At 51.0% G+C, this 68565-nt stretch overlaps 4 protein-coding genes across 4 annotated transcripts; 1 reads left to right on the top strand and 3 right to left on the bottom strand.

The window, feature by feature from the left end:
• Window positions 1–25475: 25475 nt before the first annotated feature.
• TAP2 (transporter 2, ATP binding cassette subfamily B member) lies at window positions 25476–36733 on the bottom strand. The gene is made up of 12 exons (XM_059702043.1): window positions 36603–36733; window positions 35810–36309; window positions 35614–35728; window positions 31570–31700; window positions 30979–31184; window positions 28981–29178; window positions 28764–28892; window positions 27458–27646; window positions 27141–27314; window positions 26858–27017; window positions 26454–26590; window positions 25476–26170 (listed from the first exon to the last, which is right to left on the bottom strand). Exons 2-12 carry the CDS (start codon window positions 36300–36302, stop codon window positions 25976–25978), a joined length of 2127 nt encoding a protein of 708 aa, XP_059558026.1. The 5' UTR covers window positions 36303–36309; window positions 36603–36733; the 3' UTR covers window positions 25476–25975.
• A 1356-nt stretch (window positions 36734–38089) lies between these two features.
• On the bottom strand, window positions 38090–41308 carry PSMB8 (proteasome 20S subunit beta 8). Its single transcript, XM_059702041.1, has 6 exons — window positions 40843–41308; window positions 40000–40147; window positions 39733–39844; window positions 39213–39342; window positions 38635–38839; window positions 38090–38399 (listed from the first exon to the last, which is right to left on the bottom strand). The coding sequence occupies exons 1-6, from the start codon at window positions 41071–41073 to the stop codon at window positions 38311–38313; spliced, it is 915 nt and encodes a 304-aa protein (XP_059558024.1). The 5' UTR covers window positions 41074–41308; the 3' UTR covers window positions 38090–38310.
• An 873-nt stretch (window positions 41309–42181) lies between these two features.
• TAP1 (transporter 1, ATP binding cassette subfamily B member) lies at window positions 42182–49572 on the bottom strand. The gene is made up of 11 exons (XM_059702039.1): window positions 48812–49572; window positions 48317–48431; window positions 48053–48183; window positions 46935–47140; window positions 46310–46507; window positions 45382–45510; window positions 45045–45233; window positions 44316–44489; window positions 43915–44077; window positions 43471–43607; window positions 42182–42779 (listed from the first exon to the last, which is right to left on the bottom strand). The coding sequence occupies exons 1-11, from the start codon at window positions 49431–49433 to the stop codon at window positions 42567–42569; spliced, it is 2277 nt and encodes a 758-aa protein (XP_059558022.1). The 5' UTR covers window positions 49434–49572; the 3' UTR covers window positions 42182–42566.
• A 339-nt stretch (window positions 49573–49911) lies between these two features.
• Window positions 49912–54716, top strand: PSMB9 (proteasome 20S subunit beta 9). The gene is made up of 6 exons (XM_059702040.1): window positions 49912–50067; window positions 51791–51858; window positions 52860–52991; window positions 53475–53604; window positions 53857–53998; window positions 54539–54716. Exons 1-6 carry the CDS (start codon window positions 50008–50010, stop codon window positions 54664–54666), a joined length of 660 nt encoding a protein of 219 aa, XP_059558023.1. The 5' UTR covers window positions 49912–50007; the 3' UTR covers window positions 54667–54716.
• The last annotated feature ends 13849 nt before the right edge of the window (window positions 54717–68565 follow it).

Raw genomic sequence — 68565 nt, 5'->3', positions numbered from 1 at the left:
AAAAGCAACAACAAACAAAATTACTTTTAAGATCAGAAAGACCTCTACACGTTTCTGAGGCAAGTGGAAGGCATCTGTAGACAGGAGAGGTTGAAGATAAAAAGGAGAAGAAGGGAGAAATTTCCCAAAAATGCTGATTGGGAGAGATTGTCAGTCTTAGAAACAAAAAAAAAGGGGTATGTCTTCAATACAAGATGGAAGACAGGAAGATTTGGGATGAGAAGAAGGGATGTGGTGAGGTTCCACTCGTATGACTTCAATGAACTCAATTTACAATAAGGCAGATCTGCTAAAAGGAGCTGCAAGAAAAAATTGATTTGATAACTAAAGAAAGCAAAACTCCTTTCTCACAAAGTGGTGTCAGTGCATTATCACATATTTAGTAGAGCTACCTGTGCTCAGTATTATGGGCTGTCCAGTGATGGAACAGACATTTCCTTGTCCTCCAGAAACGGAGAACCGAGGGGCAGTGACAGGGAAACAACCCACTGTGATGTCAGGAAGAAAGAAACTGTGTAGTGTTCGAGCACGCAGACAGCAATTCAAACTTAGTCTAGAAAAAGTTCATGATGTTGATATTTGATACAATTGGCATAACAAACAGAATTTTATAGTTCAAAATACCCTGTACATGTGGACAACAGAGATGAAATAAACAGTGTAACAAAAATGTTTACCTGGAATCCCTTAAAAATTACTTTTTTTAACTTTTTTATTGAGTTTATTGAGGTGACATTGGCTAATAAAATTATGTAGATTTCAGATGTACAATTCTAGAATACATCATCTGTATACTGTATTGTGTGTTCACCATCCCAAGTGAAAATTACTTATTATCCACAATAAATAAATACATGCACACAACTTCCTTGAATGGGAGAAAATACAATAGAATTTATCTTCACTTCCCTAAAGCACTTGGGCTTTGATGGTTATGTAAGGTGGGGTTATGATGGTAGCCAGGAGACCCAGGAATAACTGAGTCATGCCTTACTACATATGCTGGGATGCCATTGGGAAAGGCCTACTCCTACCTAGTAATAGCAAGTTGTAAATCAAAGGTACACCCCATTATTAGCTGGTCAAGTCCCCGACACCCAATAAACAGTTTATGGTAAGCTTTTCTGAAGCATGAGACCCCCCAAGCAAGGTCTCATATGCCCTCTTAAATCCCACTATACCACTAGCCAACTGTAAATCCTGAAGGATTAAGAACATCCAAACAGCCCTTACCAGTATTGCTCAGTCGTTAGACCATCATACTACTAACCAAAGGGTCACAGGTTTGCTTCCTGGTCAAGGGCATGTACCTGGGTTGCAGGTTCCCTCCCGCCCTCAATCTCAGTGCATGTGGGAGGCAACCAGTCAATGTGTCTCTCTCTCTCTCATCCATGTTTCTCTCTCTTTCTCTCTCTTTCTATCTCTCTCTCCTTCCCTTCCACTTTCTCTGCAAAATATATTCTCAGGTGAGGGTTAACAAAAAACAAAAAGAAAGAACATCCAAGCAGATGACTGTGTCACAAAAGGACTCTGTCCAAGACGGCAGAAATAGGATTCAGAAAAGAGAGGCAAAATGCAGCTATATAACCTTTAATGTACTGTGACCCCCACTCCTACTAAGCATGCCCTGCCCTGGAATCTCACCAATCAGAATAATTTCTTCTCTTGGAGATCATGACAGGTAAGAAAAAGATGGGGAGGTGTGGAAAACATCACCAGTATTCACCAGCTTCCCCTACTTCCTAGGCACACGGGAAACTATACCTCCTAGCCTCCTGGGACTGTGTGACTAGTTCTAGCCAATGGTTAGTGAACAAAAGGTTCTTGGTCAAAACATTTAACTACCTACCATTGCATGATTCTTCTCTTCCCATCCCAAGTCAACCAAGACAGCCTTGTGTTGAAATGTGGAATCAGAATATAAAAGGGGTCTAATGGGCTGAATCACCCAAAGCTACAACAGATGCTGTATGAATGGGAGATAACTTTTGCTTAATTAAGGCACTGGGGGCTGTTTGTGACCACAGCCTGGCCTAACTTGACCTAATAAAGGACAGGAGCAAGACTGTTGACCGCCCCTACCACATCCCTCAGGTAGATTTGATTATTCATGAATAAAGTCTGACCACAGGCCAGAAAACGGTGGACACTGCAGGGCACAGGATGGTGACTGTGGGTGCTTCTAGGGCTGGCTGTGTGCTGCTCCCATTTGGGAGGCCTTGTGTGAAGCCAGGGAAAGGCCACAGACAAAGGAGCTGAAGCCACTGAGTTTTAACTTCCTCCTTTCGTCCTCCCAACACCTACTTTAGTCTTTCCTGTTATCTTAGCTCATTTGGCTGTGAAGAGAAACATTTGATTTGGGGCTGCATGAATGAGGTTATCAGAAGCAGCAAAAGCCTGAGAGGGCAGACAAGGCATAAAGTCTGCATCTTTTCTCCCCCTGCAGGGCTTTGGCAGCTGCTCTCAGAGATAAAAGAGAGACAGGAGGAGAGGAGAAAGGATGGGACCAGAGAACTGAGATTAAATGGAGCTTGTATTTGGATTTAGAGGGAGGAGAAGGCGTTGTCAGATGTCAGGTGCAGGGCCGGGGGCGGGGGGAATTGGAGGACACAGATGCTGACCCAGAAAGTTAGAAGGCCTGGTCTTTCTTCCTTCCAAGGTGAATGGTTCCACTAAGCTCAGACCTGCCTACATCATAATAACTAATATTTGCTGTTTGCTCATTATTTGTCAGTTTTCTAACACGATATGAAAGACCGACAGGAAGATAGGGAATCATATCAACAACCATTCACAGTGGACTCTACTATGATCCCCATTTTACAGATGAAGTAATGATAGGATGAAACAAAGGTCACATACCCAGCAAGTCCAGGGGCCGTGCTCATTCCATTGTATGTATTTCTTACTTGGGAAGCTCTTTTTGTAAACCTGAGCGTCTCTACAATGATAAGATGCACAAGAGTGGAAGTAACAGGGAATGTTATTATAACCCTTTGGTGTTAGGACAGAGCTCCATCACAGCCTGTCTCACAAAAGGAAGCCGGTGGGGAGCAGGAAGGGGCAGAGCTGTCTGCAGGAACTAAGAAGAGAAAGCAATGCCAGCCTGGGAGGCCCCTTGCCAATGGCCTCTGATACATGTTGAGTAAATTAATGTGTCTGATTGGTCCAGTTCGAAGCTTTTTTGAGTCATTTTCCACGCTTGGTGTCAGTGTCTACAGTGGGAGGATCTGGGCTCCCAGGCTTATCAGAGACTGTAGACTCTGGGAGGCAGCCAGCAAAGGGAGAGGTTGCAGCCTGGTTCCTTCCTCCCACATTTTTGTGTTCCTGTTCTCCTTGTATGAGCTTGGAAACAAGGTGGGGCATTTCAATCATCTCATCCTGTCTGACTTCAGCCAAGAGCCCTCCCTAACACAGACATGCTTTCCTGTGCTGTTTCGCTCCAGCTCATAATTTGCATCTCTCTCCCTCTTTTTCGCCCCATTCTCTAGGAGGTGAGAGAAGTTGGTGATAACAAATAATTCTCCATATTACCTAACCCAATCACCCCTTCAATTGCTATTTAGGTGACTTTACATTTGAAATAAACTATTCATTTAAATTCATGTTCCTCTTTCTACACCCTCCTAGCACCAGAAACATAAGCTGACTTGGAAAGTTAGAAAAGTATTCTGAGATACTAGACAGCAAGTTAAAACGTATTTTTAGGGAACACTATGTGAAGGGGTGGTACAAGGCTAAGAACGTTCCCAGATCAAAAAACACGTAACTCTCCCTCGGTGGTGATTGAAGTCCCAAGCTAGAGGGAGCTATAAGAAGGGGAAGGTAATAAGGAAAGAATATAAGAAGCAACAGAAATTGGTGGAATTTGGGGTGTCGAAGCAAACTCATGATTTCACCCAGAGAATCCAGTTGGTAGCCAAGGAACTAAAGGTTCTGGGCTCCAATCAGCAATCACTCCTTTGATGTGCTGCCTGGATGGGTGGATCCACCCACGTCTGATTGAGTGACACCATTCTCCTAGGATGGCTTTGTTTATCACCTCATCCTCGGAAAGTGAATGTTTGTGATCTTTTGTTGTACTAATTTGTTCATTTGAACTCATTGTTCCTAGAAAAGAGCCACTGGAATTATATTTTGAACTTCAGAAAGGTTTTCTAGAACAAACACAACTTGGTCCTGATGGTTTTTAAAAAATCTGTGTTAGATTCTGTTTGCAATATTTTTAGCACTTTTCCATCAATATTAATAAGTAAATTCATCTGTAACCTTTTTGTGCATTATTGAGGCAGGGGGTCCCGCGGGGGTGAGGCCAACGGAGTCCTAACGAAGCATGCCCGACTCCGGAGACTAGTTCAAGACGCAGATCTGACTTTATTGTGTAAGTGCAGCAACATATATAACTTTTTGGACCAATCAGAAGTTTACACCATCCTTAGGGCAACCAATGGTAGGAAAGATCAGGGTACTATGTAGGGGCTCTAGGGGGCTTACTCAGGCGGGCTCTGCCACTTCCCAGTGTGCCGAGGAAGCTTGTATAGGCGGAGTGCGCTCACGCCATTGCATCTACCACTGCACTGAGATAAATCTCCTGAGCTCTTCCCACATCTCCCCCTTCTTTTCTTATTAGCGCCTGCTGGACGTGTATGATCATGGCTTACTGGGCACTTAGCTTATTGAACATGTTGTATAAACAGCGAAATAATACCATTCCTACGACGAATTCTACTATCATGACTCCCCAAATGAGGAGGTTGGCTGGGTTTAACCAGGAGGTTAGACGGCTGAGGGCATCACTTAAGAAACTCTAAACTCAACGGGTTTCACTCGGGTATTATTGCATGAGGCGCTAGGTATATCCACCCTTGTCCCGGGGCAGTCCCATTATCGGCGCTGACAGGCATGAGCAACCCTGGATGAGGTATGGCCGCCCATACATGTTGTGCTCGCGCCTGAGAGTTCGCTGATATCATGGCACACATTAATAGGAATAATGTCCCTTCTGACGGATTGCCTTCTGGTGTCATGCGTGCAACTTGGTCCTGTAGATTCTTGATGTCTTCCCAGGTAATGTTATGGGCCCGTCGATGTCTTGGTCGTCTCCACCGCTGGGGCTGGTTGTCCTCTATGGTCAGGTCCTCCATTTCCTCTACTGGAGGTGATGGTGGTGGTGGTCTACGGCTCATCGCTGGTGGTGCAGGGTTTGATGTTACGGGCAGGAATCCACGCGGGATTTTTCTCACCTTCTGGAAACACACAAGCAAACCCTCTCCTTGGGTTAAGAGTGGTGCGGGGCCCTTCCAAGCCCCGGTTAGTGGATCTCTCCACCGGACCAAGGGGAGAGGTATTGGTACGCCTCTGAGACCTCCCCAATGTTTGAAAATGGGAGGAACACCGTCGGGGGCAAAATGAAAATAATTGAGAGTTAATAAGGCCTGTTGTAATAGTTGTTGGGGCGTGCCTGTATTTCCCCCTTCTTTTTCTTTTTGAATATGGGTTTTTAGTTCTTTGTTCTGTCGTTCTACTATGGCTTGTCCCTGTGGGTTGTATGGTATGCCAGTAACATGCTTGATGTTATGTTTTGTGAGGAATTGCTGAAAAGCCTCGCTAGTGTAGTAGGGGCCATTATCTGTTTTAATTTTCCAAGGGAAGCCTAATGTTAAAAATGCTCCCTTGAGGGGTGCTATTGCGTGGCGAGTCTTTTCACCTGTGTGAGCCTGAGCATACGTGGCCCCAGAGCAAGTGTCAGTGATTACATGTATATATTTGAGCCTATTGCAGCTCGGAATATGGGTCACATCTGCTTGCCATAAGGCATTGGGTTGGAGCCCCCAGGGGTTGACCCCTTGTGGCTGGAGGGGGCCTAAAGGCAATAGGGGGCCGCAGGTTTTGCATGCCCGTATGAGATGCTTGCAGCTAGAGAGGGTTAAATGAGGAAATAGCTTGAGCAAGCTAGCTGCCTGTATCTCTGGATTGTTTTTCCTCTTGTCTTCATGGCTGGAGCATTCCTGATAATTCCTCTCTGTTGCAGGAATCCACATGGTCCTGGAGTTGTTTTCTGAAAATATACAAATGTATTCTGGACCAAAAGTTAATAAAGGAAACTTTACTTGGAGTTCTATTTATTTTTGCTTTTCCTTTGGCTTATTTTGACACCATATATGTTTTTCATGGGTGTCTTGCTATTAGCATTATAAATGAAAAATTTTTCTAGGTGTAAATTAGTTACAGGATATTTTTCCTTACATGGTATTTTTCAACTATCTCCCCCTTTTTTATTTAATTATTAGAAGGTTTTTGGAAATTTTTTAGTGTAGTCTTGATAACTTTTAATTTTAATTTTTTTGCATAAAAATATGACTGCTTTAGGTTCATTGCATGTTAAGCAATTTTTCCATGAAATGAAAATTTTGGTTAATACTTCTTGAGCCACTTTTAATTAATCTGAAAACTTGACTACTGTCAAATTTAATACTCTAACAACAATCTTAGTTTACACTGTTAATATTAATGGAAAGGATTATTTTGCATCCTTTGAGAAGGCCTTGAGCATTCCTGGTGTTAGGCTGTATTTAGATATAGGGTAGCCACTGTTAGCCAAGTCTCTGTTATCTGGGAGATTTATGGTACTAGCTAGCCACTATGAGGCTTCAACTTCAGCATGAACAGAGAGCTCAGGCAACAGTTGTGGGCAATTGGAAGAGGGACCCCCTTGGCAAAAAGGGCAAGAGAGGTCAATATAGAATGCTTAAGTGCCTTCCCAGGGGGCCTTCCACATAGTGGAAGGGATTAAATCTTTTCATATTTTTATTAAATTGCTGCCAAACAATTAGTTTATAAGCTTGTTTGGAATAAATGTATAATATGCTGTTATAAAATATTAAAAATTATTAATGAGCTTCTGTTATTTTAAATTATATCTTAAAATTCTACTGCTGTATTTTAAGAAATATTATATAAAATAACTTGTTTTGCCCTTTCTTAGAGGCAAAAACTCAAGATATATATTTATTAATTTTTATTTGATAAAGCTTTCCATGTGATTTCAAGCACATTAAATTGGCTTTATTAAAAAAAAATCCTTTAAGAAGGCCCTGGCCAGCAGTTGGCAGCCAGGGGAAGGAAGGCCCCGATCGGCCCTGATTGCTGGCTAGGCCTAGGGACCCTACCAGTGCACAAATTTCGTGCACCAGGCCTCTAACAAGAATATAAACTCATAAAAAGAACACAAAGGCAAAAGGATGTAAAAAAAAAAAAATCCTTTAAGAAGAGAGAATAAACTTTTGAAAACATTTCAAGGCCCATGAAATGTCCCAAAGTCATTCCTTGGTTATAGTACTTTTTATAATTATTAAGAGATATTAATTAAATTAAAACTGACAAGATTTTCTTTTTATACTTTAGGCATTTAGCTACCACAATTATAATTTTTCCCAATTTAACTAGAACTTTAAACTCTTAGCTGGCAAGTTTAACATTCAGCATTTCTTTAGATTAATAAGAGTAGGTGCTTCCTTTCTTGTGTAATCTTAAGTATATTGTATTAGTCTAATTTAGTATTGGAAGGGTTAAAGAGAAGAAAACTGGACAGAGATAAGTTTGTTTTACTTGCTAGCAATTTGTCCTTGAGACCCGCATAGCTTAGATAAGCAAAAACCAATAAAGAACTCTCTCTCCCTGTTCTCCATGGCAACGGCCTCTCTTTCTTTCTTTCTTTCTTTCTTTCTTTCTTTCTTTCTTTCTTTCTTTCTTTCTTTCTTTCTTTCTTTCTTTCTTTCTCTGCTGTAGCTGTGGGGTTAACATTCACAGGAAAGAGTCCAGGGGTCTCTAGCCCTGAGGACTTCTTTGTTCTATCTCTCTGGCTACACAAGGATTGATATATCCCCGTCCATGGATTATCATCCTTGTCCCCCATGAAAGGGTTACTTGGGGGCCGCTGGGCAGTTAAACTTTTTGTTCGCTCTGCAAGGGGAGCGAGGGAGTGACTCCAGCAGGAAGCCTCCTGGCGAGGTTTCCCTGCTTTCACCTCGCTTGAGGTTTTTTCTGTCTCAGTTTCAGCCTTCCTTGAGCTTTGAGAAACTACTTTTGGCTTGTCAAAAACAGCCCAGGAATCTGTGGGGGCAGAGGGCTCTGGAGGGGAATAGGGAGGTAAAGGGTCTTTTGTTCCCCTGTCCGCACCGCTGGTGGCGGAGAGCCTGGGGTTAAATGCTATTAGAACATCCCAGAGCTTTTGTAGCTCCTTTTCTGTTACCTTTACTCGCCTGCTCTGTAACAATGGATGGAGTGCCTGAGCCTGAGGGGCTCGGGCTGAGGGGGGAAGGTTTCCCATCGTTACAGAGGGGCACTCACCCGACCTGAAGCTTGCCTGCCAGGGTCCCTGTTCGTGGCGCCAGAATGAGGCAGGGGGTCCTGCAGGGGTGAGGCCGACGGAGTCCTAACGAAGCATGCCCGACTCCGGAGACCGGTTCAAGATGCAGATCTGACTTTATTGTGTAAGTGCAGCAACATATATAACTTTTTGGACCAATCAGAAGTTTACATCATCCTTAGGGCAACCAATGGTAGGAAAGATCAGGGTACTATGTAGGGGTTCTAGGGGGCTTACTCAAGCGGGCTCTGCCACTTCCCGGTGTGCCGAGGAAGCTTGTATAGGCGGAGTGCGCTCACACCATTGCATCTGCCACTGCACTGAGATAAATCTCCTGAGCTCTTCCCACACATTATCACAGTTTAACATCAATATTATACTTACTTCATGAAAAGAATGTTTTTTATGCTTTTGAGCCATTTAGTTATAATTAGAATTATCTTTTTTTTCCTCTTTAAAGACTTTATTACATTCCCCTAAATATCTGGGCTTTGAGCTTTCCTGGGGATAACTCTTTTACAATTTTCTCTATTTCTTCTATGGAAATTATTTTATATAGATTGCTTTGGGTATGTTATATGTTTCAAGATAATTATTCATTTAATCCATAAAATTGAACAAAGTGGTCTTTTTTATTTTTTCCCTCTGTTCCTGTATTAATTTTGTCATTGCCATTTCTCATTTTCTCTACTTGCAACATCTTTACTGTTTTTCATGATTAGGTTTATCTTAAGGAAAAAATTTTAAAGTTTGAATTAAGGTATTCCACTGTTCTTTAGCTTTCCAATGCTCTAATTTCTGCTGTTATCTTTATTATCTGCTTTCATTTGATTGACTTTGTTGTTCTTTCCACTTAATCCACCTGGTTTCAATTCTTTCCTTTTGTTGATATAAATAAGGCCATGAATTCTCCTCTGAGTACTGCTTTAACTATATCCCAAAAGTTTTGACATAAGATTCTTTTTTTTAATTAAATCTTTATTGTTCATATTATTACAGCTGTTCCTCTTTTTTCCACCCATAGCTCCCCTCCATCCAGTTCCTACCCCACCCTCAGCCCTCCCCGCCCTCACTGTCCTCATCCATAGGTGTACGATTTTTGTCCAGTCTCTTCCCGCACCCCCCACACCCCTTTCACCCCGAGAATAGTCAGTCCACTCCCTTTCTATGCCCCTGATTCTATTATATTCACCAGTTCATTCTGTTCATCAGATGATTTATTCACTTGATTCTTAGATTCACTTGTTGATAGATGCATATTTGTTGTTCATAATTTGTATCTTTACCTTTTTCTTCTTCTTCCTTCTTAAAGAACACCTTTCAGCATTTCATATAATACTGGTTTGGTAGTGATGAACTCCTTTAGCTTTTTCTTATCTGTGAAGCTCTTTATCTGACCTTCAATTCTGAATGATAGCTTTGCTGGATAAAGTAATCTTGGTTGTAGGTTCTTGCTATTCATCACTTTGAATATTTCTTGCCACTCCCTTCTGGCCTGCATAGTTTCTGTTGAGAAATCAGCTGACGGTCGTATGGGTACTCCCTTGTAGGTATCTGACTTTTTTTATGTTGCTGCTTTTAAGATTCTCTCTTTGTCTTTTGCTCTTGGCATTTTAATTATGATGTGTCTTGGTGTGGTCCTCTTTGGATTCCTTTTGTTTGGGGTTCTCTGGGCTTCCTGGACTTGTAAGTCTATTTCTTTCACCAGGTAGGGGAAGTTTTCTGTCATTATTTCGTCAAATAGGTTTTCAATATCTTGCTCTCTCTCTTCTTCTGGCACTCCCATAATTCGGATGTTCGTACACTTGAAGTTGTTTCAGAGGCTCCTTACAGTATCGTCATATTTTCAGATTCTTTTTTCTTTTTGCTTTTCTGGTTGAGTGTTTTTTGCTTCTTCGTATTTCAAGTCTTTGACTTGATTTTGTGATCCTCTAGTTTGCTGTTGGAACTCTGTATAATATTCTTTATTTCAGACAGTGTATGCTTAATTTCTAGTTGGTCCTTGTTCATATTCTTGAGAGTCTCACTAGATTTCTTGAGGGTCTCACTAAATTTATCGGCAGTTTCTAGAAAATTCTTTTTAAAAAACCTTATAAGTGTGGTTTTGAACTCTATATCCAGTCATTTGCTTTCCTCCATTTCTGTCATTTGTGACCTGTTTCTTTGTCTCCGTACTTTTTATGCTTCTCTGTGTTGATAGAGTGGCTTTCTGTGCTAGGTGTCCTATAGGGACCAGTGGCTCAGCCTCCTCAATTACCTGGGGTGGACACTCTTGGTGCACCCCTTTGTGGGCTGTGTGCACAGTGTTGTTGTAGTTAAGCCTTGATTGTTGTAGGTATCACTGGGAGGAATTGACCTCCAGGCCAATTGGCTGTGAGATTCAGCTGTGTCTACAGAGGGAGAACTTCTGTGCTGAAGACACCCTTCTGGGGCAAGACTAGCTTCAATGGGGCTTTGGTGCTCACTGAGTCTGCCCCCGGAGTGTGTCCCTTATGGATCTGAGGAGTTGTAATCTGGATGGTCCCACTCTGACCACTGGGTACACTGGCTCTTGGATCTCTAAGGAGGTGCTAATTTAGCCTCTGCCTGAGGCTACCCAGCAGGAGCTATGGAGAGATCTTCAGATTCCTCTTCTTTGGTTGGGATTTGGAGGTGTCCAAATGAGGTCCAGCTGTGAAGCAATGCAAGCTGCTGTGGGGCCTTGACCCTTCTTTTGGAACTTCTGGGTCTCTCTGACCCAGCTGCAGTTTGTTAGGTAATTTTCAGATTGCAAAGGGCCAGGCCTTTCATATGCAAAAGCCTCTGTGCACAGCTTGGGTGGGGCGTGGTCTCAGGGAATCAACAGGGTGGGGCAAACAGCTATGGCTGCTCCTCAGTCCTACCCTAAGAGGCCCTGCATCTCAGTGTCCTGGTAATCGCTGCAAGCACTTCTGAGAGAAAGCCACCCTCTAGTTCAGACCAATCCCAGACAGTCCAATTTCTCCCCGTATGAGTCTGTGTCCCCAGAGACTCGTCTGGAACTGGATTTCAGAGCAGTCGGGAGCTTGAGACTCCCTCCCGATTGAAAAAGACAACTGCGTCCTCAGTTGCCAGCCCTTTCCACATGCGCCTCCATACCTCTGCAACTGCTGACAGCTACATTCAAACCTGCAGGAGAATCAAAGGTTAATATAACATATTAATACAATGAAACATAATATTGGCACCATGGCCACTTCAGGCAGCTAAATCTTCTGCTACTACACATGAGATATGGTAGGGCTATAAAAACATCTTAGGGAGGTGACAAGTCTACTCTTGACCTTCCTATATAAGGCAAAATTGTCCTTGTCTCTTTGGAGCCATGTCCATGAAGATGCAGGCATCATCTAAGTTTATTATACAATTTTCTGTAGGCCACTGTCAGAGCTGTGCATTGCGGCCAGTTCTTCTTTTGAGCTATAAACACAGTCACCCAATTTTCTTAAAATGTATTCTGGCACAGGAGAAGGTTGTTTTGCTATATACAGGCAGCTTAACCCCTATACAACTGGGCTTGGACCTTTGCCTAGCAAACTGCAGTCTATAAGTTCAATATGCAGCCTCTGGTCCTCCTAACCCAACGAAGTTCCGGCCAGTCTCTGAGTCAGACTCCTCCTCTCTTGGAGAATTTTAAAGTCCTGATGGCTCCCAGGTTCAGGGAGAGTGCTCTTTTCTTTGCCCTTTTGTTAACTCTGTTTATTAGTTACAGGGCCCTGCTATCCTTGACTTCCCACCAGTCCCCTTTGTGGCAAAGCAACAACCAGGCGTCTCCCAAGGGAGTGCACTGGAAGGGGATATTAGCCCCTCCCCTTCCAGCAGCAACAGGTACTGAACCCTTTCAGTACATTTGCAAACAGGGAGCTTTCGCTAGCTCTATCCGCAGCTTTCCCTACTTCTCTCGCTGCTGCTTCTTCTTTCAGGGCAGCGGGCAGCTCAGGCATCCAGCCCCCCTTTCTTTGTCTCAGCCCAAGCCCATTGCTTTCCCTCACAAATTTCCTTTATACTTTTGATCTCTCCGACCAATTTCCCTGTCCCCCAGTCCAGTTGTTTGTCTCCCTTTAAACAGTGGGAGTTTCGAAGAAAACTATAGACTGCTCCTATAGAGTCCTCCCTCCCGGAGGCTGGGGTCCGACCCGTGGGGAAGCATGGCTCCTAGTCAGCCAGGAAACATAATGGGTGCATAAGGAGATTTCTTCCAGACAGAGAGCCTGGAGACCACCTGAAATCATTACAGATGCTTTCAGAATCAGAATGAGGGAGGAAGGGAAAGACCAGGTTATATCCCTATGAGGATTCTAATAAATAACTGAAAACGGCAAGTTAAATAAAACACATAATCACAAAGACAAAGACAACAGACCACACGAGACACACAATCAGGGGTTAACGGGGTCTATAGACAGTTAATAATAACTTCAACCTTAGGGTCAGGGCCAGTAAATCTCTCCGTCCTGCGGAGCTGTAAGCCCTTCCTCTTCCACCAAAGAGATAAGAAAACCATAAATAACAAGTTCTTTGAAATTTACTACTTTGTTAATTTGCTAAGCAAATAGTTAACTTGAAAAGACCTCTCTTGCTTTTTTACAAGCAATTTTGGAATCTAGCCAGCCTTTATTTTAACCTTTAAATCTACCCTAGCACTTCAAAATTTCAATTTAATATAGCGCATTTACAACCCAGGTAAGAGCAACTGATAGACAGAAATTTTTGTTAGCGAAGTGGGCTGATTTCTCCTGTGTGGCGAGCAAAAGACTCTGAGAACTGCTAGAGACTGTTGCAGCCTATCGCGGGTCCAGTCCAAACGTTCAGCCAGATGAATTAACAGAAATGCGAAATAAATCAAAGTAGCTTTCACTTTACACAGACCAGTTAATGAGCAGCCAAAATAGATAAACACTCATATTCACATTCTCTCAGTAGACTAGCCCAGACTGGAGCTGAGCAGATAAACAAAACAATGCCCAACTCCCCAAATGGGTGTGGGTGCACTCCTGGCACCCATGTCCCAGAACAGAATTCTCAACCAACGTCTTGGTGAGAACCTACTGGAGGAGTTAAGACTGTGTCCAGTCCCCCCTCTTGGTAGCAAATTGGCTAGTTCCACACAAACAAACAGCTGTTCACTCAGAACTTAAACAAATTCCCAAATTCTAAACAAATTTCCAAATTCAAATAAATTCCAAGTTCCAAACAAATTACAAATTCTAACAATTTCTAGATTCTAACAAATTCCAAATTCCAAACAAATTCCAAATTCCAAACAAATCCCCAATTCCTAAGGGATCTCTGTGGCTTCCCGGGAGGTGATCAAGCTCCCCTTCCACTCATTCCAAGTGGACCAAATGGTAGGGGATTGGGGCCCCTACCTTACCAATTCTGTCGACAGGTCCCAAGGTGTGTCCATCCATGCTCTCCAGATGCCGGCCGGGTCCTGGGCTGAGATCCGGGAGTTCCCGGAGTTCCCCTGGTTCAATTCTGCTAAATCAGCAGAGCGGCGCCTCCCGGGGGCCTATACGGCTCCCCTAGTCCCCAAAACCAGTCCCCACCGGAGGCCAAAAGGCCATGATGGGTGGTTCCCCGGTCTACCCGAAATGTCAGGGAACCAATTATGTTACAGAAAAACCGGACCAGAACCAAACAGCGCTCTGAGAGTTTAATAGAGTTACACTTTATTCACTGTGGCGGGCTTAGGGAAATGAATCCAAAATCTAAGCAAAACTACAAGCAGAACTTCCCTTTTTGTAGAAGAGCCAGCCCTTTGTGTGCTTGCTGGCGGCGGCCTTGAAAATTATACAGTTCTGTCCAATTAAAAAATGCACCTGGCATGGCATTGGGTGTATCTAGTCTCTGCCCTACAAGGTCAGAGAGCTAAGTTTATCTCCTCCACTATTCAAGCAGGCTAGAAAGCAAAGTTACTTTTTTCAGAATAAGAGGCCGTCCAAAGAATAGCAGAGAATTCCAAACAGTAATTTTACAGAATAGGGGTTTTCCTTCACACAGTGACTTGGCAGCAGCGGTTCTTGGGTGACGCACCCCAAAACCAGAGAGGAGGGAGCCCGATTCCTCACGGGGCCACAGGATTCCACCTTCAGCCATGTGTTTTGTTGTTGCTGCAACACTGTAGGCCCCAAATCTGGTTTACTGCACACTTGCATTTGCGTTCCACACCCTGTATAAAAGCAACTTTATAGAGTGCCCTCTAGCACTCCAGAACCCCTTGGGGGATGTTGGAGAGCTGATTTCAGACCGATCCCCGGAGGCCAGGCTGAGGGACCTCACCTGCCAGAGGGATCCTGCTCACTCCACAGACACCAGGGAGGACCACAGGAGGTTGGCTTCAGGGCATGTCCAGCCCATCTCACCCAGTCCTGCCCCATCAGCCAACTTCTAACTTCCTTTCAATGTGCACAAATACATGCAGCAGGTCACTAGTAATCTATAATTATAAAAGCGTAATATGATCATTAGACCAGACGCCCTACTGGATGAAGCCAGGGCTGAGAGGGAAGCCCGGGTCCCGGGTGCCTGCCAGTGGCCAGAGAAAAGCCTGGGTCCCGGGTGCCTGCTGGAGGCTGGAGGAAGGGAAGCCCGGGTCCTAGGTGCCAGAGGGAAGCTGGTGCCAGCAGCCAGGGGAAGGAAAGCCTACTCTTGCACGAATTTTGTGCATTGGGCCTCTAGTCTATATATATATATATATATATATATACATATATACACACACACACACACTAGGGGCCCGGTGCATGAAATTCGTGCACTGGGTGTAGGGGGTGGGGGAGTGTCCCTCAGCCCAGCCTGCCCCCTCTCACATACAGGGAGCCCTCAGGCATTGACCCCCATCACCCTCCAATCGCAGGATCGGCCCCTTGCCCAGGCCTGATGCCTCTGGCCCAGGCATCAGGCCTGGGCAGGGGACCCCCAGACCCCTCCGATTGCTGGCTCTGCCTCTTGCCCAGGCCTGATGCCTTGGCCAGAGGCGTAGACCCCCATCACCCTCCGATCGCAGGATCGGCCCCTTGCCCAGGCCTGACGCCTCCGCCAGAGGTGTCAGGCTTGGACAGGGGACCCCCATCTCCCCCTGACCACTGGCTCTGGCCCCCACCCAGGCCTGAGGCCTCTGGCCCAGGAATCATGCCTGGGCAGGGAACCCACATCTCCCTCTGATCCCTTGCTCCACCCCCCGCCCAAGCCTGACGCCTCTGACCCAGGCTTCAGGCCTGGGCAAGGGGACCATCATATCCCCCAATCCCCGGCTCCACCCCCCACCCAGGCCTGATGCCTTGGCCAGAGGAGTTGACCCTCATCACCCTCCGATCACCAATCACTGGATTGGCCCCTTGACCAGACCTGAGGCCTCCGGCAGAGGTGTCAGGCCTGGGCAGGGGACACCCAGCTCCCCGCGGTTGCAGGCTCCGCCCCTGCCCAGGCCTAACACCTCTGGCCTAGGCGTCCGGCCTGGGCAGCGGGGACCTGCAGTGGCAGCGGGGGGCGCCGCGATCACGCGGGCTCTGCCCCTGCCCCTGCAGGACGCCTCTGGCTGAGGTGTCCGGCCCGGGCAGCGGGGACCCGCAGCTGCAGCAGCCCCGCGATCGTGGGCTTTGCTTTAGGCCCAGGCAAGGGACTCCTAGCTCCTGGGACTGCCAGCTTCCACCGTGCCCAGCTCCCATCGCTGGCTCCACCCCTACTTCCTGCTATCACTGGCCAGGGTGGAAAAGGCACCTGATTCTCTGATCATGTCTGGGGGGCAGGGCAAAGGCGGCCCCAGGGCCGCCTTTGCCCTGCCCCCCAGCTCTTAGCTCCCCGCTGGGTTTCCGATCACTGTCAGTGGCTGGGGGCTTCTTCCTGCTTTCCCTTTCGCCTCCCTGCATTGTACCTACATACGCAAATTAACCGCCATCTTGTTGGCAGTTAACTGCCAATCTTAGTTGGCAGTTAATTTGCATATAGTCCTGATTAGCCAATGAAAAGGGTAGCGTCGTACGCCAATTACCATTTTTCTCTTTTATTAGTGTAGATAACCATTTGACCAGTAGCTATGACACGCACTGACAACCAGGAGGCAGATGCTCAGTGCACAGGCATAGAAACATGTGTTATGGGTTGGCTCAACGAGATAGACCACTGACTCAGAATTGAAATTTAAGAGCCTTTTATTAAGGTGGCCAGCTGACCACAGCACCTATCTCCCCCTCTGGGAGATTCGGAGCATGTGGCAGAGATCAAGGGTGCAGCATGATCCTTTATAGCACAACAGTGTTACCTTAGAAGTTCATGGAAAGTTCATAAGCACAAAGGGGGGGTAAACAGAGTCACACCTGGCTGGAGCGTATCATAACACATTGTTTTTCTAAGACAATTTAGCAATTTTTCTTCTATGGTTCCTAACCCTGACACAATCCTCCATACGTCAGTCCCCCCTCCCAGCACATTCTGTAACATTCTGTAACCCTTCCATGCCGCAGTCCCTCACCCTAGCACATTCCCTACTGGTCTTATGCCCGAATCAAATCTTTGATTCAGTGCCCTCCTCTACAATATGAAATTGAGGAGGCATTTGGCAATGTAGGAGTCGAGCCACCGGGGAAGAGTTCGGCATTTGATGGTGAAGAATTGGCTCGGCCGCTGACATAGTCTTAGTTCCCATGTCTTTCTCCTTCCCATTGGTCAGTTCACCAGGTGAGAGGCAGGAGGACGGGGTTACAATTTCCAGTGCCTCTTTCCTACGACTTTGATGTCAGTTGGAATGCTCAGCACCACCTGGTAGGGTCCATCCCATCTAGGTTCCAGGCTGCTAGGGTCGTGGCACTTCACCCAGACGAGATTACCCAGAGAGAAGGCAGGCTGTGTTGGACTGGATCTCAGCACGTCCTCCTCCTGTATGGCTCTCACCACCCGTGCTGACGTGGCGCTGCTCTGCAAAGCCTGTAAGGACTTAAGCAAATTTCGGGTAGACAGCCAGGCAATTTCTTCCTCCCTTAGGCGGGGAAGAAGAGGTGGCGGCCTGCCAAACATAATTTCAAAAGGGGTGAGTCCTTTTATATACGGAATACACCTAGCTCTGAGGAGGGCAAAAGGAAGGAGACTTACCCAGTTTTCGCCAGTCTCAATTTTAATTTAGTTAATGTTTCCGTCAAGATCCGATTTATCCTCTCTACCTGTCCAGAACTCTGTGGTCTATAAACACAATGCAATTTCCAAGTAACTCTCGGGGCCTTAACTATGGATTGTGACTTTGGCGATAAACGCCGGGCCATCGTCGGACCCCATATATAGTGGTAGGCTAAACCGGGGGACAATTTCAGTGAGGAGTTTTCTAACTACTATCTGTGCTGTCTCTGCCTTGGTTGGGTATGCCTCAGGCCAGCCAGAGAAGGTATCAATGAAAACCAGCAATTATTTATACCCTCCTTGTCCTCCTGGTATCTTGGTGAAGTCCACTTCCCAGTGTTCTCCAGGGTTCTGACCTCAGAATCGCTGTCCCGGCGCAGCCACAACAGGGGGCCCTTGGTTTACCCGGGCACACACTTGGCACCTTCTAGCCAAGTCTTGGGATATTTTCTGGAGCCCTGGGATGTAAAATTCTCCTCCCAGTAGTTCTGATAGCTTCGTTCCCCCCAGGTGGGTGCTCTAGTGGGCCTGGGAAGCAATGGTCCACCCCAGGGCTTCTGGCACTATAGGCCTCCCATCTGGCAGAATTAGCCATCCAGCCTCTCCTTCCCGGGCCCTTAGTTTCTCAGCTAGCCTCTGCTCCTCCGGCAGATGAGTAGGCTTCTCTGGGAGCCTTCCTGCTGGCAGGGCTACGAGAACTTCTAGGGGCCCTACTGGTCTTTTAGCCAATTCCTTGGCCTCCTGTAAGGGCAGTGTGAGGAGATATATCCTTGCAGTCCCTGCGTAGGTCTGGCAGGACGAGTGCCGGGGCACTCACCAGGGCTTCTTAGATCTCCCCTGGCTCCTCCTCATGTCACTACTGCCGCCCCGCATACCGCATACCGGGTACCTTCCTCTACGAAGCTGCTCCCGTCCGTGTAGAGGGTCTCATCCGGCTTCTGCAGGGGCTGGTCCACAAGGTCCTCATGGAGGGAAGTGAGGGTAGTCAGTGTCTCCTCGCAGTCACGAAAAGGGGCCTCTGCCTTCTCATCAGGGAGGAGTGTGGCTGGGTTCAAGGCAGCTGTTTTCAGGAAGCTAAAATGTTTACTCTTTTTCCCTTTCCCCATCAGAGGGCCTGAGTGAGTGCTATGAGTTCCACAAGGAAGTCCACCTTTTGGCCCCCCATTGTCAGGGTCATTCTGGGCTCCTGGGGGCCAGCTGTGCCCCGACAACTCCAATCCACCTCCTCCACCAGCATGGGAGGGAGTTGGTTCCCCTGCACGTTCAGGGCACTCCCTTTTCCAATGTCCTTCCTTTCTGCAAAATGCACATTGATTTTTCCCAAGCCTGGGTTGGACTCCTTTTCTTCCGCGAGGCTTTTCTTTGCCCTTGTTGTCTCTCCAGCCCCTTGGGCCTCCTTCCTCGCTCAGGGCCAGGAGGACCTTGGCCATCCGGGTGTTTAAACCTGCCATCGGGTCCTCCCGATTGTCAAAAACCTTCTGGGCCACCTCAACCAACTTAGAGATTGATTTCCCCTCAAAGCCTTCTAATTTCTGTCATTTTTTCCTAATATTTGGGGTCGACTGGGAAACAAATGCAACATTGACAGCCCTCCGACTTTCCGGGGCATCAGGGTTAGGCCCCTGGACTGTCTCTGTCACCTTACAGAGGTTTGTGGCTCTCCAAGCAGAAGCTTGGATGCCCCCTAATAGAGTCTGGCGATACCGATCGAGAGCCTCCTTTCCCCTGTCACTATTGGGGTTCCAGTTGGGTTGCCTGGAGGGAAACACAGCCCTTAATCTGTACTAAAGGAGCTTTATTTCCTTACAGGGTCTTACATGTCACAGGACCTCACAGGGTCTGTAACAGAGGGCTAGTATTCACCACTTTATTAACCCCCTCTGTTCTAGACAGGCCTTCCCCAGTTTCCTACAGTTGAGGTTTTGTGCCACCCCTGACATGGGCATGGTCGCACAGGCCTGTAAGACAGTATACAGGTTGCTAAATGTCAACTGTCTCTCAATAGAGACCAAAATTTAATGGGTATTTTTCTTTGCCCATCTGGGCAACTGCCCTCTCGGCAGCTAGACACCTTTTACCTTTTGGGTTTATCCTACATAGTCTTCTTTCAGGACAGTTTACATATAGGCTAATTTTTCTTTCTAGCCACAAATATAGTTTGTCTAATTTCCTTAAAATGTATTCTGGCACAGGAGAAAGTTGTTTTGCTGTACATAGGTAGCTTAACCCCTATACAACTGGGCTCGGACCTCTGCCTAGCAAACTGCAGTCTATAAGTTCAATATGCAGCCTCCGGTCCTCCTAACCCAACGAGATTTTGGCTAGTCTCTGAGTCAGACTTCTCCTCTCTTGGAGAATTTCAAAGTCCTGATGGCTCCCAGGTCTAGGGAGAGTGCCCTTTTCTTAACTCTGTTTATTAGTTACAGGGCCCTGCTTTCCTTGTCTTCCCACCAGTCCCCTTTATGGCAGAGCAGCGACCAGGCCTCTTTGAAGGGAATGCACTGGAAGGGGTATCAGCCCCTCCTCTTCCAGCAGCAACAGGTACTAAACCCTTTCAGTACATTTGCAAGCAGGGAGCTTTTACTAGCTCTATCTGCAGCTTTCATAGATCTCAGGCTTGCTACTTTATTTCTGGGGCTGTAGGAAGGCTAGTACTAGTCACTGGCTTCTGGCTTAACTGCTGTAGCCTGTAAGCCAAAGGCCCAAGTACTTTCTCGCTACTGCTGCTGCTTCTTTTTCTTTAGGGCCACTGCAGGCAGCTCAGGCATCCAGCCCCCCTTCTTTGATCATTCACTCCCCAATCTGGTCTGGAGCTGGGGAATAGCGCCTCCATCTGCCTTGCATCCCCAGAGGGCTGCCTGTCTAGCCCCAGATCTAGAGGGCCGACCTGCCGGAGTGGCAACATAGGAACTGCAGGACTGGCGGATGTCGCAAGGTCCTGCAGGTTCTCCCCTCTCTCTCTGACAAGAGCTGGTGGCGTGGCCTGGGCCTGAGGCCGGGGCTCACCCAGATCCGGCGCCTGGGGACCATAGGGGGCGGCCGGCTAATGGGTTCCTCCTGCTCTCCCTGAAGGACCTGGGAGCCTTTCCCTTCTGGGGCCCGGCCAAAAAATTCTCTGTCTCTGTCCCAATTTTCCCCTCGGGAGGCGAGCCCTCATCCACCGGGGTTTCTTGGACAATATGTCAATCCAAACCTGAATATAAGGAATTTGGTCAGGATGCCCTGGGTGGCCGTATATGACATAATGGACCCGGTAGGCAGCGGTCAGATCAAAAGACCCTGCATCCAGCCACCCCTCCTGGAAAGTGGGCCACTCCTATTCACAGAATCGCTGTAAATCAAAAGCATTAACATTATAACTTTTAAATCTACCCCAGAACTTCAGTTTAATACAGTAAATTTACAACCTAGGTTAGAGCAACTGATAGACAGAAATCTTTATTAACTAAGTAGGCTGATTCCCCTTTAACAGTGAGCAAAAGACTCTGAGAAAAAATAATTCTTGCAGCTGCAAGAGGCTTTGAAGACTATTAAAGGGGCCAGCCCAACCGTTCAGCCAAGCGTATCAACAGAAAGCAGAATAAATCAAAGTAGCTTTTACTTTACACAGACCAGTAATGATTTACACTTTCTTAATAGACTAGCCCAGGCTGGAGCTGTATCTAGTCCTCCTTCTCTGTAGTAATTTGGCTAGTCCCAAACAAACAAACTTTGTCCCGACCCCATGATGATCGGTGGTGAGAGACAGACAAGGGAGGGGGTGACCTGTTTTCACAGATCCTCACGCAGATGCCCGCCTGGCCGCGTCCCTTGGGAGCTTAGATTCGTCGTAGCTAAGGTGCACCTGTATAAACCCCGGGCCTGGTCACCTCCACATGGGGGTGAGTCACCGTTATGCCATATGACAAATCGCGGAACCGCAGGTTGGGGCCCACTCGGACTCCGTAACCGAAGTCGTGGAGCCACATAAAGGAGAGGAGAGGGCAGGCCCCCTCCCTCCACACTCACACACTTTCACCAGACATTCACTCAGAGTTTAAACAATCCACCCAATTCCTAACAATTTCCCAATTCCTGTTGGAGCTCTATAGCTTCCCGGGAGGTGATCAAGCTCCCCTTCCACTCACCCGGAGTGGGCCTGACTGGTAGGGGATCGACGAAGATGACTGACCCTTTCCCATTTGACAAAGACAAAGACAACAAAGGACAAAGACAAAATAAATCAGCCAAATGCAACCCAAGGTTGCCCGGGACCTGCAGCTCACTCCTTGAAGTCCTGAAAATTTTCAAAAATCATTGCAGCAGGGTGTACACAGAAGCAGACAACTTTTTGACAATAAACACCAAGACAAACAAATACCAGACAGACAAACCCAGTGCAGCCTACAGCCGCACGAACCAGGGACCCCAGCCACCGTCTTGGCCGCGGGTCAGGACCAGGAGTACCGCTGCGTCCAGCCCTCCGTATAGGTCCTTCCATGGGACGTCCCAATTCCTGTTTAACGACCGGTCTTTACCTCTCTCGAGAGTCCAGGTGGCTCGGTTTCCGAATTGAAAGTTTTGGGTGGACTGGAGGCCTCCTTGGTAATCGTTCTCCACAGGTGTGGGGTATCTCGCTGAGTGCCCGGTGACAAGTGGGGGAGAGCCTCCTGCCTTGAATAGGGGGTCCCTCTCACCCCTGCTGGGGGAGAGCCTCCTGCCTTAAACAAGGGGTCCCTCTCACCCCTGCCGGGGGAGAGCCTCCTGCCTTGAATAGGGGGTCCCTCTCACCCCTGCTAGGGGAGAGCCTCCAGCCCTAAACAAGGGGTCCCTCTCCTCCCTGCCGGGTATCTCGCTGCAGGCCTCCAAATGTTATGGGTTGGCTCAACGAGATAGACCACTGACTCAGAATTGAAATTTAAGAGCCTTTTATTAAGCTGGCCAGCTGACCACAGCACCTATCTCCCCCTCTGGGAGATTCGGAGCATGTGGCAGAGATCAAGGGTGCAGCATGATCCTTTATAGCACAACAGTGTTACCTTAGAAGTTCATGGAAAGTTCATAAGCACAAAGGGGGAGTAAACAGAGTCACACCTGGCTGGAGCGTATCATAACACATTGTTTTTCTAAGACAATTTAGCAATTTTTCTTCTATGGTTCCTAACCCTGACACAATCCTCCATACGTCAGTCCCCCCTCCCAGCACATTCTGTAACATTCTGTAACCCTTCCATGCCGCAGTCCCTCACCCTAGCACACATGGAACAAACTGATGAATCTCAAAGGGATGTGGGAAGAGGGGAGGGCAGGAAGAGATTAACCAAAGATCTTATATGCATACTAGAGGCCCTATGCACAAATCTGTGCACTGGTGGGGTCCCTCGGCCTGGCCTGCGGGGATCAGGCCAAAACCAGCAGTCTGACATCCCCCAAGGGGTCCCAGATTGCAAGAGGGCGCAGGTCAGGCAGAGGGACCCCACCTGTGCACAAATCCATGCACTGGGCCTCTAGTTAATAAATGATCATACAAGAATACTTTGTGTTTTGTGTACTCACAACTGTAAACCTACTTTTGGCCCAAATTGTATTTCTAATGTTTAAAAGAACAAGGAATTTAGGGAGTTGTTATTGGTAAAACTAGGGAGCAAGACACATATATGCTTAAGTGAACATTAAATTTCTCTGTAAGGATAAACATAGAGCTCCAAGCAGGGATGGCGACCGGTGTACTGGCAAACCGTGGGGAGGGATGGGAGTGGGGCTTTCCTCTGTGCACCATTTTGTGCCTTTTGAATTTAAACCACATCAACAAATTGCCTATTCTGTTCCGGGGCGTGTGGCTCCCTTTTCTGTGACCGGCACGGGAAAGAGAGCTTGAACCGGTTCCTTCAAATGGAGATGTATCAGGGATTGAGAAAAATGAAAGACAGACACAAAATAGAAAGCAAAGCTGGGCCTGAGTGGGCTTCTGTCCTCTTCTGGCAGAGAGGCAGAAAGACCAAGTCCCAAAGCAGCGTGTTTATTTTATAGTCCCAATTCCCCAAAATACCAGGAGGTTTCACCAAAACTCAAGATAAGGGAAGTATTCCAGGTACTTGACTGAATTTACATAATAAAAACCCATCCCCCCCCCCTGCCCCCCGCACCTGGGCTTTGAAGAGTTGAGCTGAAGTCATTCTCACCTTTTGGCTAGAAATGCCCCCAAGGTAGGGTTATGCCCAAGCCTTGGGTTCAGTCAACATGACTTAAAGGAGAGCCATGGCACCTTCCCTGGCAGGGGACCCCCCACATATTCAAATACATTGTATCTTTTAAAAGAAAGAATAGTGGGAGGGTAAGTGGATGCAGGAAGTATAGGCAACAGCTCTGGTCTAGTTTGTTGTAAAGCTGGCAGAGTCCACCTCTTCCTAGCTCTGTGGCCCCGGGAAGTCAGTACATGTGTCTAAGTCTCCTGGATTATACCTGCCATTTAGAATTACCTTAAAGATAAACTAAGAATATATATATCAGGCACAGCACAGCAGTAGCATACAGGAAGGACTCGATAAATGATTGTTATTGTTATTGAATTATTATAATTCATGAGTCCATAAAACTGTTGAAAACTCCTAGAACCACTAGATGGCATCAGACTCAAATAAAGGGGTGCTCCTTTCACTTGCTGAACACCCAAAACAGGGGAGATGTTTGTTTTCCTTATTCCCTAGTCCTTTCCCTCACATCTCACAACTCCACGCTTCTCCTCTGCATTCACCGCTCCGGCTGAACAGGGCGGAGGAGGTAGAGGCTGTTCTGGGCTCCTAAGGTTCCGCCTTTCCTTTCATATCTTCCTTTGTAACGAGTGAAACATGACTGAGTGGGAAAGATACTGAAGGTCAGAGACAAGATGGGAAAACACATGGTGCTGGGGGCAGGCGGGGTGAGTGAAGAGAACTAGAACTCTGGGGCAAGCAACACTCCCTGTGGCTGCTGAACAGACCACACCGGTAGGGTTTGTCAGTCAAGACCGACTGCCTTGACTGTCAGGGAACATTCTTCTGTGTCCCGGACACAGGTGTACCTGGGAGTTTGTCCTGAGATAAATTTTGGGGGCAGCTTAAGACCCTCGTCCGCTGCAGCTTCCTGCACTGCCATCGGCGCCCAACTTTTCCTCCCAGCTCTATCGCTGCTGAGCTGTGGCTTCCGACCACTTTCCTTCCTGGGTTTACAGTATTATGGGTCTGTGGGTGCAGTTGTACTGAGGATACCACAGAATTTTAACAAATCGTCTTCTTCATGAGGGCTGGTTTCCACAGGCTGGGAGGTCCAGGAATTATAATTCCCATTGAATAAAGGCAGGAAGGACATTTGGCGGGCGGGGGAGGGAATCAGCTGGCCTGCGTCTCTCCAAAGCCGTGTTTCACCCTCACGACGTTCAGGAGCCCGAGCTGCGGCGCTGCGGGCGGGCAGCCAGGGTTCTTCTCACCCGCTGCCTAGTTTCCAGGCAGAACAGAATCCCCAGCAGAAGCCTGGCCAGCTCCCCGCCAGCGCTGGAAAGTACCTGCTGTTTCTGGGAATGTGAAAGCTTCTGCTTCCTAGAATAGGAGCCTTCACAGGTAGCCCCTCCCAGTAACCAGAAATGTGTGCAGCTTTGCATTTCATTGGTTGGTCAATGTAGGGAGGACCGAGAATGAGGACGGTGGAAACAGATTTGTTCACTTACCCAACAGACATTTAGTTTTGTCTACAATGACTCGAGCCCTGTGCCAGGTAGTAGATAAGAGCTTATTAGGACACATGGCCGAGTGTGGGCTCTGGAGTCAGGCCTGGATTCAAAGTCCGGCTCCACTGTGTAAGCTTCGGGAAGTTATTTCATCTCTTTGAGACTCGGTTTCCTCATCCATAAAATGGGGATAATAGTAGCCAACCTCATAGGACTGAGAATAAGGACTCAAAATGATAACACATGAAAAGCACCTAGCACAGTTCCTATTCACATTAAACACTATAAACAGCAGTTATCAATTTTTTATTAACATCGTTAATTATGGGACTGAGCTCTGCCCCTCCCTACCCTGGCTCCCAAAATATCAGACGCTGGTGGGAATGGGGAAGGATACAGAGGGGCAACCTCTGAAAATCTATGTCCGTTTGGCTACTGTAGCTCTCAAAGAGCAGATAAAAGACCAGCAGGATAGCCGGCAAAAGAGTAGCTGTGGTCACCTCTGGGAAGGGAAACAGAGGTCTGACTACTTCTCCATGTGAGTGTGTGCTGCTTGTAGCACAAGAAAAGTATTTTAAAATACATTTATTCTGCACAGTACAAGCTCAGCACCAGGCACTGCGCTGCTCTTCGCGGAAATAAGGTCGCTGGGCACAGACAGCAGCCCGCTCCGCAAGCAAAGGCACGCGTGGTCCAAACCTGCATCACGAGCCACCGGGGCTGCCGGGAGGTGCAGCCCAGGAGGCTCAGAGCGCGCTGCTCGTCCGAAGGCGGCCATGGGGGGCCAGTGCCGGGCCTCAGTCCTCCAAGCCCTCCAAGCCCTCCAGCTGCTGCGCCAGGCGGGAATAGAGGTCCTGGCCGGCCTGGAGCTGCTCGCGCTCCAGCAGCTGCCCCTGCCGCAGCACCAGCACCTGGTCGGCGCGCTGCACCGTCTGCAGCCTGTGAGCGATCACCAGCACCGTGCGGTCCCTGCGGCAGCGCCAGTCCTGCAGCTGCAGGGGTCACACAGCCTCAGGACGGGCGCCACACCCCCGGCCCGCCCCTCCGGTTTAGGGTACAGACGGCGAGAAACCCAGGAGGCAGGAAAGGGCCCACAATGGGCTGCATTGCCCTTCTCAGCCACAGGCCGCAGCGGGGCTGCCCCCAACACCACATGCCCCATCCTCTCCTCCCCCCAGCTTCTCCACTCCCCCCACCCCCCCACACGCACAAGAAGACACAGGTGCTCCGTCCACGGGGAGCCCTGCCCCGCCAGGCCCGCCGCCCCGCACTCACCGCCTGTTCGCACTGCACGTCCAGGGCGCTGGTAGCCTCGTCCAGGATGAGCACGCGAGGGTCCCGCACGAGGGCCCGGGCAATGGCCAGACGCTGTTTCTGCCCCACGGCCAGCAGGTTCCCCTTCTCCCCTACGTCTGAGAGGCCACGAAACACCCGTCTTCACCTACAAGTGGCCACGACCCCCTCCCACAAGCAGGGACGGGGCACAGCTGGTGTTTCCCTGGCAGGCGAGGAGCCCTGGGTAAGGGCGGGGTGGGTGGCACCCGCTGGGCTGCCCCGGAGCGCCTGGTGCTGGGAGGGGTAGTGGGGGCCCAGGGGAGGGCGAGGGAGCAGAGACCGTGGGGTTACAGGGGCACCGCCCTCGCCCAAAAGTAAGCTCCCGCTTCTCCGGGCGGAGGTACCTGTATGTAGTCCGTGCGCCATTTCCTTTATGAACTCGTCCGCCTGGGCCGCCCGGGCAGCCGCCATCACCTCCTCGTCGCTGCAGCGCTGCAGCCCGTAGGCGATGTTGTCCCTCACGGAGCCCGAGAACAGCACCGGCTCCTGCCCGACCACAGCCACCTGCGCGGAGGGAGCGGGGGACTTGGCGCGTCGCGGGGTCCTCGCCCCCCCCCCCAGTGTCCCCATGACCCCGTGCCCGCTGCACCTGCCCCCCCTCCGGCTCCTGCCCTTCCTCCCACACACCTGCCTGTGCAGGTAGCGGTGCTCGTACTGGGCGAGGGGCTCCCCGTCCAGCAGCAGCGCCCCCGCCGTGGGCTGGTACAGGTTCTGCAGCAGGGCGGCCACGGTGCTCTTCCCAGAGCCGTTGGGCCCCACCAACGCCGTCATCTGGCCCGGGCGCAGCGTGAACGTCAGCCCCTGGAAGAGCAGGAGACTAAGGCGCCGCTCCTCCCACCGGCCCTTCTTTCCATTAGAGCGGGCGGGCCCCTCCGCAGCGGATCCAGTCTGAGGCCTGGTCACGCCTGGCACCGGGCAGGGCGCCGTCCCTCCCGCCCGCGCACCTTGAGCACCGGCTGGTCCGGGCGGTGGGGGTACGCGAAGCAGACGTCCCGGAACTCCACCAGGCCCCGCAGCGTGGGCGGCTCCAGGGTCCCCGGCGGAGGCAGGTTCGGCCGTCGGTCCAGGTAGCGGAAAACCTTCTCGGCGGCGCCCACGTTGCTCAGCATATCCCCGCACATGTACACCAGGGTCTGGGAGACAGGAGGGCAGGGTCAGCCCCCCAGAAACCGGCCTCCGGCTGTGCACGCCGCTCTGCCATGTCCACCCCGCCCCCCGCCCCTCCCACACACACACTCCCCTCGTCCAGAAAAGGGTCCGCCTTTAAAGGTGCGCTCCGGCTGGTGGCTGGTCTACAAGCAGCACCACTGCCCCCTGTTCCAGCTGCTCTGCACCGCGGGCCGCATCCCCACCCCCACCCCCGCCCCCCCCACCCCCGCCCTCCCGCTCCCCCCCCTTCCCCGTCCCGCAGGGCCGCTCCTAGTCCCGCTGCGGGCTGTGCTGGTGCACAGGGACCTGCCCAGGAGACAGGGACGTCCTTAGGGGGCACTGTGCCCACCGTGGCGCCTCCCACAGTTCTCCACACACAAAATGTTCAACAAATGTCTAGGGAATTTACAAAATAAAGCCCAAGATTAAGTGACGAGCTATTTTTGAAGCCTGGTAAATCCAGGGAAAGAGCTAAATGCTCCTTCTGCCTTTTCTAGTCCAACAAGCGGTGGAGGGGAGTGTGTCCAGCGGGCAGGGAACGGGATGGCAATGTCAGAGCCCGTGGCTGATGCCACCACAGCTCCATCCGAGAGAGGGGATGCAATGCACGCACACATTACATGTATGAGGCAAGCCCAGGCAGCACTGACTGTATTTGGTGAATTTCAGGAATCATCGTTAATTTTTCAGGTGTGATAATGGCTTTGTGGTTACATATATAACCAAGCTATGTCAGTCGGGCTATATTTTTAAACTTTATATTTTAGAAATACAATTGAAATATTTACATATGAAATTATATCTGGGATTTTCTTCAAAATACTATGGGTGGGGAGGAGGGGAGAGTGCAGGTGAAACAAGGTGGGCATGACCTGATCCTTGTTAAAGTGGGTGATGGGTACATGCGGTTCATTATAGTCTGTCCTGGGTGGTGTGTGTGTGTGGGGGGGGGGGGGGGGTTATGTTTTAAATTCCTCATAACACAATGAGCTGGGCTTTAGTTTTGTCTTGTGTTTTTAAGGAGAACCAATAAATCCCAAGGCCCAGAGGCCAGAGAGAAAAACAGAGGGACGGAGAGAGCATGCGCGGCTGCTGACGCACCTGCACGTGGTGGCCCAAGTCCTCCTGGAAGAGCAGAAAGGAGAGCAGCCCGCCCCGCGTGAGGTCCCCGGCCAGGATCTGCTGCAGCCCGCAGCTCAGCATCAGCACCTGCATCGCCAAGTGCAGCATCTGGGAGGGAGAAGGAAGGCGGGGCTGAGACAGACGCCTCCCTTCCCTCCCGTCCCAGCCCCGCCCCCAGGCCACTCGGCCGGCTCACCCTCCGGAAGAGCAGATAGAGGGCCCTTTCCAGGTCTCGTTGCCACCACAGCTTCCGGCACCGTTCCAGGGCCTCCTCGTAGCGACAGGCCTCGTGCTCCTCAGCCCCAAAACTGCGCACGGTCTTCAGCCCCCCTACTGCCTCCCGCACCACCTGCCCCGCCTGCGCCACCGCGTCCTGGATCTCCAGAAGCACCGCCTGGAAACGCGGGAGGAGATGCGGGGGTTCGCGCGCTGTGGCAGCGTCCCAGCCCCAGGCTGCCAGGCTGCCCAGGAACACGAGCTGACCTCTTTCCCTCTCCCTACATTTCCCGGAGGAAACGCGCAGGAGGGAGGGAACAAGGGAGCAGGCACTGTCCTGCTGGTGAGTGAGGGGGGCACACACTACTTTTCCCTTCATTTGAGCTCACTCGCACGCCCTGTGTCTCGACAAGAGAGTGGGGGTCATTTCCCAAGGAGCCACAGCTACTTTACAGAAGGTGGAGATGTAACAACATGGACCAGAGACCAACTAGGGGTGTGGCTCAGTGGTTTAAAGGAGAAAAATTCTGACACATGCTACCACATGGATGAACCCCGAGGACGTCATGCTACATTAAGTAAGCCAGTCACGAAAAGACAAACACTGTATGAACCCATTTATAGGATACCTCAGTAATCAATCCATAGACAGGAAGTACAATGGTGGTTGCCAGGAGCCAGGGGGAGGGAGGGATGGGGATTTATTGTTTAATGGGCTGGAGTTTCCGTTTGAAAAGAGCTCTGCAGGGTGCAGTGCTGATGGTTGTGAGACAGGCCATGAGCCAGGTCAAGTGGAATCGGGAAACTGAGGCAGAGAGCTGGACACGCTGCAGAGCAATTTCCAGCAGATGCAGAAGGTCCCCTCCCTAGAGACAGCATCTAGGCCTCAGCTGTATTTCAGCTGCAGGCTCACAAAGGCAGCAAAGCCAGGTGGGCAAAGCCAGGACCAGCTGCGATGACTGACGGCCCCCTGCCCTGGCACTGACCCGTTGGTGGAGACCATGGCCCTGAAGGAGCCCACCTAGAAAACTGATGAGTATTCTGCTGAACCGCACCCCAAACCCCAACACCTCCCCTAAGATTCCTGCCTGTGAGAAGATAAAGCCTCAAGACAAAGGACCCAGCGTGGGCTCTCCCTCTGGGAGCAGCCCCTCCATACCCTTTCCCCTCTTCTTCCCCCCATAGGCGTGCACCTCCTAAACCCTAAAGGACCCCACAAGGCTTGCAACCAGGGGAGCATTGGGCAGCGGCAGCTCGTCCCAGGCTAATCCCCTGAACCTGCCCCCAAGACCCCTTTTCTCTGACTCCCCAGAGAGCTAGGGCAGCCCAGCCTGGGCTCTCCTGTAGCTTCTTCTAGGCCCTTCCCTGTTTTACGCCCGAAGCTATAATAAACATTTCCTCATAGTCACCTGGACTCATGTTGTAAAATTTTCCTGCACAAAGTCAAGAACCCACACACTCCTGGCCAGCCCTAGGCAGACCCACTTGGGGCCAGGTCCCCTTTCTGGAAACGGTGGTACAACAGTGTGAATGTGTCTAATGCCACCGAAATGGCATTTAAAATGGTGTACAATGGTAATTTTTATGTGATGCATATTTACAATTTTTGTAAAAGAGAGGAGATGGGGCTAACATGACCGCACATTCTACCTGCTCTACACCCCTGCTGATTATAAGGGGGAAGCGCTGCCTAAACCCTCTCAGGTGGCAGTTTTAATCTTTTGTGGGGAAGGTATGTGCACACTCCTCTAAGACTCTGATGAAAATTACCCTCTCCTCAGAAAAATGTGCCTTCCCTCCATCCTTCTCTTTCTCCTCCACCTCCCCGCCACACACACACACACACGCACGCACGCACGCACGCACGCACACGCTTACAGTCCCAGGGTTCATGGACCTTCTGGAGCTGCCAGAACTGCTGCCCTGAGGGCTGAGAAGAGACCTCTAGGACTGGTTCTTCCCTAACTGCCACGCATACCTGATGGCGGCCATTGTACACCTTTTCAGCCGCTATGGTGAGAGGCACCTCGAACAGAGACAAGAGGGTGAGTCGAGGCGACAGGTTGAGCATGAAGCTGTACAGTCCCACCACTTTCACCAGGCTCCGCAGGAGCACGTTGGCATTAAGAGGAAGCCAGGAACTCATTAGTTTGGTGTCCGAGTTCAGCCTCGAGTTCAGCTCCCCTGGGAGGACAGAGCAGGTGAGGAAGCCCTGCGCAATGTAGACCCAGCAACTGCCCCTGACCCTCCCCACTGACACAGCCGCTCCTCTGAGCACCTCCTCCATGTGCAGGCCAGGGGACAGGCTGTGTGCGGTGGAGGGGAAGCCCACACCTGGACTCCAGGCCCCAGCTGCCTTAGTCTCCTGGACGCCAGGCCTCACCTGTCTTAGTCTCCTGGACGCCAGGCCTCACCTGTCTTAGCCTCCTGGACGCCAGGCCTCACCTGTCTTAGTCTCCTGGACGCCAGGCCTCACCTGTCTTAGCCTCCTGGACGCCAGGCCTCACCTGTCTTAGTCTCCTGGACGCCAGGCCTCACCTGTCTTAGCCTCCTGGACACCAGGCCTCACCTGTCTTAGTCTCCTGGAAGAAACTCAGGTCCTGGTGCAGAAGGGAGGAGAAGAGCTGCTCCCGGATCCGCAAGTTGATCCTGGACATGGTGAAGAGGAAGCAGCCTCCTCGGCAGCCTGCGGACAGCGAGCTGCGGGGACGGAGAAGGAGGGAGGGAATGAGTGAGGGAAACAAAGGAGAAAGCACAGAATGAAAAGAAATGCAAAGTTGGGGGAAGTATACCAGGACAGGCAGAAAAGAAATGAACCAGACAAGGACAGTGGCAAGGGGGGCAGAAATAAGCAGAGGACAAGGGAAAAAAGGCCTGGTGAGCAATACTCAGAACAAAATCCTAACTCGTACAAATTCACCAGTATTTATGCCAGACGCAAGGGAAGAATACAATAGAAGTGAGAAGATATTGTAAGTAGAGGTCGGCTGTGGCTGCCTGGCCTCCCCCAGCTATCCCTCCAGGCTTCCCCTCGGTCTCAGCCTCCTTTCTCCCCACCCCAAAGTCCTTCCTCCTCACCCTGGGTACTTCTCTGTGGGAACCACCCCCTCAAGTCCCTGAGCCCTATCTTGTTGTTCCCCACTCTAGGGGCCCTGGAGTTAGACAACTCTTAGACCAACCAGATATCTTTTTTTTTTTTTTTTTTTTTTGTCCAGCAAAGGTTTTTTTGTTTGTTTTTTTTAATTAAATCTTTATTGTTCAGATTATTACATTTGTTCCTCTTTTTTCCCCCCCATAACTCCCCTCCTCCCAGTTCCCGCCCCACCCTCCGCCCTCACTCCCCACCCACTGTCCTCATCCATAGGTGCACGATTTTTGTTCAGTCTCTTCCCGCATCTCCCACACCCCTTTCCCCCTCAAGAATAAATAGTCAGTCCATTCCCTTTCTATGTCCCTGATTCTATTATGATACCAGATTATTTATTCACTTGATTCTTAGATTCACTTGTTGATAGATGCATGTTTGTTGTTCATAATTTGTATCTTTACCTTTTTCTTCTTCCTCTTCTTAAAGGATACCTTTCAGCATTTCATACATTACTGGTTTGGTGGTGATGAACTCCTTTAGCTTTTCCTTATCTGTGAAGCTCTTTATCTGACCTTCAATTCTGAATGATAGCTTTGCTGGATAAAGTAATCTTGGTTGTAGGTTCTTGGTATTCATCACTTTGAATATTTCTTTTTTTTTTTAATTAAATCTTTATTGTTCAGATTATTACATTTGTTCCTTTTTTTTCCCCCCCCATAACTCCCCTCCTCCCAGTTCCCGCCCCACCCTCCGCCCTCACTCCCCACCCACTGTCCTCATCCATAGGTACACGATTTTTGTCCAGTCTCTTCCCACATCTCCCACACCCCTTTCCCCCCCAAGAATAGTCAGTCCATTCCCTTTCTATGTCCCTGATTCTATTATAATCAACAGTTCATTCTGTTCATCAGATTATTTATTCACTTGATTCTTAGATTCACTTGTTGATAGATGCATATTTGTTGTTCATAATTTGTATCTTTACCTTTTTCTTCCTCTTCCTCTTCTTAAAGGATACCTTTCAGCATTTCATATAATCCTGGTTTGGTGGTGATGAACTCCTTTAGCTTTTCCTTATCTGTGAAGCTCTTTATCTGACCTTCAATTCTGAATGATAGCTTTGCTGGATAAAGTAATCTTGGTTGTAGGTTCTTGCTATTCATCACTTTGAATATTTCTTGCCACTCCCTTCTGGCCTGCAAAGTTTCTGTTGAGAAATCAGCTGACAGTCGTATGGGTATTCCCTTGTAGGTAACTGAGTTTCTTTCTCTTGCTGTTTTTAAGATTCTCTCTTTATCTTTTGCTCTTGGCATTTTAATGATGATGTGTCTTGGTGTGGTCCTCTTTGGATTCCTTTTGTTTGGGGTTCTCCGCGCTTCTTGGACCTGTAAGTCCATTTCTTTCACCAGGTGGGGGAAGTTTTCTGTCATTATTTCTTCAAATAGGTTTTCAATATCTTGCTCTCTCTCATCTTCTGGCACCCCTATAATTCTGATGTTGGTACGCTTGAAGCTGTCCCAGAGGCTCCTTACACTATCCTCGCATTTTTGGATTCTTTTTTCATTTTGCTTTTCCGGTTGGATGTTTTTTGCTTCCTCGCATTTCAAATCATTGACTTGATTCTTGCGCTCCTCTGGTCTGCTGTCGGGCGTCTGTATAATATTCGTTATTTCAGTCTGTGTGTGCTTAATTTCTAGTTGGTTCCCCAATATAAGATCGAGGGTCTTATTAGTTTTCGTGTAGATCTCATTAAGTTTATCGGCAGCTTCTAAACAGTTCTTGAGAGACCTTAAAAGTGTGGTTCTGAACTCTATTTCTTCCATTGACAATTTTGTCCTGTTTCTTTGTCTCCGCATTTTGTTATGTTTCCTTGGTGCACCCCCTAGTGGTCTTTGTTCGAAGTCTTATAGTTAAATCTCGATTGCTGTAGCTAATTCCAGGGAGGGTTTGACCTCCAGGCCAAGTGGCTATCCCAACCAGATATCTTATATGATAAAAGGCTAATATGCAATTTGTCCCCTCAGGAGTTCCACCCACCGGGAGTTCAACTGCTCACTATGACGTGCACTGACCACCAGGGGGCGGCACAGAACGAAGGAAGGCCCTGGCCAGCATCCGGAAGGCTCTGATCAGCACTGATCACCGGCCAGGCCTAGGGACCCTACCTGCATTAATTTCGTGCACCAGGCCTCTAGTTTACAATAAAATGTGAAGGGGAAATGTGAAAGCATGGAAGCGGGTATTTTGCAAAATATGGGTTTCTCAAACAAATCTAGTACCAGGTTTGGGAGGCTGTCAGTCACAAAATGATGAGGGTTTGGACTTTGATCACAGTGAGAACAGAGAGAAAAGAGCCATAGGAGAAACACTGTGAAAGCAGAAAACGACACGGCTAGTTCTGAACACGAGGAAGGCATCCCTGGCGCTGATGCTGGAGCCCAGGGGACTGATGCTTTCAGGCAGGGGAACAAGACCTGGGGGGAGGGGGAGGTATCTGGACCCCGGGTATGCGGAGTGTGAGATGAGAGTGGGCTGTCCACGCCAAAGGTCGAGGGGGCAACTGGATTACACGGCTGGAGCTGGACACGGAAACGCGGATCTTGGAGACGCCTACAGAGATGCACTGAGTCAGCTCAGTGGGGAGAATGTTCTTAAAGATCAAAGGCCTGAGTGAGGAGGAAAGTTCATACTTAAGGGTCCAGAGGAGGGACGTCTCCAGAATGGCCTGGAAGGGAAAGAGAGTTCATAAAAGCTAACTCGAGAAAGAGATCAATAATGAGAGATTGTTAATGCCGAGTGCTACAGAAGCAAAGAGAATTGATGACCGTTTGGTTTTTTTTAAGTTTGATTTTAAAAAAACACACACCACTTTTAAGAAATCGGTTTCAGCAAAAAGAAGCAAGAATGGAATGAAGACATATGAAGAAGTGGTTTCTGGGCTACCAGGTACGAGGGTGAGCAGAGTGAGCAACTCCTTCACTGTGTGCCCTCGGTGCCTCGCCCACCTCATCCTACCCATCCTAGCCCCGCCCTAGGAAGGGAGGTAGGGAGGTAGGTAGGTGGCTGACAGCAGACTCCTGGGTATGTCTAAAAAGAGAGGGGAAAGCCATGAAGTGGGAAACAGAAAAGGTGCTGGAAAGAGGAGTGACAAGGGGCAGGGTAAGATCTTCAGAGGCGAGTGGGGAAGGGTCAGGGAGAAATGCCCGCCCTGACAAGGGGTAACTTGGGAAACAAACTTGAGGTGGGAGGGAGAAGACAAAGGAGAAGAAGAATTTAATGAGATGAAAATGTTGAGGGGCCACTGAGACACTGCACTGTGTCCTGCATTCGCTGTCTTTGTGCTGTGATGATGTAATATAAACTTTGAAGATGGTGGCAAGAATGGCGGGATGCGGGAATGAACGGACGCATGAAGTAGAACGGCGGGTAAGAAGGCGCACGCACGCTTCAGTTTGAGTAAGTGCCAGTTAGGACTGCGAGGGGCCCTGTTGGGGCTTAGCACATGGACCGTCGGCCATCACCTACCTCCCAAAGGAGAAAAGACACATGAAAAAGATGGCGCTGGCGAAGGCTTCGGGGTCAAAATCGCCTCCCAGGATGTCGATCACACGGCCAGAGTAATACGGGATTAACATCTCCCCTGGAACCAGGCAGGGTGAGTCAGGACGGTGAGGGGCCAGGGCCTTTCCCACCGCCAACCCCCAGAGCCTGCCTGACTCACCCAGCACGGCCACCACGAGGAAGAAGAAGGCGGCGGCGAGGAAGGGCAGGTCCGGCCTGGAGAGCTTCAGCAGCCGCCACATCAGGGCTTGGCTCTGCCCCTGGCCCTGCTCCCTCTCGGGGGCCCCGGGGGGGCTGAGCACGGCCCACACCGCCCAGCTGAGCGCCGCAGCCCCGTACCCCGCCAGCAGCCAGCTCCACGGGGCTGCAGCCACGCTGGCTGGGGGCGCGCTCAAGGCCCCTGGGCTCAGCGCCCTCAGGGAGAGGAACAGAGGGGGCGCCAGGCAGAGCGCGGGCAGCAGTGTCCCGGCCGGTGCCAGCAGCCCCCCCAGCTTCAGCAGACACCACAGCCCTCCAAGCCGCAGGGTCCCCTCCAGCCACAGGCCCAGAAGCCCCCGGGGGAGCAGAGCGTCCAGGGTGCCCTGGAGCAGCCGGAGCACAGCCCAGTCCGCCAGCAGCAGGGAGGCCCAGAGCCTCAGGTCGGGGAGCCCCATGGTGTGCCTGCGCGACGGAGGGAGAGAATTAGGGAGCTGGAGTCCCCACCCTGTCCCTCCCCTCCCCACCCCGCCGACGGACCCCAAAAGCTCCTGGGTGCGCGCGTCCGTGTCGGGGCATCTCTCCCCCGACAGAAGGCAGCAGGGAGCCTGGCCGGGGCCTTCATCCTTAAAAGCCCCGCGACCCCTGCCCTGCCCCCGCACCCTCGGGTCCAGGGGGCAAGAAGCAGGGGCGCAGGGGACCGGCAGGCTGGGCGGCGTCCCTGGTAGCGCTGCGGGTGCCCCCCCGCACGGACTCACCGGCCTGCAGCTCCGGAGGTCTCCCGGTGAGATGCTGAAGGCTGAGCTCGGAAACCGCTCCCGCACCTCTGCCTAGCTTCCTTTCGGTCCGCCCTCCCCACCCCCAGCCCCCAGGTCCCAGGTCCCAGGATGTCCCCGCTACAGCTTTCGCTTTCGCTTCCTGGCCCGGCCCTGGCTCTGCGCCGCGCGGCCACCGGGGGGCGCGCGACACCGCAGACGCCGCGCCAGGGCCCCCTCCTGGCTGCACCTGCTGGCCCGGGAGTCTCTTGCCCTTAGCGACTGTTACTCTAACAGAAAACAGTTGCAGTTTTTAAAAATTGTCACTAAGTAAAAACAAAAAAACTGTTTCAAGGGCTGGGATGCTTTGTACTTGGAGAACCACCGGATTGTCTTGCCTCCAGGTCTTGCTACCTCAAGCTCTGAGCCGGTTTTGAGAAGTGCCCACTTGCCTCACCCAAGCTCCAGTTTTAGGGTCTGGGGGTAAAAACAGCCAAGTCCAGGGGCTCCCAAACAGAAGGCAGCAGCCACTCAGCTCCCGCACCTGAGGAATGGACTTGGTTTCTTGGTTTCGTTTGGCACTGAGAACCCAAGTGGCCGAGGCCCTGCAGGTCCAGCCTGACTCAGAGCCTATGCATGGGGCATGGGCATTGGCTGATTCCAGAAATGACTCCTCGGGTTGAAACTACCTCCCAAACACAAGTTGTCCTAGAGGTGACGGCTGGGATTCCTAACGACCCTTTTGAAACCTTGTTGGTCTGGCTTCCAGCTAGTCACTTCAAATTGGAAACACTGGGGGGAGGGGAGAAACGTAAAGTGGGGGGTTGCTACAATTTCCCCACCCTGTCCACTCGGGATTTTAAGGATCTTTCCCTAATGAAAAAGCTTCGTGCTCAACTTCGCCCTATTTTCAAGCTGTTCCTTTAACAACTCTCCTTTGGGAGGTGGCCGGCCACGTTCCTCCCTGCGGCTCCAGCGTGACCCGGGAAATGGCAGTATGTCTGTCTTATTTGTCTAACCTCCTGACTTTTCCTCATAGCCCCCACTTGAGGGCGTCCTCCTTATCTCTTCCCCTTCAATCCTGGTCCTGTCATCTTGCGATGGAGCGTGACACGTCATGACCCTGAGCCCCTGATGTCCATCTCTACATTCAAGCCCAACATCTCCCAAGTGCTGCTTCAGGTCGGTGGTGCCGCGTTCCCAATCACCACACACCTTCGAGGTGGGAGCTTTGTCATCCAACGCTGTCAGTTCAGAAACAGTTGTTCTAGCGCCCTACCCTGAATTAAACTGCAAATACGTGTCCACAGATAACGATGATCAGGTCCTGGGTCCTGGAGAGGTGCAGATGGCAGCAAACCCAGGGGAAATATTTGGTGAGGTCCCATTTCCTTAGGGGGTTTGAGTCTGTCTTCTAAGGAAAAGCTTTTCTTTCTCTCCTGTCCCCGCCCCCACCCTCACAACCCAAGCCCACTCAGCCACAGCACAGAGGCGTTACAACCGTTTCCTTTATTGTACTTAGTGAGGCATCCAGATGGCTTGGGGGGGGGGGGGAGGAGGGTTGGTCCTTGAAACAGAGACAGCCCGCCCCGCCTTGCCACTGCCACCGGCTCTCTCTCCCTGGGCTCCTCGGGTTAGGCCCTCCTTCTCCTGGAGGGTAAGCTGCCTCAGGCCCCAGGCTTTCCCAGAGGAGGCCTGCCAGCCGCCTCGGTCACTGCTTGGCCTCCCGGTACTGGTGCATCAGGTCGCTGACGTCTGTACTTTCCACTTTCACCCAGCCGTCTTCCTTCATGTGGTACACTGTGGGCGAACGAGAAAGAACATGGATCCCCCTCCGCTCCGGCAAGTCCCGTTAATGGTTATGTTGCAGGCCGTGACAACAGCACACACCACCGCCCTTGCCACTGTATTACAGTGCCCCTCTTTTGAAAACCCCTGGTTCAGTGCCCTGGCTCTGAAAACCGCCTCCCCCTCACCCCCTCACCCAGTGTCCATCCCCCGTCCCGGCCCAGGGCTGGGAGCACTGGTCGCTTACTGTTGACAACGCCTCCAGAATAGCTGTCTCGGTGGGTGGCGTGAACAATAGCCCTGCGGCCCAGGTCATAGGCCTCTTCCAGGCTGAGATCGGGCCGGTAGCCACTGTCCATGACCCCGTAGGCATAGGAGTTCCCGCTGCCCGTGGAGAACATGCTTCCTGAGAGCCGAGTCCCATTCTCATCCACATAGTAGAGCCCAGGACCCTAATGGATGCGAGAAAGTTCCGGGTTGGAAATGGAGAGGGAGTTGTTGGTCACACGCAGTTTCAAATGTGACCCATAGAAAGTGGACAAAAGAATAAGAATTTACCACAGGGGTGTTTGAGCCAGGGCAGCACTTAAGTAACAAGCATAGAACTTGGGGCGGGGGGGGGGGGACTTGACATCAGCTCTTCTATCAAAAGGCTTATGAACCAATGGTCCCATCTGGACCCAGAGATGGCCGTGGATACGCAGCGACAGGCCTGTCACCGAGGACTCTAGGTGCCACGTATCTTGTAGGAGAGGCAGTGGGAGGTACAACGGAGGACCGATCTCTCGTCACCAGTGGGGGGACAGGGAGGACGAGCGCACCCACCTTCTTGTCCCAGCCGCAGATCATGCTGCCCATGGAGAGGCCCATGCCCCGGTACTGGCACATCATGTTGGAGAGCAGTTTGGAGGCTGCTGACACTGAGATGCGCTCCCCATTCCGCAGGTAGTACAGTCTGGAGAGGACAGGGCGTGGGGGGAGAGAGCTTAGAGGGCAGGAGGCCAGCTCTCCAGCAGCCCACCTGCTGGGCAGGCAGTGATTGAAGAGGTAAGCGTTTGAAGGGAAAGGTTTTGTGGGACCTACGGATCAGGGAGAGATTTGAAATTTAAAGTATCTAAGCCACATTTTACAAATACTAGCGATGATACTATCCCACCAGGATTGATGGTGTCGGTGCTAAAAAAAAAAAAAAAAACCTGACAAATTATCTGGGTGATTGACAGGAACACAAAGTGAGATTTGTGAAATGCATGGGCACTAGGATGCCATGTCAGCAGGGGGAAGGGTGAGGAGCAGTGGTCTGCGGGCCCAGGGTCCAGAATGGAGGCAGAGAGAGGCTGCCTACCTGCACTCCTTGGCCAGCAGCCGCTCCCAGTACTGACAGTCTGCCGCACAGCCGGACATGGTGCCAAGCAGGTACGGGTTGATCTCAATCACCTTGTTCACCCTTAAGGTGCCTGGAAGAAGACGGGGTTTTGAGAGACGAGGGATGACCCCACAGCTCTCCCTGTGTGTCCTAAGTCAATACCAGCCTCCACTGGGTGCAGAGGCTGGGCCCTGCTGGGAAGAGGGCGCAGGGCCCGGGAGCTGGCCTCCGGGACGGGCCACTCACTGATGTAATTCCCAGCCGAGGCCCGAGAATCCACCGCCACGATCACTCCGTGCTGGAACTTGAAGGCCAGGGTGGTGGTGCCGTGGGCCATCTCGATCTGAACGCTGCTCTCTCCATCCCCGCTCAGGGCCTGGAGGAACTCCGTGGGCTGGCCAGGGAGAAAGAGCGGGAAAGGGCAGTGAAAACTCCTGCAGGCGGCTCCCTCCGGGGAGGGCTGGAGGGCATCCTAGCGAGGAGCTACAGAGATTCCCCAACCACAGTAAACTGAATCGTCAACAGCCGTCTCTACAAGGAAATGGCGGGGGGGGGGGGGGGGGGGGAGGAGGCGCCCTTTCCATCTTTCTGCACAACAGAAAAGCAAGAAAATAAACGTGGCCACAGCTAAAGCTCTTAATGATGACCTTAACGATTTTTCATTATTGGGTCACTTAGCCCTCACAAAACACGTTTATTGCTGGTGTCCCCATTTTACAGGGAGGCCCCAAATCTAGTCTACGTGACTTTGATCCAAGACACACCCAGTGGGCGGCTAACCGCCCGGTGCGCACAGACCCCCGGAGGGCCGGTGCCGTCGGGCGCGTGAGACAGGCTTCGTGCGCTGTGTGATGGGAGCCCGCAGGAGCGCGCCCCGGCCTTCCGAGGGGCCCCTCCCCACCTCCAGCGCTCCCTCCCATCCGCACTCCTAACCCTCAGGCCGTCGCCGCGGTGCCACGTGGCCTCTTCCCTGCCTCAGGCCAAACCCGGCTCCCCGCGGCTCCAGGGTGGCCCCCTTGCGCCGGCTCCGGGAGGACCCCCGCTTCCTCCGCGCCCCGCTCCGCCTCCCGGCTCTCCCCCCGCCCGAACCTGCATTCCCCGCGGGAGGGCGAGCTCCGGAGATCGCGTGGAGAAACTGTAGTGTCCCGGGTCCGAGCCGGGCCGGCCTCCCGAGAGGGGGAAAGCCCAGTCGTCGGGCCGCGCTCGGGGGGCTCCGCACACCTCCAGCAGCGCCATGACGGCCAGCACCCGGAGATCTGCCGCTCGCGCACGAGGAAGTGAAAGCGAAAGTCCGCAGCCCGAAGGGGAGGGAACCAGCATGTCTTCCACATCCCCCTGCCCTTTCCGAGAAGGAGACAGGAGCGCGGGGGCCAGGTGTGTGCGGGGGCCAGGCTCCTCCGCTCCCCTGCAGGGACGGTGGGAGCAGAGGGGTAGGCGGCCGGAAGAAAGGAAGGACGAGATGAAGAGGCTTCGAAAGCCCCTTGGCGATGGGATGAGGGGGAGACACCGCGGGCGCGGGCACCCTCCCGGACATTTCCGGAGCGGGTGGGAGTCGCCTCCTGTAAGGCGCAGTCTCCAGGAGAAACCCGGAGTCCGCAAGAGGCCGGAGCGGGGTCACGTCGGCGGGGAGGGATGTTCATGTGCGCATCGTTTTATAAAAGTGCGGAGGTACCGGAGTAGCTGGGGCTCTGAGTCTTGAGGACGGGTCTGGGGGCAACAGAATATACTCGCAGCGCGTGGGGGAGGGGCACCCAGGAGAGGGCGCAGCCTCTGGACCTGCCCACGTGGTCCTTCCTGGGGCCTCTCCCGGTTCAACGGTCCCCCAGCCCGCAGGCACCCACAAGCGCTGCCCTTCAGCCCTCACCTCCTCGCGTGATTGCTGCTTGACGGGGCAATGCTGAGTTAAACTCCCCTAAACCCCGCCTCTCTTTGCAACCTGTGTTGGCCTAATCTGCCCAGCCACTGTTGACGTTACGTGCATCTCCCTCTCTGATTGGCAGAGATTCACCAGCCAACCCCGGCCGCTACGCTGAGATTTCCCAGGCCAAGTGCCACTTGGGCGCCGGCGGAGCCCTACAGGACCGGGGCTGGGCGGCGAGGTGAAGTGTGAACTCCTCCGCTCGCGCCCTGGCGCATCCTGCAGCCGCTCGCCCTCCGTCTCCCACCTCAGAGAGGCCCCGGCTTCCAGAGCGGCGGCTAGTGCCTCGGAGCGCGCTTCCCACTCTGGTCCATCCTTGGGGGGGGGGGGGGTATGGGCCGGGTATTGGGGGGGGGGAGGTCGCGGGGCAACCAGAGGGAGAACACTTAGGGGACAGAATGCTCGATGTGGCTGTGAAACACGGGGATGCTGTAGGAGAGAAGTCACCGGCTCCCGAAAAGCGCGCTGCAGAAGTCGGAGAGCCATTTGATGCGAGGAAACGAGAGGAAACGCAGTACAAAACACCGATTTTATTATAAATATCAAGCAATCCACAGGGTATTTATGGGTCACGTATATATGTCTTTGCTGTGTTGGGAAGTAGCTGATCTTTCCTTTATGTAGATTCTAAATATTTATCCTCATTTTCAGTGTGAGCCACACAGACCCCGGCTGTAAACCCAGTTACAGCACAGTTATAAACCAGGTTTTCTTCCAGGAAATCTGCATTTCTCAAGAGCTTGGAGAGAGGCTATCACGCATGGCAGAATTTCAAGTATCACGTAGGGGCTGTATTTTAGGGAGTCGCTCCTGTCTACTCTGCAGCTCTGTAAGATCCTTGCTCCCAAATTCTCCCCCATGGCCAGCAGGAAAGGGGGAGGCCATGAGAAGTCTTTCATTCCGGATCACCCGACCCGCCAGGAGCCTGCACCATGGCCCAGTAGCGTCCCCTCTTCTCCAGGAGCTGCTGGTGGGTTCCCGCCTCGCAGATGGTGCCTCCTTCCAGAAAGAGGATGTGGTCAGCCTGCTCCACGGAGCTGAGACGCTGGGTGATGAGAAGCACAGAGCGGGAGCATCGCTCGGGGCTCTCATACAGGAGCTGCTCCACCTGGGGAACCACAGGGACTGTCAGGGCTCAGGGAGGCCCGGTGTTCCCAGAGCCCACAGACCTCGCCAGCACCGCGGCCACCTGCGTGCTTCTCTCTAAAACCTTTGATCAGTTCAGGACCATTTCTGTGCAGGAGCCACAGTGGAATAAAAGCCAGAGTCCTATGGTGAAGCCAGTAAGAAAAGAGCTAAGGGTATTCAATAGTCTCTCTCCCTCTGGACTGGGGATCTTTATATTCTGTTTTAAAGAAGTACAACTTCATGGTAAATACATGAGAATTCAAGTCAGATTGACTTGAATTTGGGTCCAGTCTCTGCTGCTGAACAGATGAATGACACTGAGCAGGCTATTCGACCTCTGAGCCTCCATTTCATGACCTGCAGAGAGGCTCACAACGGCCAGCTCACTAGCATTCACAGTGAATAAAGGAGTAAGACAGTGCATGCAAAGGGTCTAGCAACAGGCCGGCCATAGTATAAACTCAATTAACATTGATATTGATATTAGGGTAGTCTTTTCCTTATGTCTGGCTTCAGAGGATGTAACTGGTTCTGGGCATCTTAGGGAGAAGCTAGTAGGAGCTGAGAATTGCAAGGATCGGTTTGGATAATTATGATGTTAGTATAAGTAACATAGGAGGAGTGAAGGAAGGGAGATCGGTGGGATACAGGCATTAAGATGGCAGTCTCACCCGTAATTGGCTGTTTGCATCCAGGGCGCTGGTAGCATCGTCCAGGATGAGTACACGTGGTTTCCGGATCAGTGCTCGAGCCAAGGCCACTGCCTGCCGCTGACCCCCTGATAGCTGGCCCCCAGCCTCGCCTACCTCTGCAGAGACAGGAGCCAAGGTGACAGCTGGATAACCACATGTGGACCCATGTGCACACACATGCACACACACACACACCAAGGACTACAGCCTCCCAGGACAAAATACGACAGAGTCATGGAGCAGGGAATGATGGGCACAGATGGACAGGGACGGTTCTGGGAAGGTGAAGGAGCGCTGAGGATGCGAGGATGAAGGAGCCATAGGAGCCAGACCTTAAAACCTCAAACTGCTGTCAGTGGGAAGAACTGACAAATACAGGCAAGGCTATTGGGGCCCCTGGGGTGACCCTCGTGGATACACCACCTGTGTCGTAGCCCTGAGGGAGTTCAGAGATGAAGCTGTGGGCTCCGGACGCCACTGCCGCAGCTGTGACCTCCTCCAGGGTTGGCTTCTGGGTCAGGCCATAGGCAATATTTTCTCGGAAACTTCTTCCAAATAACTGTGGCTCTTGTCCCACTGCGGCCACCTGGGACAAAATACGGGGAAGAGTCATGGAACAAGGAACAGTCCTATAGATATTAAAGACTCAAATTCTGCACTGATATCATACTGCAAAATTACACGCCCTCTCTTCTGACCACACCCCCATCTCCACACAGGGTCTCCCATCATCCCCTGACCCTTCTTTCCCAGAGCTCAGTGACGCTCAGTGAGAATATTCTTACCTGGTGCTCCCCACCTCCCCCGACCACCTTCTTGCTCACCTGTCTGTGCAGGTAGCAGTGTTCATACTGGGGGAGGGGCTTCCGGTCCAGCAGCAGCGTCCCTGCCGTGGGCTGGTACAGGTTCTGCAGCAGGGCTGCCACGGTGCTCTTCCCAGAGCCGTTGGGCCCCACCAGCGCCGTCACCTCACCAGGACACAGGGTGAACGTCAGCCCCTGGAGGCCAGAGAATCAATCACACAATAAGAGGCCGCCGGGGCCCTAACCTTGAGACTGTCGCCCTAACATTGTTACTGTCACATCTCATCTCAGGGAAGAAATTAGGAAAACAGGGAAATATAGTCACCCTACCCTCCCACTGCACAGACTTCTGTCCCTAGGGATATAACTCCCAGAGGAGGAGAGCTGGAAGATGAGGCAAAGACAGGACAAAGCCTCAGCACCACTATGCCACACACTTGATATCACACGCCAGGAGAAAACAAAAAAGAAAATCACATTCAAAATCACAAAGGGAAAAAGAGGAAAAGTGGGAGGCTGGGGGCAAGATCTTCCTTCAGCAGTTCCTTCGGACGTGAGAGCTTCCTCCCTGAGAGCCCCTGGCCCACTCTCCTTGGAAACCCAAACTGGTTCTTCAGTTCGGGGCAGATGATGCGCATCTTGCCTTTTGGGGGTCAGGAAGGATCTGCCTATGCCTGGGGTTAAGCAGGCTGAATGAGGAGAAAGTTAGGGTGGAAGAGTGGGGAGCACGTGGTGGGCTGGGAGGTGCACCTGCAGCACTGGGGCATCTGGACGGTTGGGGTAGGCGAAGGAGACATCTTGGAACTGAACAAGGCCCTCCAAGTCCGAAGGAGTCAACACACCACTGGCTGGGCAGCAAGGGATCCGATCCAGGTACTCAAATATTTTCTCTGAGGAGCCCACAGCCTTCTGCACCCTGGGGTAGGTGGAGAGCAGTACCTGGAAGGGAGGTATGGATAGTGAGTCGGGGAGGGGCGCCTAATCTGCTTGCCAGGTCATGTGATGTGAGAAAGGTAAAGAATGGAAGGAAAATGACAGGGATGGTGACAGGATGGGGGAAGGGGGAGTGAAACTGGCAGGAACTCACCTGAACAGCTGTGGTGAACTGGATCTGGTAGAGAACAAACATGACAAGGTTCCCGCTGCTCACAGCCCCACTTGTCACCAGCTTCCCGCCGGTGTATAGGATTCCCACCTTCAGCAGCATCCCCGAGATCTGTGGAGAGACCACAGAGAAAAGGAATCGTGGTAGAAATCTAACAGGGTGCAAAGAACCAGAATCCTTAGCATTGAGGAGATATAAAGTCCCTTTGTAACAGCAGGAGGCTCAATAAGTAGAAAGAATGAACCACGAGACCCATGGAGTCTTACTCAATGACACATGCGGAGGTCATCACATCACATCACCATTATCACCTTGTTGGGGAGCATTTTGCTCTTCACAAAAGGCTTTCATGAATGTGAAGTAATCTAACATTCATATCAAGAGCCCTACAAACAAGGTTATATCACTCCCACTTTTCAACATGAGGAAACCATGTCAGAGAAGGAGCGTTACTAGGCCATGGTCACAGAGCTAGTAAATGGCATCACCAAGCCAGGAACTTGTGATTGCTGGTCTAGTTCTCTTCCAAGTACATCATAGAGGCCCTGCCCCCATACTTGGTTTCTGCACTCTCATGACTCTCACTAGCACACCCACACAGTCCCAGCATGAGGCGGGCTCACTACACATGCCCTGAGAAGTGAGGGAAGGTCCTGGGACCGGAAGACAGGGCATCTTCCTAAAAGGATTGGATTGGGGAGGTTTGTGTGCCGCAGTGAAAGGACGCCATCTAGCCTAAACAGAGGGAGCACTGAGTAGGGTGGCTGAGCCTCAGATTGAGAGGATGAGAACACTGAGCCAAGCATTGTCCAGGACAATGAGGAGGAGTATGGAGCAGGGTCCAGGGGAAGAGGATGGAGCCAAGGCACCTCGGGGACAAGGGAATGGGCATTCATCTCCAGGTGCTCACACTGGAAGTCCAGAGGTCGACTGCATAGGCCACGGCCTCCTTCCGGTTGAGTATATTCATTTCCTGCTGTTTCTGCCTGAACTTCTGGGCCTCACCCTCCTCATTGGCAAAGCTCCGGACTGTAGGCATGGCTGACAAAACCTCAATGGCCACCTGGCTGGACTTTGCCAGAGACTCCTGCACCTTTGCTGCCAGCACCTGTGGAGACATCGACAAGAGATGTCACACAGGGTTGGCAAACCATAGGGATACTTGTGCCTAAGTAACCTGGTTGGAGATTAAAGGTGAGAAGAGGCAGAGGGACAGGGGAGAAGAGAAAGGGACACAGCTCTACCCTCTGGAAAGAGATCCAGAGAAGAAAATGACTTGGGAGGGTGGCAGGGGATCATAGTCTTGAGATTGGTGATCATAACCTTAAGGACAGATTGTGGGCAGGAGTTAGAAGAGAAGATACAGAGAAGGTGAAGATCAGCACTCCCACTGAGTCTGGGAACACGGACTACAGGGCAGGCAGTCCATGAAGATGGAGAACCATGGAGGTACCAGGAAGAAAGCCGAGAGAAACTGAGTCCACCAAGGTAGGAGATGAGCATCTGTGTAGCTTGAGGCAACTCCCTGGGCATACCTGGTGCCATTTTCCCAGCTTCTTAGGCAGGAGGAAAAGCAGAGGCAGGGTGACCAGGGTGACCAGGGTGAGGGACGGTGACCCCCAGAGCATGAGCCCCAAGAGACACAGCCCCCGCACCAGGTACCACAGCAACAGGCTCAGCTGCTCGCTCACGGACTCACTCAGGGTGGCCGTGTCCTCTGTTACCCGGGATGTGATGGCACCTGCGGAGGTTGGGGAAGAGAAAGTGGAGTGAGGGTCTCAGAGGGATGGGAGGGACTAGCAGCGGCCTGGGTGCCAGAGGGAGGGGTGTCAACGTGGTGTTCTAAGGATGCTGGGGAAATGAGGGGAGGGACATAGGGAAGTGCTGGGATCTCAATCCAGGGAGAAGGTGTTAGAGCAGCAAAGTCTGGACAAAAGCCTTCATTTTAACTACAATAAATTGACACCCATGTAAACTGGCGCTTCTCTGGCAGACTTCTGTTCCTTAACGTTCTTGTATACCCCATGCCGCACACATGGGCAGGACAGCCTATGCTGGGCGTGTAACAGAGCTGGAGAAAAAGGCAGGGTCCTGCTGAGAGCGGTCCAGGAGACTGTGATGTCGATGGCTTCCAGCATGCGAACTGAGTGAGACCACAGGGGCCTCTGGTTCACTCTTCCGCGCTCCATACTGAGCCTCCTGTTGTTACTAGCAGGAAAGAAACTTCGTTTCCCCTTCATGCTAAGGATTCTGGTTCCTGCACCCCGTTAGGTTTCTGCCAAGCACTGGACTGGAAATCAGGAGATGGGTTCTGTCCCCACGTTCATCACTCTCTACATGTGACCATGCGTGTGTCAGCGTGTAGGGCCTAGGCCTCACTTTCCTTCTCTGTAAAATGAGACGCTTGGACTCTGTGATCTCACAATTTCCAGGTTTGCAATTCTCTCTAAATACACAGGTGGGGATAAATTTATGTTAAAACCTGGGGTGGAAAACTAGGTTTTTCTGAAGGTGAGTGCAATATTTAGCTCTGGGGGTACACCAAGAATACGAAATGCCCATGTCTGTGTGAGAGAGGACCGAGGTTATAAGTAAAGGGGGCGAGGGGGATACTCAGCAGGTGGATGAATAATGAAGGAGTTTCAGGAGAAACCTGTTTGGTTCTGTTGGAAAAACTCTGTTTCCTGGCGCAGGACAGCCCGGAGCACCTGGCCCTGCAGGCGGCTGTGCACGCGGCCCATGGTGCTGTTGTAGATGCCGTCGCCCATGAACTCCAGCATTGCACTAGAGAGAGGAGGGTGTGCTCAGGGGGCCGAGAGGAGGTCCCTGCAGAAGTGCCCTTCAGAGGGCACCCCAAGTGCCAATCCCTCCTTTTCAGCACCCCCCCCCCCCTCAGCCTTCCACCGGGGCCGCAGACCTGGCTATGGTGAGGATGGACATGAGCGCGATGTTCCGAGTGAAGGCAGTGGCCGTTCCGTCTTGTAGGATCCAGTCGGTGAGGCGGCCGGTGAAGAATGGAATGGCCATCTCACCTGGGGAAAAGCGAGAGGCGTGGGTCACAAGTATCTAGTCTAAGCCGGGCAGCCCGCTCCGCCCCGCCAACACCCTGCAGGGCCGCGCAGAACTGCCCTGGAACTCAGCCCTGCGGTCCCACAGGGCTCTTGGGAGTTGAATTGGGAGGCAGCCTAGAGGTGATGGAGTAAGATGCCGCGGGCGCGGGGAGGGGGGCAGTGCCTGGAGGCCACTCCTGTCCTGACTCCGGACTCCCACCCAGTCCGGGGTGGTCTCCTCAAGACCCGAGCTGGGTCGCCTTCCCCTGATCCCCATTCCCCGGAACTCACTAACCGACCACCATGCCTCTGGACTCCTGCCCAGTCCCCTAGCGTCAGCCCCTCTTCCCCGAGCCCCTTACCGAGACAGGAGAGGATCAACAGGCCCAGAACGAGCGGCAGGCGGCGGACCTCTGCGCCCAGGCAGCCCAGGAGCCGACGGACCGCGTCTGCAGAACCCCCGGGACCTCCGCGCACCCCAAGGCTCCACAGCTTCAGCCACAGGGCGGCTGCGAGCAGAGCCGCTACGTAGCTAAGGGCGAAGGCGTCGAGGCGACCCCCCCAGTACAGCAGCCTCGAGCTGTCCGCGTCGCGGGGGGCTCCCCACGAGACCAGCTCTCGGAACAAGGCAAGTCCCGGCAGAGCCAAGCCCAGCGCCGCCGCCAGCGGCTCCAAAGCAGCCAGGCCTCCCAGGGCGCCGCTGTCACACTTGGTGCCAACTGTTGCCCAGAGGACCCCCCGGGCCCCGAGCCACAGCCCAGCCCAGCGGATCAGGCCCCCCACCCAGACCCGGAGCAGCGGCAGCGCCGCGGGCACCAGCCGGGACGACACCGCGGGCAGCGCCGGCCGCAGCAGCGCCCAGTCGGCGAGCAGCAGCAGCGCGGTCCCCAGCCACGCCAGGCGGAGGCTCCCGCGGGGAGCGGGGCCCCCTGAGCCGGCCGTCGGCGCGCGGGCGCAGCGCCCGGGCCTGGGACTCTCCGCCATCCCGGCTGGGCAGAGGCTCCGGTGCGGTCCCGGTCTGCGCCCGAGCGCGGGGACACCGGGCTGCGGAGGGTGGAAGGGCGGACGGGGCGGGCGGGGCGGGGCAAGGCTCCTGGAAAGTCCCGGAACTCGCCGAGCCTGACCGCTCCTGACTAGAAGCGAGCCATTTAGGGGAAAGAGAAAACGAAAGCGCGGCGGCTCCCTGGATCCGCCCACTTCCCACGAGCGCGCCCACACTGTTTGGGAGAGGACATGGGAATCAGATCTGAGGTTGTGGGGAGCAGCCGTCGTGCTCCACCTTCTCCATCACGCACACCGGCCCCTTCGCCTTCCCTTGCCCCCCCTGCGGGACCCATTTGTGGAGACTTCCCCGCCCCTGGCTCGGGGCGGGCTCTTTGGTCACCTGTCTCCGGGCAGATCTGCCCCACGCAGGTTAGCGCCAGGGTGCGCAGCCTCGCCGAGCGGACACGGGCGCCCCCTGGCGGGCGTGGCGAAGGGGCGGGGCTGCCGGCTGCGCGCTGCGCGCGGTCCTGAGTCGGAATTCCGTGCCCCAGGCGGCGAGCAGCGCGGAGCAGCGATGCTGCGGGCCAGACCACCTGCCGGGGACCTACCCCGGGCCGGAGAAGTGCTCACTGGGGTAATGAGTCTGGGCGTGGGGTTAGCAGAAGGGTGTGGGGGGTGGGCGCCTGGGGAGCTGGAAGCACCAAGGAGTGAAGCGGGGACCAACCTGGGTGCGAAGGCAGCGCGTAGTCCCCAGTGCCCCAGTCCCCGCAGTGAACACGCAGCGTTTCTATTCCGAGGGGGATCATAGGGGCCCGTGAAGGGACTGCGCCCGCGAGGCTGGTGGAGAAGGGGGTGCTTTGGCTCTTAGCTGGAAGCGTCAAGGGGAAGCTGCTCTAAAGCGCTTTCGCTTTCACTCTGGACTAGAGAGGGGGCTGGTTAAATCAAGGAAAGGGGTCGGAGAAGGTGCAGAGGGTTAAGGGAATGCGCCCTGGGTGAAACGTGGCAGCGTTTGGGAGCGGGAATAAGCACTGATTGAGAAGGGCCAGCGCATCACTCAGACATGGATGGACTGGCACCTGGCTAATCACGGCCCCAGCGCTGATAGCAAGGTCCCCGGGGCCCGGGGGGGCCCTTCCCCAGCCTTCCCCGGGAGGGCTCCCGCTTGGCCCGGGGCTGCGCAGCTCCCCTCGGCTCCCACTCCCACGCACGTGCTGGGGGACTTTGCCCGGGGGTGGGGGTGGGGGGCAGCCCAAGACTGCCTGGCTTCTGATCCCAGACAGCTCCACCACTCGCGGCTTGCGGGCACGCTCCTTCGGAGGAGGAGTGGCTGCCACTCCAGGTGTGGCTGCCCCTGGGCCCTGGCCCTCTTCATGGAGGAATGGGCCAGGGCAGGTCCCCGGGGCCAGCGCGGTGAGAGAGAGCAGGGAAACCACTTCTAGGTTAGAAACCCCCAACTCGCTGCTGGACCAGGCGCAGAAAGCAGGAAGCAGAAGCCAAACAGGGGGCGGCCGTTAGGCCTGGGTTTTAGTCCCGGGTCTGCCACTCATTGTGTGACCTTGGGCAAGTCACTCGCCTGTTCCATGACTCAGTTTCTCACTTGAACCAGGGATCTTTAAGGCCTTTTCAAACTCAGCAGTAGAAAACGGGTAGCTTTACTCTCCTTCATGCTTCCTTCATTTCTTTTCTTGAGCTGGAAGTCAGTTCACGCTCCAATCAGATCCTCTCTCTGTGCAGATCTCGCCCCCCCCCCCCGACTCCTGAGATGCTGCTCTCTGTACCTCCTGCTCAGAAATCCCTGAATGAAGTCTTTTCTCACCCACCTCGTGTTCCTTGCTGCTTTCCTCCTTCCTTGAAACGTGGCCCTGCTGACCATCCCCCCCCCCCCCCCCCCGCCTCAGGTTTCCAGGAGTGAGAGCTCGCTTCTGATGAAGGAAGTGTTGAGTGGAGGATTCTGGGCCCAAAAAGACATGAGCTTGTTTCCCAAGATCATGGCAGCTTGCTCTGTCAGGCCTCTCGCACCTGCGCACAAGCACATGTGATGGAGACTGCAATTCACTTGAGCCAAACTTCTGCCTTAGTAGGAGCTTTGCACCCACCTCTCTCTTCACAGTGAAAAGAACCCCACACGGAAGGTTGGGGCTTACGCTGTGGTGCCTGCACCGCCTGTGCGGTCCCACGGCCCCGCTGTGGTGTTCCCGTGCAGCCAGGAGAGACAATGGAAGGATGGAGTGGGCTCCGGCCTGAATTCCTGGGTGACCCTGAGCCAGTCCCCTCCCTCTCTGGGGATGTTTCCTCCCCTCTGACAAGAGGGGATCAAGGCTCCTCCTGCTCTGACATTCCCTCCTCTCTCTCTGCAGACAACCATCATGGCGGTAGAGTTTGATGGGGGCGTGGTGGTGGGTTCTGACTCCCGGGTGTCCGCAGGGTAAGTACCCGTGAAGGTATAAGCTTTGGAAGGAAGCGAATGGCCCCAAATACACATGTTTCTTACCCACTCGTGAAAAGCCTGCTGAACTGAGCTTTGGAGAAATGGAGTTAGCCTCTCAGAAAGGTGCTATGATAAGATATTGAGTGGTACTTGGGTCTCTGAATTCATGGGGCCTGAATGCTCCAGCCTGTCCCTGGAAGGAGCAGGGTCTGAGAAGGGGACAGGGATAGAGATGAGAGAAAAGATGGGTCTGAAAAACAGGTATCTTGGTTCTCACCTATCACGTGTTGGACTAATTTTGTCTTTCTCCCTCCTGGCCAGTTCCCTCAGATGCAAAATGAACCTATGGGGTTAGATCCACATTATGTTATGTTCCATAGAACACATAACTTCCTCAAGATGGTTAATAGCAAACAAAGAATTGATAAAAGTAACATCATTCTTAGCTTACTCTTTTTATCCTATATAATAAAAGGCTAATATGCAAATCAACTGAATGGCAGAATGACTGGTCACTATGACATGCACTGACCACTAGAGGGCAGACACTCAATGCAGGAGCTGCCCCCTGATTTCAGTGTGCTCCCACAGGGGGAGAACGGCTCAGCCAGAAGCCCTGAGCCGGGCTCACAGCTCGCGAGCGCAGGGGCAGTGGCGGGAGCCTCTCCCACCTCCACGGCAGCGCTAAGGATGTCGGACTGCTGAGGGCCCCTGGACTGAGAGAGGGCTTAGGCCGGGCTGAGGGACCCTCCCCACCAGTGCATGAATTTCATGCACCGGGACTCTAGTTTTATTATAAAATCTAAGCCTGAAATAAGTGTGATTTTGATTACTTGCAGTGTTTCATTTAGTTGAGATTATTCTTGCTTCCTGCTTTAATCCAAGCATTAAATTTCATGAGCTGTTCTCTCATCAAATGAATCTGAGAAACACTGGATGATTAACCTCAAAAGTTCCTGCCACTCTGCCGCTGCTGACTGCTGCCTCCTTCCCCGCAGGCAGGCTGTGGTGAACCGGGTGTTTGACAAGCTGTCGCCCTTACACCAGCGCATCTACTGCGCTCTCTCCGGCTCGGCTGCCGACGCCCAGGCCGTGGCCGACATGGCTGCCTACCAGCTGGAGCTCCATGGGTATGACGCTTTGGTCCTCACACTTCAGCCCCCGAGCCCCCGGGAGTGCCCTGCTCCAGCTTTCACCCGGCCTGGGTCTCTCCACACTGGTTTCCGCGCCTGTAGGGTTATTTTGAGAATCAAATTATACCTGTGAAGGCAGTTTGAGGACTGTAAGTCCCTATCCTAATGTAAGTACTGAGGAAGAAGATGATGAGGTGGCCCATGGACCCGTCACCCTATGGGAACCGAGGTCATTGGCAGAAGTGAGGCTTATCTGCTTTCACCCACAGGGGCAGGTTGTGTCACTGGGGAGTGGCAGATGAGAGCAAAGGAGGGGCGATGGAGGTGTGAGACTCGGGCTCCTGCTGCCGGGAGGGGAGCTGGAGTTTGCCCTCTGGCAGCTCTGGGTTTCAGGAGGCACTTGGCAGGGACGGTGGTGATGGCGCACGAGGGTGGAACTTCAGGAGATTGTATGGACCCCCTTCCTAACGTTTCCTTCAGGATGGAACTGGAAGAACCTCCCCTCGTTCTGGCTGCTGCAAACGTGGTGAGAAATATTAGCTACAAATACCGGGAGGAACTGTCTGCTCACCTCATGGTAGCCGGCTGGGACCAACGTGAAGGGGGCCAGGTGAGTCACTCCCAATGCACTCCTCCCTTGGGGTCCCCCAGTCCCCTGGAGAGGAAGCTGGTGGTCTGTCCTTCTAGCAGTGAGTTCCCAAGACACCGCCTCTGAAAGCACAGGGCAGTCTCCTCGAACGGGGGTCGGAGATGCCGGGCCTTCACTGCAGAGCCTGGAGGCCACCTGCTTGTCTGGTGGCGAAAAGAGAATTGATGCTTCTTTGGTCTGACTTGAGGGCGCCCCCCCCCCCCGCCCCCGCAGGTGTACGGAACCCTGGGAGGAATGCTGACTCGACAGCCCTTTGCCATCGGTGGCTCTGGCAGCACCTACATCTACGGTTATGTGGACGCAGCGTATAAGCGCGGCATGTCCCCTGAGGAGTGCAGGCGCTTCACCACGGAGGGTAAGTGGCCAAGGGCAAGGCGCGGGAGGGCTTCTTACCTGGGAAGGGTGTAGAGTAGGGCAACAGGAAGCGGAGGACGTGGGTGGCCATTTAATTTAATAGCCAAACTGGGACACTTTGAGAGTGAAAGGGGGCAGGACAAATGCTGAACTAGATGGGGCTTCAGGGCAAAAGGCCTGAGCCAGGACTGTTCTGAGAAGAGCACACTGAGAACCAGTGGTGAGCTGGAGCTGGCTCGGGCTAGCTCACGAGAGCCCACTCGTAAACAGTCAAGGGTTTGGGAGCTGCTGCTAAGCTATTTACAACTTGACATGAATCGTGGTAGGAGTATTAAGACCATGGACGTTAGGAGGTGTTCCCTGTAAAAGGCATGTTTGTTTTTTTACTTTCAAGTTGGTTGTTAGCACGCCACTAATCTGCCTCTCTAGGAGATGGGCCTGGAGTTGGAAGGTGGTCGTAGGCTTGTGGGTGGAAGGGAAGGAAATGATTTTTGAAGGTAAGCCTTTCTCTTCCCCTCTCTCCCACTCGAACCCTCTGCAGCTATCACTCTGGCCATGAACAGGGACGGCTCTAGTGGGGGTGTCATCTACCTGGTCACCATCACAGCTGCCGGCGTGGACCATCGTGTGATCTTGGGCAATGAGCTGCCGAAATTCTATGACGAGTGAATCTTCCTCACACATCCCTCCTTATTTTGTAATAAACTTTCTGAAATCAGGCCCGGCATGGTCCATGGGAAGGGGGTGCTGAGCTTAGGGGAGGGGCTCCTCCCCTCTTCCCTCCCGGGAGTCAGCGTCCCCTTTCCATTCTTTAGCCCCGAGGTCTAACACCTGTTTCCCCGGAGGAGGAGGGAGGGGTGTACTAGAAAGAGCCCCACACGTGACAGGTCTTCATGCCCGGGTGATTTTTAAATGTTAGATACAAAATCCATCCTGACGCCCCAGGGACGAGGGTGGAAGTTGAGGTACACAGGAAAATACAGGGACAAGACTTGCCTTTTTCTTCTTCATTTCATTAATTAAATAAAAAAAAGAAGGAAACAATTCCTCCAAAGTGAGGGCATAACTTCAGAAAGTGAGGAAGACAGAAATGTCACTAATACTTCAATATCTTTAGGGGAAAGACCAGCAATTTTCAACAGGTGTGAGGTGGCACAACCATGTGCCAAAAGAACCTTTAAAACATACAATACCTGACTATTTAATCGGAGGCACTGACCTCGTTTCCTTAGATTGTCAAATAAAAAAATGACAGCAGCCAACACAATAATAGCCGTCCAGGGTGAATGAATCAAAGTATACCTACTTTTTTTTTTTGGTCAGAATGGAAAAATGTAATATATCTCTTGGTGTGCCTTGGGATTTTAGTAGTTAGTTTGTGTGTGCTGTGAGGTAAAAAATGTTGAAAATCGCTGGCTAAGACTGATAGGCAGATAAGACAGTGGCACACATGAGGGTTTCCTAAGAGCACCAGCAAACTCACCTGTAAAAGACTTCTTTCATAATGCATTCATTTACTCTAAAGGTCAATACATGATGAATGCTTAAGTTAAAAAAAAAAACAAAAACACAGCATTTCAAAGGGGGCATTTGTGAATTTCAAAAAATAACCAAAAAAAGGTGCTATATGTATTAAATGAGGCATTCGCTACATGCTTATAAACTTTATCTCTTAGAACCCAAACAAAAAAACCTGTATAGTGTCAACCAATGGCCATTGGTGCCAATTCAAGGCCAACAGGAAGTCCCAATTTGGAGTGAGGTGAAGAAGGAAACTTTCAGGCCAGCAGCTCAATGGTACAGCGGCTGTGGAACAACTCAATTGTGACACAGCACGGCTGTGAGGCTGCCCTGGGGCCAGGCCCCCCTTCAGTGAGGCCGCGCAGCTCATCCAAGCTCAGCCCAGCCCGGGCCGACCCAGCTCTGCTCCACTCTGCTCCACTCTGCACCAGAATTCTCTGGGGAAACTCAGTCTTCAGTGGAAAGGGGAGCTGGCTTACATGGACAGAAGTCTTGGCGCCTGGCCCCCGATTGGTCTGTTCCTATGCAAATGAGGACTCCAAATCCTCAAAATTTGATTCGTCCAAAAGGCACTGTCCTAATTGGTCATAGTAGAGCCACTCTCATTGGTCATAGCTGCACAGCTCCAATTGGATGGGGAAAGCCTCAGTCCTATTTGTTGAAATAGGATCCCAGAAACTCCTTTATAAGAGAAGCTCAGATGGCAGAAACACAGTGCAGGCAGGCAGTTCAGTGCCGGCTTCTCCCTGAAGTGCAGTTTGTGTGAGAGGCCCTGTTTAGACATGGCTGCTAGGCGTTACTTTTTGGGGTGTGTGTGTGTGTGTGTGTTAGAACCCACAATTTAGTTTTATTCAGAGCAAAGAAAAAGGATACTTTTATTCACACTGGAAGAAACTCAGCCATCGGTTTGGAATCTGTACCCGAACCACACATGCAATGAGGAAAATATTCTGCTAATGCACTGGATTTGCTGCTGCATTTGTCTACTGTTTGCCTGATATTAACAACTATAAACAGAGCAGGGCAACTGGTACTTGGAACAGTCCTTACAGTGTTAGTGCCAGGCACACGTTTCACTTCCCTTCGCACCACTGGTGCTCTGCGCACCTTGGCTTCCTCTTCTTCAGTGAAGGCGTTTTCGATATTGAAGGGCTTGCAAATCTCTTCAGGGTTTCCCCCTGATCACATTGGCAACAGTCTTGCTGTAACATCAAGCAAACCTTTGATGCCTACATAGTTTGCAGCCAGAATAAGTTCAAATGGTGTTCCTTGGTCAACTTTGAGGAATTCTTGGTCCCAAACAGGGATATCATCTGTTCGCTTTTCTTTGTTCTCATCGTCCTCAGGAGTCTAGTTAGCCACCAGGAGCCCTACTTAGCAGGCGTCTTCTTTCTCAGCTTCACGATAGGTACTGGTACCACTTTTGTTCAAGGACAGATGGTGGTTTGGAAAGAGTAGTCACTTGACCAAAATCACAGCAAGTTCAAACGCTGAAATCTGGGATGAAGTTTTACCATATGCCCTTCCTCTACCGCTACATCAAGCTTTCCATTCCCTCTGGCTTCATGTAGCATCTCCTCCTTAACTCCGCGATAACTAGCCACATTCGTTAGTTGCCACTCAGAACCTGCTACCAGAAGCCTGAGTAACTGTGTTCAATAAGCCGCGTTCTGGTCCCCGAGTGGCCTTTGCCATGCGCTTCCCGAGTGCCAGGACCCGTTAGTCCCCGCTGGGAGCCCTCTTTCCTCTTCTGCCAAATGAAGGTGCTGAGTGACTGCCACGGTGGTTCACAGCTTGACATTCAATGCCAAGTGAGCAGTGAAGCGCTCTATTCACAGAAGCCCTAGTAGGCCCCTCTGGAAGCTTCTGTCTGCTTTGCTTTCTGGACTAAGACTAAGCATACAAATTCAAAGTACCCTACAAGCAGCCCTACGCCCTTGGGGGAGGATCTACGTCCACTAGAGCTGGAGTCCTTCCCAGCCAAGGCATTTATTTCAAAGTTTAAAATAATAGCTGAAGGCCTACCTCGCCTGCTGATCACCACTAGGAACTGGGGAGGAGACAGAAAGCTAGCACTACAGGACTGAACGAGAGAGGACTCATCGCTTGGAGGCAGCCTCCCGGGTGCTGTCAGTTGGCTTTCCTTTCCTCTCGCAGCTTTGCCCTGAAGTTAGGCCTCGGTGAGAGCTGCAGAGCAGACCACGAGACACCCATGCTCTGGCCAGAGGAACCGAGGAAAGAGACCCTGCGGGTGGGGGAGAGTAGGGAACTGAGAACCGGAGAGGGGGACTCCCTCATTCTAGATATGAGCCTCCGGGCACCCCAGTGCAGGCTGAGCCCCATGGCCTGCGGCTCGCCCGAAACCTGAAACGGCACAGCAGAGATTTAACCTCTTAAAATGAGAAAGCTCTCCTGTTCTTTATTGGCCAGCAATTATGTCCTTGTGCCCCTTATTCCTAAAAGGGCTTAGAGCAGCTCCCAGGGACAGACTCAATTTACAACGAAGAAAGAAGAAGAAATTGAACAAAGAGGAAATAAAGTTTAGAAATAAGTGAAGCGAAAGGGACCATGAATAGGGGAGTCAGCGTGGTACTGCACAAAAGGCAGACACCAGGAGGGGAGGGTCGATGGACTAATGGGCTATAAAGAAGTTAATGTTATTCATAAAAGTAGAATTACCTAAAAAAAACTAAGTGAAGCCGAGGGGTAAGGCTAACATACAACATGAATATCTCAACACACTGCGGACCAGTGGTTTTATTGCTAGCTTTACCCAGTGGCCAGATAAGTTTCTATTGAACACGTACAAAAGACGTTTTGCATAAATGTTAAAGGCACGCTTTAAAATTAAATACCCATTGCATTTGAAGTTATGTATTACATGTTCTTACAAGCTAATATCTTTTTAAAGTATGATACTTTGTAAAACACTGTATAACATGAACGAGACTTCTCGTGATCCGTCCGCAATGTGTTAAGAAAAGCGGACTGCCTTACACTGGCTACAGGAGCAGACTGTGAGGACGGGGACTTTGAAAGGCAGCTGTTAACCGGTGGCCGCCGGACACTGGCCATGGCGGAAGCATTTATGCCCCAGAAGCCAGCGCTGCTCCCAGGCAGAGCTCTCCCCGGAGAGCCGGTCTACCGGGCGCATTTATCAGGAGGAACCAACTGGCTGAGCTACAGGGCAGTGAAAGCAAAGAAGGAAATGAAATTAGGTACAAGATCCGCTAAGAAACGAAAAGCCATAAAAAATGAAAAAAAATTCAAGTCACAGAACATTTACTGAAATAGAACATGCACTATGACATAGAGAAAACACCAGGAAATTCCAAAGTATTAGTTAAACACAGTTAAAACAGTACTCAGAAAAAATTATATAGCTTCAAATACATGTATTAGAACAAAAAACTTAAAAATATATAACCTAAAACTTCTCCTAATAAATCTAGATAAAGAGCAATTGAACGAACCTAAAGAAATAAGAAGGAAATTATAAACATAAGAGTAGAAAGCAATTTACTAGAAAACAAAACTATGTAGTAAAGATTTACAAAACCCAAAGCTGCTTCTTAAAAAAATATTTGAGATATTCAGACTTAAAACCACACTGATCATGAATAAAGGGGTGAAAGGAGTGAATAAACAAAATACAGAATGAAAAGGACGGAATAGCTATAGCTATAACAGATATGAAACATAATGGTTTTATGAACAAGTATATGCTAATAAAGTTGAAAACTTCTATGAGATAAATTCCTAGAAAAATTTAAGCTACAAAAATTAGCAAGAAGAAATACAAAATTTGACTATGCCAATAAATATTATAGAAATAGAAAATGTTGCCAAAAGCCTCTAATAAAAATATATTTTTTTAAAATGCCCCCCCTGGCCAGTGTGACTCAGTTGGTTGGAGCATCATCCCGTACACTGAAAGGTTCCATTCCCAGACACGACACTACCTAGGTTTCGGCTCAATCCCCAGGCCGATACGGGGCATGTGCGGAAGCCAACTGATCAATGTTTCTCTCTCATGTCCATCTCTCTCTCTCTCTCTCTTCCCCTCCCTCTTCCTCTCCTTTGCCTCCCGCCCCCTCCCTCCCTCTCTAAAAAATAAAAACCAATGAAAATGTCCTAAGGTAAGGCTTTTTAAAAATGCCCAGATGGTTTCATAGGTGAGAAACATCAAACATTCAAGTAATACGCAACTCCTATGTTATGTTGTTGTTGTTTTCTATCAGAAGATAGAAAAAAGATTAAAAGCTGCTCAGCTAATGTTGTCAGGCTAGTACAATCTTGATTCCAAGTTGCGGTATGGAAAAGTCAAGGAAAGAAAATAGGCCATTTCACTTTGAACATAGGTGGGAAGAATAAATAATTATTTATAAACTGAATTCAACAGTAATAATAATAATAATAATAATAATAATAATAATAATAATATATCAAGATCAAGTGAAAAGTCCTTAGAATGCAAGGATACTTCAGTGTAATAAAATATATTACTATGATTCACCATATTCATAGACTAAAGCAGAAAAATAATCTGCTTTTCTCAATTAATTAATGAAGACATTTTATAAAGTTACATATCCATTTATGATTTGTGGAAAAGAGTTAAGGAACCAGGAATCAAATAAAAGTTTCTTCTCTTGGTAAAGGTTGTTATTCAAAAGACCTATGACAAGCAGTATACATGATGGAAACATCTTAGGTGCCCAAAACAAGAATGCTCACTGTAATCACTAGTTAAACATAGCACAGAGTTCAACCTAATGCATAAGGAAAGAAAGAGAAATAAGAATGAATAAAACTATTGTTACTTGAAGATTGTATGATCATCTACTTCAAAATAAAAAACAACAGAAGCAGTAAACCATCAAAATAACAAAAAAAATTAACCAAGGTTTTTAGCCATAAGAACAACTTACAAAAATCAATAGCATTTCTCTACACCAGAATAACCAATAAGAAATACAATAAAAATTAGAAATAATTTACAATAGCTGGAAAACTACTAAAGTATTTGCTGACTCAGTTAAGAATTCATAGAAAATGCCCTATGGTTGGAGCACTGGGGACTGAAGAGTCCTAGGTTTGATTACAGACAAGGGCATGTACCTTGGTTGTAGGCTTGATCCCCAGCCCTGGCCCAGGGCACATGCAATCGATATTTCTCTCTCACATCGATATTTCTCTCTCTCTGTCTCTCCCCCTCCCTTCTACTCTGTCTAAAAATCAGTGGGGAAAATGTCCTAGGGTGAGGATTAACAACAGCAACACAAAGAATTATAGAAAAAAATTAAAACTCTAAAAAAGTTACCGAATATAATTTGAAATAATAGAAAGTCATTTTGCATTCTTGGATGACATAATAATCATAAAGATATCAATTTCTCCAAAAATTAATCTTTCAATTGAGTGTAATCCCAATTGAAACCCCATTTGACCTTTAAAAGGAAATCTATAACTATACCTCAAAGGATATATGATAATACTAAAGTCATCAAACAGCTAAGCAAACCTTTAAGTAAAAGCAATATAAAGGGAGACTTGTCTTAAACATTAAGACATTCTATGGAACTATGATTATTTTAAAAGCATACTATAAACCCAATAGTTTTTAAAAAGAATAATACATTGACAACAGAAAGGAAATCCAAAATGAGGCTGGAAATAGAGAGCTGACAAATCTATATCTATCTATCTATATATATCTATATACATATATCTATATATATCTATATACATATATATATAAAAGAGATACATGCAAATTTGTTGTCACTCCACTACACCCACCAGCCAATCAGAGTGAGTATGCAAATTAACCCAACAAAGATGATGGGTTAATTTGCATATACAGGCACGGAGTGAAGACTGAAGACTGAAGACTGAAGAGGCTTGGCTTCTCCGCTGTGGCCAGAGCAGAGAAGCCTCCAGGCTTGGCTTCTCTGCTGCATCAGGAGCAAAGGCCTGGGTCCCAGGTGCCAGAGGAAAACCAGTGCCGGCAGCCAGAGGAAGGAAGGCCTATTGCACGAATTTCTTCGTGCAATGGGCAATCTACACTAATAAAAGAGAAAAATGGTAATTGGCGTACGACGCTACCCTTTTCATTGGCTAATCAGGGCTATATGCAAATTAACTGCCAACTAAGATGGCAGTTAACTGCCAACAAAGATGGCGGTTAATTTGCATATGTAGGCACAATGCAGGGAGGTGAAAGGGAAAGCAGGAAGAAGCCCCCTGCCACTGACAGTGATCGGAAACCCGGGGGGAGCTAAGAGCTAGGGGGCAGGGCAAAGGCGGCCCTGGGGCCGCCTTTGCCCTGCCCCCCAGCCATGATTGGAGAATCAGGCGCCTTTGCCGACCTGGCCAGTGATAGCAGGAAGTAGGGGTGGAGCCAGTGATGGGAGCTGGGCATGGTCGAAGCTGGCAGTCCCAGGAGATCACGGCGCTGCTGCCGCTGTGGGTCCCCGCTGCCCGGGCCGGACACCTCAGCCAGAGGCGTTAGGCCTGGGTAGGGGTGGAGCCTGCAACCACAGGGAGCTGGGGGTCCCCTGCCCAGGCCTAATGCCTTGGCCAGAGGCGTTAGGCCTGGGCAGGGGCAGAGCAGGAGATCACGGGGAGCTGGGAGTCCCCTGCCCAGGCCTAATGCCTTGGCCAGAGGCGTTAGGCCTGGGCAGGGGCAGAGACTGCAACCGCGGGGACCTGGGAGTCCCCTGCCCAGGCCTAATGCCTCGGCCAGAGGTGTTAGGCCTGGGCAGGGGCAGAGCAGGTGATCGCGGGGAGCTGGGAGTCCCCTGCCCAGGCCTGACACCTCTGCCGGAGGCCTCAGGCCTGGTCAAGGGGCTGATCCGGTGATTGGTGATCGGAGGGTGATGAGGGTCAACTCCTCTGGCCGAGGCATCAGGCTTGGATGGGGGGCGGAGCCGGGGATTAGGGGAATATGATGGTCCCCTTGCCCAGGCCTGAAGCCTGGGTCAGAGGCATCAGGCTTGGGCGGGGGGTGGAGCAAGCGATCAGAGGGAGATGGGGGTCCCCTGCCCAGGCATGATTCCTGGGCCAGAGGCCTCAGGCCTGGGCGGGGGCCAGAGCCAGTGATCGGGGGGAGATGGGGGTCCCCTGTCCAAGCCTGACACCTCTGGCAGAGGCGTCAGGCCTGGGCAAGGGGCTGATCAGGCGATCAGAGGGTGATGGGGGTCTACGCCTCTGGCCGAGGCATCAGCCTGGGCAAGGGGCAGAGCCAGCAATCGGAGGGGTCTGGGGGTCCCCTGCCCAGGCCTCACACCTCTGTCAGAGGCATCAGGCCTGGGCAAGGGGCCGATCCTGCGATTGGAGGGTGATGGGGGTCAATGCCTGAGGGCTCCCAGTATGTGAGAGGGGGCAGGCTGGGCTGAGGGACACCCCCCCCACACACACACCCAGTGCACGAATTTCATGCACCGGGCCCCTAGTATATATATATATATATATATATATATATATATATATATATATATATATATATATATATTCCAATACAATTGGTACCATAAGTTTATTGGGAAATTCTGGATTGTTTAATAGATGTTATCTGTAATAGTAAAAGGGTAATATGCTAATTAGAACAGACGTCTTCTGGATGTCCTTCTTAATGAAGACGGGGCCGGAGGGAAGCCAGCCTGGGTCCCAGGTGCCGGAGGGGAGCCAGTGCCGGCAGCCGGGGGAAGGAAGGCCTACTCTTGCACGAATTTTCGTGCATTGGGCCTCTAGTTATAAAATAATGGCTCACTGTGTAAAGAAATGCAAAGCTGGATTCTGGCCTAACGCCGGGTACAATAGCAGGTGAGTTGAAGCCCCAAAAGAGAAGTGGGAAACTTGACCTGTAATAGAATAAAACATAAAAATTACCTTTGGGATCAGGGACAGGGAAGGACTTCTTTATATAAATCCCCCAAAACCGTAACAGGAAACCTTATTTCAGTGCATCAAAATTAAAGACTTTTTTTAGAACAAAGACTATGGACAACTCTTATAGACAAGTAACAGAATGGGAGACGATGTTTGCATTGTCTAAAACCAACCAGGATAATATCCAGAATATACAGTGAACTGCAAATCAGTAACAAAGGCAGCAACCCCTAGAGAAAAATGCACAAAGGACAGGCATGGACTTTGCAAAAGAGGAAACAAAAAAAGGCAATGAGCACTTGAAGAGATCATCAAGTTCAACAATAATCACAGGAAGACCAATTCACACATTGCTTTGTTCCTATTAGGCTAGAAGCATCAGGGAGTTAGATGATGCCAAATGGTGAGAAAGAGGAGTAAGGAGCCCCCACTCTGCTAGTGAAACCCAACGGGGCCACCTTCTGGGGAGAGTTCTGTGATACTAATCCATGCAGCGCCATGGCCCACCAGTCCCACCGTGGGACACCCCTTCTACCTCCCTCAGGCTCCAAGGAGACTTGCACAAGCACAGCCTCTGTTCGTATTGGGGTGGCAGGGAGAGGGGCAAACTTTGTGTAGACCGGAGGGAGGGTGGGAAATGGAGTGCTCACCCCAGGACTGCAAAAAGGTTAATAAAAGAAGTACATTAAATACACACCCAGTAACATGGGTGGGTCTTTAAAACACAGGTTAGAGGGAAAGTACAAGTAACAGAATGAATAATTTGGTACAAAACCACTCACTTTAAACAAAAAATAAATACACACAGAACAACACATATTTTGTAAGAATCCGTATAGCAAAAGGATAAATACAAAACACATTAGACCGTTGCATTTAGTGAGGGAACTGGGGGTGGAAAATTGGGATAAAAATGAATAAATAATAACAAACACAGGAGATTTTTGTATGGGCCAATGATGACCATGTGCCATGAACTAAAGAATATAATTAATTCTATCACTTGCACCTAAAATGTTTAGAAAGTCAATGAGGCAAAGGAAATCATAGCTCCAAGAGCAATTGCTTCTATTTTTTATGACAAATAATAGGTAATTCCATATTTTTCCCATCCAATAAGTAAACAGGATATAAAATATTCAACTGAAGATCAGGGTTTAAAGGGCAGGATTTAAGAATATTGGATTTTCCCTACATTTGCAGCCCTCTCTCCAATGCATATGTATAATTTTTATTCTAAATCTTTTAGAATCTAGTTAACATGTTCCATTTAATAAAACAAACTAGAATATGCGAATTATCTTTGGTCCTCCTTACAGGCATACATTGTAAGAATAAAAATGTTTTAACTCCAGTGGGCCTATTCGGAAGCACTGGAAATTGTTTCAACAATATTCAACTTTACCCAACAATGTTTATGACAGAGTTCTATGTGTAATGTAATGACATGTAACACAGAGCACACGCTCTCAGAGACCCAGAGATGAAGTGTGGAGATTCAATTTATTTCTAACCTGTGTTGGCATGGAAGAGACTGAGTTTCTCTGGGAAATAACCTTTTGTAGGAAGTGCATTAGTCAAGATTCTCAGAGAAACAGGAGCAATAGACTCTATATAATAAAGAGCCAAAATCATAAAGGCTGATCAGACTGGAAGTCAGTGCTGGGTTGCCTGGTTACCCAGCACTGACTGGGGCTGCTGGGGACACCCCAACCCAGCACCGACTGCCTAGGGGGCTGCAGATCAAGCCCGGAGAGAGGCCTGTGGAGAGAGAGAGGCAGGGTCTGATCCCTAGCCTCTGTGGCTGCCGTTGATCAGAACTTGCCTCTCTTTTTCTCCAGGCCTCCATCAGGGCTGCTGATCAGCCCTGCCTTTCTGATCAGTCCCCACTGATAGGCCCAGAGATGCTGACTGGCATAGAAACTGACCAATCAGAACCAAATTTGGTGAATGTAAGGAGCCAATGGCTGCTTAGGAGGTGAAGCTTTTGACGCTGACTGACATAGAAATGGGCCAATCAGAACCAAACCTGGGTCAACTGTGAGGAGCCAATGGCTGCCTAGAAGGTGGAGCTTTTGATGCTCACTGGCATAGAAACTGACTAGTCAGAACCAAATTGGCCAACTAGGAGGTCAGTTGGGGGCAGATCAAACCGGCGGGGGAGGGCAGTTAGGGGCAAGCAGGCAGGCAGGCAGAGAGGTTAGGGGCAATCAGGCAGGCAGGCAGGTGAGTGGTTAGAAGCCAGTGGTCCCAGATTGTGAGAGGGGTGTCTGACCGCTGGACATCCCCCAGGGGTCCCCGATAGGAGTGAGTGCAGGCTGGGCTGAGGGAATCCCCCCTCCGTGCACTGGGCCTCTAGTGTACATATAAAGAGCTCCCTTTAAGGACTTGGCTATGCGGTGCGGGGCTGGCAAGTCCAGATCTGCAGGGCAGGCTGGAGCCCAGGGAGGAGCTGACGCTGCAGTGGCGTGGGAAGGCAGTCTAGAGGCCGGACCTCCTCCTCCTCCTCCTCTTCCTCGGCACCTCGTCCTATTTCTCTTTAGGCCCGCCCACATTGCAGAGGGTAAGCCGCTTTACTCAAATCTAGTGATTTAAAAGTTAATCTCATCTGAAAAAGACCTTCACAGCAACAGTGAAGTATCCAGTGCCAAGCTGACCCAAAACCAGGCAGCCCCCGGCTCAAGGTGAAACAAGACAGCCGTGACAGGGTGCTGAGGAAGGACGCGGACTCCGCACTAACCAGTGCGGACAGCTGAACCGTCACTGCCGCCGGACTGGCCTCATGTCCAAGGCCACATGCTACCAGGTTTTAGCTTAGGATTGGGGCCAGACCAGAAGGGGTGAGTCTGCTGAGGTTTCTGCCTCTGCCTCCACAGGCTGGCTGCACAGATGGCGCTAGAGAGCATCCAAAGAGAACGACTAAAGCCAAAGCTTCCCATCCAAACTCGAGATAAGAAAGAAAACTTTTCAAAAGCCCTGATAGCGATCTTAAAGGACACCTTTCCTCCTGTAACCCAGCAGATACAGCTGAGGGCCACGCCTTGGGTCTGATGATAAAGGTTGCGAAGTTGTAGAAATATTAACCTCTTAGGCTAAGGTGAGGCCTGCAGCCATGGGCAAACTACGGCCTGCGGACCGAATCCGGCCCGCTTGAAATGAATAAAACTAAAAAAAAAAAAAAAAAAAAGAACCATACCCTTTTATGTAATGATGTTTACTTTGAATTTATATTAGTTCACACAAACACTCCATCCATGCTTTTGTTCCGGCCCTCCGGTCCAGTTTAAGAACCCATTGTGGCCCTCGAGTCAAAAAGTTTGTCCACCCCTGATTTGGAGGCTGAGATATGAAATGGGGACATGTGAAGAGAGACAGAGAACTGTGAACCACCACGTCCCCCAAACACCTTCGTGGAAGAAGCAGACCCAGAGCTTTAGTTCGCGGTTGCTGTGCAACAAATGACACCAAAATTTAGCAGCTTAAAAGAACAAACACGTACAATTAGGCATTATTGGGACAGTCAGGAAAATAGGAATATGATGTATATATTTTATCATATTGAATCAATTTTACGTACTGTAGGGGTGATTGTGGTATCGCGGTTATATAGGAGGTTATATAGAAATCTCCCTGCTCTTAAAACACACCCGGCAAACTATTTAGGGTGTAATGTCATAGTGTCCAAACCTGTTGAATGGTTTAACAAAATAATTCCTCAGCAGTAAGTGGATCACTAACGTGTAGAATGTTCATACGATTGAATGCTATATTAGCAATGCATTTTAACCAACGGCTGATAATACAACAACATGGACAAAACTGATAGAAATAATATTGAGGGAAGATGCTAGTTACACACAAAAATATGCAATATATGTTTCAGTTCTCTATTGCTGTGTAGCAAACCACCCTAAACTTTGTGGCTTAACACAAAAACAATCGTTTTATTATTTCTGGTGAGTCTGGGTTAACTGGGCTCTAAGAACACTGACGTGGCCCACGAGCCACGTGGACGGCCACCGGCGGCCCCTGCAGCCCATCAGACCGTGCATCCTCAGAACACTGCAAACGCCCCACATCCCGGGCCTTGCCTCCCACAGGGCAGGTGTGTGTGTGTGTTGGGGGGCTGGGGGGGCGTGTCTCCCTTCCCCTCGCCCTGTTGGCAGCCAGCGCACAAACACCGGGCCTGCGTCCCACCATCCTATCCACCCACCTGAGAGTCAACCCAAAACCGAGCGCCAGGAGGAAACGGGCCTGGTTCCGCATTCACTCGCTGGCAACGTGACCAAGAAGCAACTGGCTTTGGGGGAAGCAGCGGTCGAAAGGTGAAGTTCCTGGAACGGAAGTGGCTCGGGAGCCACCGGGGCCGGTTACCCAGAAGCCCGTCCCGACAGCGGGGAACAGCGCGGGGAGCCGGGCGGCGCGGCTCCATCAGGCCAGGGTCGGTTCCTAAGGAGCCGCCGCGGTGGCTGCAGCGTTTCCACCCTGAAAGCCTAATTCCAGAGAAACGTACTGGTTAGACTTTTCGGAGTGTTATCAAAACCGATTAACCAGGGGAAAAAGATTTATGCCAAGAGCATTTGCAAAACAATGTGCTGCCTCAGAGATTCAAACTGTTTGCTCCAGGGTCATAAAAGCGCAGCCTTGGCCTGGCCTTGTCGCCTTTGCCGGCGGGAGGGCGCGGCCGCACCTTATCACGCTCTCTCTCTCTCTCTCTCTCTCTCTCTCTCTCTCTCTCTCTCTCGCTCTCTCCGGCCAACCTCCCACGGAGCCGCAGCCGCGGCACCGTCCCGGACACCCAGACTCCGTCAGGCAGGATAATGAGAAAGTGTTCCAGCGCGGTGTGAAGTATTCCAGCGAGCACAGTCTGCCGTATTTATAATTCTAGGAACTTTGCCCCTCCACATTCCCGCCCCCAAGGTCCAGAACTGACCAAGTAAGCTTTTTTCAGAAATGCTCTAATTCCGTGTCATTCATTGCAGAGTCTCTTTCATTTGGCTATTTTAGGATTAAGACATAAAGACCTCCTTGTTGTGTAGTTATCAAAACGAAGGTCTTATGACATTAAGGCTAGAGAGTTCGCATCTGTCTGGAAGGATTTAGCCCTTAAGGTCATAATTTTATTTTTTTCCAATTTTTATTATAAAGTTTTCT

This window comes from Myotis daubentonii, chromosome 6 (genome assembly GCF_963259705.1).
Source record: "Myotis daubentonii chromosome 6, mMyoDau2.1, whole genome shotgun sequence".
Classification (NCBI taxonomy): Eukaryota; Metazoa; Chordata; class Mammalia; order Chiroptera; family Vespertilionidae; genus Myotis; species Myotis daubentonii.
This window is presented reverse-complemented; position numbering and strand designations above follow the sequence as displayed.

What these genes read in the sequence shown, in the direction of transcription:
- TAP2 (XM_059702043.1), bottom strand. Translation starts at nt 36,302, where the DNA reads ATGGGGCTCCCCGACCTGAGGCTCTGGGCCTCCCTGCTGCTGGCGGAC. An exon ending in CCTCGTGGTGGCCGTGCTGG is followed by an intron (nt 35,729 to 35,809) that starts GTGAGTCAGGCA and finishes GCCTGGTTCCAG; the next exon opens with GGGAGATGTTAATCCCGTAT. An exon ending in TGTCTTTTCTCCTTTGGGAG is followed by an intron (nt 31,701 to 35,613) that starts GTAGGTGATGGC and finishes CCGTCCCCGCAG; the next exon opens with CTCGCTGTCCGCAGGCTGCC.
- PSMB8 (XM_059702041.1), bottom strand. Translation starts at nt 41,073, where the DNA reads ATGCTGGTTCCCTCCCCTTCGGGCTGCGGACTTTCGCTTTCACTTCCT. An exon ending in CTCGGCTGGGAATTACATCA is followed by an intron (nt 39,845 to 39,999) that starts GTGAGTGGCCCG and finishes GTCTTCTTCCAG; the next exon opens with GCACCTTAAGGGTGAACAAG. An exon ending in CTGCTGGCCAAGGAGTGCAG is followed by an intron (nt 39,343 to 39,732) that starts GTAGGCAGCCTC and finishes TGTCCTCTCCAG; the next exon opens with ACTGTACTACCTGCGGAATG.
- TAP1 (XM_059702039.1), bottom strand. Translation starts at nt 49,433, where the DNA reads ATGGCGGAGAGTCCCAGGCCCGGGCGCTGCGCCCGCGCGCCGACGGCC. An exon ending in GTTGATCCTCTCCTGTCTCG is followed by an intron (nt 48,432 to 48,811) that starts GTAAGGGGCTCG and finishes GCTTTTCCCCAG; the next exon opens with GTGAGATGGCCATTCCATTC. An exon ending in CAGATGCCCCAGTGCTGCAG is followed by an intron (nt 44,490 to 45,044) that starts GTGCACCTCCCA and finishes TCTGGCCTCCAG; the next exon opens with GGGCTGACGTTCACCCTGTG.
- PSMB9 (XM_059702040.1), top strand. Translation starts at nt 50,008, where the DNA reads ATGCTGCGGGCCAGACCACCTGCCGGGGACCTACCCCGGGCCGGAGAA. An exon ending in TACCAGCTGGAGCTCCATGG is followed by an intron (nt 52,992 to 53,474) that starts GTATGACGCTTT and finishes CGTTTCCTTCAG; the next exon opens with GATGGAACTGGAAGAACCTC. An exon ending in ACCAACGTGAAGGGGGCCAG is followed by an intron (nt 53,605 to 53,856) that starts GTGAGTCACTCC and finishes CCGCCCCCGCAG; the next exon opens with GTGTACGGAACCCTGGGAGG.